Source organism: Vitis riparia, unplaced genomic scaffold (genome assembly GCF_004353265.1).
Source record: "Vitis riparia cultivar Riparia Gloire de Montpellier isolate 1030 unplaced genomic scaffold, EGFV_Vit.rip_1.0 scaffold802_pilon_pilon, whole genome shotgun sequence".
Lineage (NCBI taxonomy): Eukaryota > Viridiplantae > Streptophyta > Magnoliopsida > Vitales > Vitaceae > Vitis > Vitis riparia.
The window spans coordinates 1,176-73,264 of NW_023269790.1; the positions used below are offsets into that span (position 1 = coordinate 1,176).

A 72,089-nucleotide genomic window follows, 5' to 3' on the forward strand; every position below is an offset into this window, starting at 1 on the left:
TTGTTGAAATCATGATGGGAGGGGTACAATTTTAGTGGATCATCCAGTTTCATTTTGGCTGCAAAGTTGAAAGCTTTGAATTTAACTTGAAAAGTTGGCATAGAGAAGTTTTTGGGAAGACTTAAGTCAGGAAGGCTATGGTGTTGGATCAAGTGGCCTATTGGAATACAAAGGAGAGGTCCTGTAATTTGTCCCTCGAGGAAGTGGAAGCAAGAAAGGAAGCAAGGAAGGAGTTTGAAAAATGGGTCCTAATAGAAGTTTTATGGAGGCAAAAACCAAGGGAAGTGTGGTTGAAGGATGGGGACGGAAACACTAGGTTTTTCCATAAGATGGCTAATGCCCATAACAGGAGGAATTTCTTGGCCAGAATTTAGATAAATGGAACGTGCCTTCAAAGGAAAATGATATCAAGGAAGGGGTGGTTTGAGCTTTTCAGATCCTGTTAATTGATTTAGGGGGTTGGAGATCAAGTTTAAATGGGTTATTGTTTGAGGGTCTAGAAGCTCAAGAGGCTATTTGGTTAGAGGAGCCTTTTTCAAAGGAGGAGGTCTTTAGTGACTTTTTGGATTTCAGTGGGGATAAGGTGTCAGGACCAGATGGTTTTTCTATGACTTTCTAATAGTTTCCTTGAGATTTTGTAAAGAATTTGGTGATGGGATTTTTTAAGGATTTTCAAGAATGACAGTTTTGTCAAGAGGTTGAATGCAACTTTTTTTGTTTTAATATCCAAGGGGGGTGTTGAAGATTTGAGGGATTTTAGGCCGATCAACCTAGTGGGTGGGTTGTGTAAGTGGTTGGCCAATAGATTAAAAAAGGTGGTCTGAAAAGTGGTTTCTGCAACCTAATGTACTTTTGTGGAGGGAAGACAAATTTTCGATAATGCGGCCATTGATTTGATTTTGAAAAGAAATGAGAGTAGTGCTTTGTGTAAACTAGACATAGAGAAAGGCTTATGATCATGTGGACTAGTCCTTTCTACTTTCGGTTTTACAAAAAAATGAGTTTGAGGGTGAAGTGGATTGGGTGAATTAAGTGGTGCATCTCCATGCAAGATTTTTTGTTTTGGTGAATGGAACCTCCACAAGCTTTTTTCAAAACTCTAAGGGCTTGTGACAGGAGGATCCTCTTTTGCCCTATTTATTGGTGATCACAATGGAGGCGCTCAATTGCCCCTTAAAGAGGCAAGTGGTTGGAGGCTTCTTATCTAGTTGTCAAGTGAAGAGAAGGAATGGCAAAGGTGTTTAGATTTCTACTTCTTGTTTGTTGATGATACTCTTGTTTTTTGCCAAGCCTCTCAGGATTAGATAACTTATTTAAGTTGGTTGCTTATGTGGTTTGAGACGATTTCGAGGTAGAGAATAAATTTGGATGAAAGTGAGCTAATTCTTATGGGAAAGGTGGAAAAAATAGATGACCTAACTACTGAATTTGGTTGCAAGGTGGGTAGTCTCCCCTCCTTTTATTTGGGTCTCCCTTTGGGTGCATTGTTTAAGTCAACAACAACTCGGGATGGAGTAGAAGAAAGGTTTTGCAAGAAGTTGTCCATGTGGAAGAGACAATACATTTCCAAAGGAAGGAGAATTACTTTAATTTGAAGTACTTTATCTAGCTTGCCCATTATTTGTCTTTGTTTTGCATTCCAAGGTCTATTAAATTGAGGCTAGAACAGATTCAGAGGGACTATCTGTGGGAAGGTGGGGTACTAGAGTGTAAACCACATGTTGTAAAATGGGCAAATGTTTGCTTAGACAAAAGGAAGGCGGGTTTGGGCCTTAAGAGTCCCTCAATTCTTAATAAGGCTCTCCTTTGCAAATGGAGTTGACATTTTGTGAATGAGAGGGGCCCTTTGGAATCAGGTTATTTGTGGGAAGTATGGAGAAAAAAGAGGCGGACGGTCTTACTCAGTAGGTGAAGAAGGGGTATGAGGTTGGGTTGTAGAAAGCGATAAGGAACAATTGGGATCTTGTGTGCACTAGGAGTTTCTTCTTAGTAGGTAACTGGCGGAGGGTGTAAGGACGATAAGTTGAATGTGTCTTTCCTTTCTTTATTTGCTTTAGCCAATTCCAAGGATGCATGGGTGGAGGATGTTTGAAATTCCACAGCTGAGGGGGGAGGGGGGGTGGAATCCTTGTTTCACTTTAATGATTGGGAGGTGGATTGCGTGGAGAGATTTTTGGTGTGTTTGCATGGGAAGAGGGTGTGTAGGGATAGCGAATACAATGCTTTGAATAGTGACGAAGAGTGACAAGTTTACCGTTAAGTCTCTTTACAACACTTTAAAGCCACACAATTTCATGTCTTTTCCAATGAGAAGAATTTAGATTTCATGAGTACAACTTAGAGTTAGATTTTTTTGTGTGAGAGGCAGTGTGGGGTATAGTTCTAACCTTGGATCAAGTTCAAAGGCGAGGATGCTCTTTAGCAAATAGGTGTTACTTTTGCCATTTGCATGAAGAATCTATAGATCACTTACTTCTCCACTGTGAAAAGACAAAGGTTTTATGGGAGTTGCTTTTTGCCCTTTTTGGGGTGTCTTTGGTGCTTCCCTTGTCGGTTTTAAAGACGCTTTTGGGGTGGCGTGGTTCTTTTGTGGGCAAAAAGCACAAGAAGGTTTGGAGTGCAAGCCCTTTGTGCTTATTTTGGGTGGTTTGGAAGGCAAGGAACAAAATTACATTCGATGAAAAGGTGTTTTCAATCCAAAGGTTAAAAGGCACTTTTGTTTACTTTCTTTGGTCAGAGACTAAGTTGTTTATAGATGATTGTCCTCTGACTTTAGTAATTTTCTTTGATTGGTTGGGCACTTATTGAGGCTCTAATTCTTTTGGAACATTTTTCTCTTGTTTAAGCCTTGGTGGCAGTGGGAGGTTTGTTTCTTGTATACCTTGGGTCGCTCTTTTAACAGCTCTTTTTAATACAATTTGCTTCTTTATCTATCAAAAAAAAAAAAAAATTGTTAGAATATTTCTTCCCATTGTTTGTCCGAAAAACTTTAATCTTTGTATGAAACTGGTTTTGAATCATTGTGTAGAATGATTTGAAAACTATGGTAGCTTTCAATTTCTCTTTGAGAAGCTAAATCCAAATTATGCGAATACAATCATCAATGAAGCTTAATTTTGCACCGAAAAATGAAAACTATAACAATGACTCTTAGACAACTCACAAATTTCACACTAAAATTTAGAAGGGTTTAGAGCAGAAAAAATTTTGAGATATAAAAGTTTTTAAGGGAAACAGAGTTTGAATGTCCTAGTGGATAGTGCAACAACCAAATCTCCTTCTCTTTATTCTTGAGTGCCCTAGTGACATGAACTTGAGCCCTTTTGTGCACTTCAAGACATATCCCCATAACAAGGTCCTAAAAAATACTTTAGTAGGAAAGAAACTTACAGAACAAATTAGTAATGGACAACAAATTACAAGCAACATTTGGGACATGAAAAGCACATGGTAGTGTCAAAGAAGATAAAGAAATTGAACCCTTCCCATGAATGGGAATAAAAAAACCATTGGCAACCTTGACTTTTATCTTTTCCTGAACATGGGATATAGCTTAAAAATGCAAGTGAATCACTAGTCATATAATTGATTCCTCTAGAATCAATGACCAAAGGATTAGATGAGACATTATCAAAGACACTCAAAGCTGTATGGGTATTACCCAATTGGCAAAATTACTAGAGTTTAAGTTTGTAGTCTGTCCAAAATTTTGTATTAAGCCTAAAATTGATTTTTGGTCGAAGGGGCATTATCCAAGTGTTGAGCTGCACTGCCTGACATGCCATCTATAGGTTCAAATCCTCGATGGTCACACATTCTTTACAGGGCTGCCTGCCTCCTTTGTTACCATGAGAAGAAAGTTTTTCATGTGGTTTCCAGCACATTTCTCTTGTATGTCTCGGTTTGTTGCAATAGGCACACCACCTAGTATGTTTTCTCCAGTTTTTTTTTTTTTTGGTCCCTGGTTTGTTCTGACCAATAGCAGCAGAGTTAACACTCTCTTGAACTGTTTTAAGTACTGAGCTTTCTTGTGAAATGGGTTTCATCACTACAGCCCTGTGATCATCCTCACTGCTCACATAAGAGAGAGTTTCCTCAAAAGATGGAAAAGGTTCCTTACCAAGCATTTGACTTCTAACCTCATCAAACTCAAGATGGAGCCTGGCTAAAAATTCAAAGACTCAATCTCATTCTAACATCCCTGCTAGCATCACTACATCCTATGGTGCTTTCATTTGTAAATGATGATTCAGTCCAATTCATGTCATAAAACTACCATAGTGTTGTAGTAGGCAGTCATAGAGCGATCCCTCTGCTTTGATTTGTGAATTGTTGTCTTCAACCCAAATAAACAAGTAGCATTTCCTTTCTTGGAATATGTTCAAGATACTGCAGCCCAAACTTCTTCAGCAATAGAAAGGAATAGAAAAAGTTTATTGATCTTACCTTGCATAGAGTTGATCAACCATGAGATGATCTGAGAATTTTCAGCTTCCCATACTTCACAAAAAGGATCAGAGATTTTTGGTTTCCTAATGGTAAAAACCCCCCATCTTTCATCGACTCTAAAGGAAAAGTTGCACAGCTTGTGCCACCTAAGAAAATTCTTACTGTTTAGCTTTTCAGGAGTAATTTGGAAGGTTGAAATATCGTTGACGGATCTAGGCTGCTAGGTTGTTTCAGTAGGAGTTTTTTTTTAAATTCCCATCATTGGAAAAACAAATAGATAGAAAGGGGAGATCAAAATAAAGGTAATGAAAGGAATGGTAGCAATGAAGGCTAGCCAGGAAAGGATTAGAACATTAGATGAGAGCAGAAGAAAGGAAGAGAAGAAAAATGATTTCTCACTTAATTAGATGAGAAAAGTTTTACAGGGTATAAATCCATGATTTGTATAGCTAGTGAATATAAAAAATCAAATATACAACTAATCAATCCCCAGAATTACTCCATAATCTACTCTTAATCAATCCCCGAATTATTCCATGATCTACTCTACCAATTTACACAAAACAGTGATTAAATCAGATTCTATGAATCTGGACAGATTCTTTGTTTCTCCCATTAACACTTCTGAATCAGATATGTTAGGAAAATTCTATAATTTCAATATACTAGGATCCAAAAACAAAGAATAAAAAATGAGGAAAAAGACAAGAACAGCACAGAACTACATGCAAGGAGAGCAAGAGAACTTTAAGATGAACCCCAGAACAGATGCAACAAATACCTCTGCATGCACAGCTACTAGAGTGTGCAATAACTCCACAGCTGCATCTCGTACACCCTGCAATGTAACAATAATTTATTGATCTGTTCCAGAGGAAAACAATTTTAAATTGAGAAGTTTTTGAGAGGAGATGAAAAAAAAAAAAAAACTAAATTCAGTAATTCCTCACTTTGACGGCAGGTGCGGCCCCCCACTGAATTCCAGCATCCAACAAATAGTTCACAGCAGCTGATCTGATCAAATTGGCCTGAAGGCAAGAAAGAAGGAAGCTGAGGTAAAGGCACAAAACATGAGGGATGTTGTACTAGCATGTATTTAGTTGCTACAACTTTTATTTCTGTTCAACCAGAAACAACCATTAGTTATATAGGTTGAGGCCTTGCTATCAGTTGGCATCTCTACCATTAGGGGGAAAAAACAGAAGGAAAGAGGAGAGAAAGAAAAAATAAAAATAAAAACATATAATCACAGCCAACCATCAAAGCTACAGTCATAAAGCCAGCAGCCCAAACCACAATCATTTCTCACTGGAAACTAAAGCCACCCATTTCTACACTACCATCCTTTCTCTACTCTCCAGTGAGAAACATTACCACTGCCATTGCCATCCTCAGCTCCAGTCAACCACCTTCAATGCATATACTGTACCATTGAAACTCAACTGTGGCTGAAAATCTGTTTCATAGATATGGGATCACAGGGGCACTGAATTAAAGAAAAAAAAAATAGTGAAATTACTATTAGGGTAGCCTCCATTTGGGGATGTACCTATCGATAAAGTAATAAATAATTTGGGGAGGTGCAAATCTACTCTAGAAGCAGGTATACACACGCTGCCATCTAAGAAAAACCAAAACCACCCATCTCCATATTTTCACCCTTTCTATACTCTCCAATGAAAAGCACTATCACTCTCTCAGATTTATACAACACATAACACACAGAGAGTTCAGTGAGAGAACAGAGCATTGAAAATCTAGTTCATAAAGATGGGATCACAGGGGCACCATATTGCAAAAAAAAGAAAATTGCTGAAATTATTATCAGGGGTTGTCTTTGGTGATGAGCCTATCAGAAAAGTAATAAATAATTTAGGGAGGTGCAAATCTACCTTGAAGCAGGTGTTTTTTTTTTTTTTTTTTGATAGGTAAAGAAAGTGCATATAAAAAAAGGAGGCGCCAAACAAGCATCCCCTAGTATACAAGAAGTATACACTAACCGCCAAAAGGCATAACCAAGAAAATGGAAGGATTACAAAACATGAGAAGGGCTACAAAAAACATTACGTGACCTCAATGAGAACCCAACGAATCAATGAGGCTAATTAAAGACAAAGAATCATTATCTATAAACAACTTAGTCCACGACCACAAATTACAAACAAAAGAGTTTTTTAGCCTTTAGTTTGAAAGCCCCTCATTTTCAAAGCAATTTTGCTCATTTCCTTCTAAACTGTCCAAAACATGCATGAGGGAGCTATCCTCCAAGTCCTCTTACACTTTTTCCCACGAAAGAAACATGTCAGCCTTCAAGGGTCTCTCTAACCAAAGAGGAGAGCACCTGAGAAATGCTAAAAAGAGCAAAGTGCAACTGAAATAAAACCTTTATCTTTACACAATGAAAAAGGATGTCGTTCATAGATTCTTCTTCGTTATGGAATAAGAAACATCTATTTGCTAAAGACTAACCCCTTCTCTGAACTTAATGCAAGGATAAGGCCTTACCTTACGTCGCCTCGTAAGCAAAGAAGCCCACCTTAGGTGGCACTAGGAGTTCCAAATGATGGTCATTAGAAAAGAGACTGAACTTCTCAGCTCCAAAGCAGAATAGATGGTTTTGATTGAAAACTTTCCACTCTTTGTTTTTGTCCAAAGCATGCTATCTTTCTCATCCCTATACACCCTCTTCTCTTGAAGTCTCAAAAGAAACCACTACACACTTTCCACCTCCCAATCATTGAAGGCCCTAGAGAAACAAGGGGTTAACCACCCCCTACAATTGAAGAATTTCACACATCCGCCACCCACTCCTCTCTTGAGATGGCTAAGAGAAATAAAGAAGGAAAGATAATACACAATGGTTTTTCTCCACACCACTTGTCCTTTCAAAACCTCACCCCTTGTCCCTTACCCACAAAGAAAATTTTTTTACTCAAAACATCTCAATTCTTCCTTATGGCTTTCCATAACCCAACACCATACCCCTCCCTCACTTTACGAGAGTGTCACCCTCTTTTTTCTTCTCTATACTTCTCACTGGTAACTTGCTTCAAAAGGGCCCTCTTTCATCAATGAAACGCCAATTCCATTTGCAGAGAAGTGCCTTGTTGAGCATTGAGAAACACCTAATGCCCAAGCCCCCCCTTCCTTGTTCTAAACAAACAATTGCCCACTTTACTAAATGTGACTTTCGATGGAGGGCCCTACTGCCTTAAAGAAAACCTCTCTGAATTTGCTTTAACCTTAATCTGACCGACATTGGCATGTAAAACAAAGACAAAGTATATAGGCATACTAGAAAGGGTGTTTCGAATCAAAGTAATTTTCCCTCCTTTTCAGATATAGTCTTTTTCCATATGGCCAGCCTTTTACACAACCTCTCTTCCACCCCATCCCAAGCCACCATAGATTTAAATTTTTTTTTTTTTTTTTTTTTTGATTGGCAAACACACAAAGAAGCATATATTAGCAAGGAGCCCCAAAAACAGGCCCAAAAGCATACAGGGAGTATACAAGAGGCGCCTTAGGGCACAAAAAGAAGCAGAAATACAATACCAGCCCTCACCTAGCACCTAACCAATCAAAAAAACCAAGTAAAGAGAGAGGACCTTCATTTACAACTGGTTTAGACCACACCCAAAGATTACAAACAAAAGAATTTTTCAACCTATTCAACGATAGCTCCTCATTGTCAAAGGCAATCCTATTTCTTTCCTTCCACACCTCCCAAAAGATACACGAAGGGGCAGCCTTCCACACCTTTCTGCGCTTCTTGCCCATATTAAATCCACTCCACCCACTAAGGGTATCTCTAACCGAATAAGGCAGGACCCAAGAAACACCAAAAAGAGCAAATAATAATTCCCATAACACTCTAGCCTTGGAGCACTGAATAAGAATATGATCAATAGATTCTTCTTCCTCACAGCAAAGAAAGCATCTGTTGGCTAAACACCGACCCCTCTTCTTGAGTTGATCCAAAGTTAACACCTTACCCCAAAAAGCTTCCCAAGCAAAGAAACCCACTTTAGTAGGCACACAAGGATTCCATATAATATTGATAGGGAATTGAACACCTCTTCTTGAATCTAAAATGCTATAAAGAGATTTAACTGAGAAAATCCCATCCTTTGTCTCTTTCCACAACAAACAATCTTCCACAAGAGGATTAAGCCTCCTCCCCCGAATTATCACAAGTAATCTCTCCACCTCCTCCACCTCCCAGTCATTAAAGGGCCTAGAGAATCTGGGACTCCAAACCCCTTCACCTCCAGACCCCTTCACCTCCAGAATGGTCCCACATCTCCTCTATCCAAGCCTCTTTATAAGATGCAAAGGCATACAAAGAGGGGAATGAATTACAGAGAGTGGAGTTCCCACACCAATTATCTTTCCAAAATTTCACCCTTCTACCATTCCCCACAGAGAAGCCCATGTTTTGCAAAAGAGCACTTCCTTCCTTATATCCTTCCAAAACCAACTCCAAAGCCCTCCTGACCTCTTTAGAGTACCACCCCCTTCCTCCCGAACTCCTACTAATGACACGCCTCCATTACAAGAAGCCCCTATGAGAATAGACAAGCGTCTAACTCCCAAACCGCCTTACTCTTATCCAAACACCGTATCCCATTTTACTAGATGAGGCTTTTTCTCCAAAGCTCCTTCTCACCATAGATTTAAATAGGGCACCCATGAGAAAACCACACACACTGGCATATCCATCATTATCATATAAGGAAAACCAAAACCATCAACACTGGCATATTGAAGCAAGTATACACACACACACACACACATGCACACACGAGCATATCCATCATTCTCATCTAAGGAAATCCAAAACCATCCATCTCTAGACTATCACCCTTTCTCCAAGTCTCGAATGAGAGGCATTACCACTGCCTCTCCCTCTTCTCTTCTCAAAATTGTAGAGAGAATGGCTGAAATTACTATTAGGGGGTTTTTTGTTTGGGGATGTGCTTATCAGAAAAGTAATAAATAACTTTTTTTTTTTGGTAAAAGTAATAAATAACTTTAGGTGAAAATCCACCCTCAAAGCAGGTACACACGTAAAACACACACACACACACAGAGAGAGAGAGAGAGAGAGAGAGAGAGAGAAGAGGCATCAGAATTCCGGTTCATAGAGATGGAATTACATGGGCATAGAATTGAAGAAAAAGAAACTTCGGACTTTATATTAGGGGGTTCTCTGTTTGGGGATATACCTATCATAAAAATAATAAATAATTTGGGATGGCTGAAAATCAATTCTTGAAGCAGGTAGGCCAGAAACACACACATACAGTCTAATAATTTGGGGACATCACTGAAGCAAGCTGGTTAATTTACCTAGACACTATTACAAATCACAACAAATACACAAATAAAATATTGTACCAGCACTCAGATCTCTATTAGTACTTTAATGCTGAAGAGGTGTATGCAAATGAAAGATCAGGATTCCACCAAAAGAGATCCATGCATGGATTGGATGATTTGGACCATCTTAAAGTGGAGGGCAATTTTGCTATTGTCAAGTCATTGGCATTGCTAGAGTTTTGGAGCATTTTTTTTGTGTGGATACCTTGCCCTCAGAAAATCAAGTAACATATCATTTGGCAATGCAGGAGCATCTTTTTTAGAGAACTTTTACCCAGATAAGCACATGAATTCATGTTTATTTTAGAGTTATTTTCTATTAGACAAGGAAGTTGTTTCTACAGGTCTTTCTTTTAGGTCAAATTCTGTTTCTAGGATTCTTTCAGGAGTGGTTAGATTTTTGGAAATGATAATTCATCTTTTGTTGCAATTCAATTTAATGAATTGTTTGTGAAGAAGTACGGGTCTTCCTGCTGTGGGGGCTTGGCTGAAGTTGCAAGGGGTTGAGGTAGGGACATGGAAGGTTCCAATTTTAATTTCAGGGAGGGGGAGTTATCTATCAAAAAGAAAAAATAATAAAAATAAAAATAACAAACAGGGTTTTCTCCCCACCATCCATTTCAATGAATTGATTGTGAAGAACTACGTGCCTTTCTTTTTGGTCAGGTTTTGATTTTTTGGGAATGATAGTTCATCCTTTATTGCAATTCAATTCAATGAATTGCCTGGGAAGAAGAAGAAGAAGGTGAAGAAGAAGAAGATAACTCATCCTTCTTTGCACCTCAACTCAATAAATTGTTAGTGAAGGTGAAGAAGAAGAAGAAACTTACATTTAGCCATGCAATTAGCTAATAATTTGACTACCAGAAGAAGAAGGAAGAGTTTTTTGGGGAAGAGAACTCACCCTTCACTGCAACTCAACTCAATAAATTGTTTGTGAAGGTGAAGAAACTCATCCTTCACTGCAACTCAACTCAATAAATTGTAAGAAGAAGAAGAAGAAGAGTTTTCTGGGAAAGAGAACTCACCCTTTACTGCAACTCAACTCAATAACTTGTTTGTGAAAGTGAAACTTACATTTAGCCATGCATTCAGCTAATAGTACTTACACTTAGCCATGCATTTAGATAATAATTTGACTATCCAGAAAAAGACGAAGAAGAAGAAACTTCATTTAGCCATGCAGTTGGCTAATAGTTTGACTATCCAGAAAAAGGAAAAAAAGCTAATAGTCAAACCAAAGTATTGTCAGATTGTTGGGAACGACCCAATTCAATGAATTGTTTGTGAAGAAGAACAGATCTTTCTTTTTGGTCAGATTTTGTTATTTGAGAAGGATAACTCATCCTTCATTGCAATTCAATTCAACGAACTGTGTGTTGATGATGACAAAAAATGGTCAGATGTTTGGGAAGGATAACTAATTTGATAGCGTGATGATGATGACAAAGAACTGTCAGATCTTTGGGAAGGACAACTAATCCTTCATTGCAAATGAATTCCCTTGCAAAAGGACCTTATTAGTAGGCTCAGATCAACAAATGAGCAGAATTTTCTAAGACCTGCCTAAGTTTCCCTCTGCAAGTGTGAATCTCTCCAGATAAAGAACTAGATAACCTAAAACATAATCCTCCGACCAGAATACCCAAGGTGTTTCCAATTGCATGTGTGTTGAGTAGCAACATTTTAACTAAATTGAGGAAGCACATTCAGTTTGTACCTTTGCAAAAGTATACTGTGCAAGGACCTTCTCTTCAAGCCCAGAGAAACACACTACTAAATCTCGTATGTCACTGTCTCCTTCATCTCTTTCCCTGCACCAAGATAGGGTAGCATTAATCATAGAGTTTTCAAGCATAAATAATACAGTAAAATCCACTCTGCAAGCTTGAGGTTGCCAAAATGAGAAATATGACACCGCTAAATCATCTTCAGATCATCCTAGCAAGAGAAAGCATTTGCAGATTAATGCAATGCTCACCAAGTCTAACCTCTCTACCAAAATAAAAAAGATCAGAAAAACAAAAAATTTGGGGTGGGGGGGAGAGAATCATTTATATCATCTTAGTATGATGAGGATAATTTTACGAAACTCAAAATCACTTCTTCTCAAATTACTTGTACCAACAGTCCTAGGGGCAAATAATGTTGACAGCCAATCCAACAACAGAATATTGAACAGGAGGAATTGATAAAAAAAATTGGGATGGGCCAGTTAGGCCTGGGTTCAGTTAGGTCAGGCTTGAGCCTAGCCTAAATTGACTCTTTTGGTTAGGAAGGCCTGCACTTAACGATTTCATGCATGACATGGCTATGATGTTGTTTCACATTTGGACCAGTCCACTCATATAATTAGTAGTGGTCAAGATCCTCACATGAAAATTAAAAAATTCTATCCTATCAGAAGGAAGAAATCCTGAAGAGCTAAAACATACCTAGATTGCAGCCAGACATGTCTGTACTTGTTGTACAACTCAGTACAAAGTTCATCTTTGCAATATCCAATATTGCTCAAAACTATCAATAGCTGTTGATGTGGATCAACAACACTTCCTGGAAGAAGCTCAGATGTTTTCTCTGTTGGTTCATGAGAATACCCATTCTGCAGAAAATTTTCTTTGTTTGATCTGGTTTGAGCAAGCTCACCTCCAATATTCTCCAGGTGACCTTATTAGTGCACAAAGGATAACAACATAATTTAGTGTAGCAAGAAATATTTTTATTAGTCAGCCAGACGTAAAACTGATATAGTGACTCATCATAATACCAGAAAAATGTAGGAAACAATTCAGAAATGCCAGCCTAATAGATTCTTGAATCTCTTGAAGATGCATGAACATATCCTCTGACTTCAGAGCCTCACTCCTTAAAGACTGAATCATCCTGGGAAAGAACAAAGAATAAGACAGTAATAAAAAGAAAATAATCATTCCTTCAAGGAAAATTTTCACCTAGAAAAGCCAACAAATCTGCTTGCATCCACTAAATAAAAATTGTAAGAAGATCAACTATTAGAGGACCGTTGACAAATAGAGTAATGTAATCCTTACATTCAAATTCTACAAGACATTTGTCTAAAGGAAGACAACAAGAAACAAATGCACCAATCATAATCAGAAACCACATCAACAAGTCAATAATTCAGACATCCACACTAGATAGAGACTTGAGTTAAGTTATAACTATTGAATTTGATTATCATGTATTATTTCCTCCATTCTCATAGGCAGCTTTGTTCAATTTGAATATCTTGTATTATTTCCTTTGTCCTCCGAAGCAACATAGCTCAATTTGATTATCTTGTATCATCCCCTTGTTTTTTTAAACCAACATGCATATGCACCCAATTTCTCCTAGTCAATATTCAGTGAGCAGAGGATAGTATTTATAATAACAGTTAGTAAAGTTCATGTTTCAAATCAAGCCAAATTCTACAGCAACATACCACTATCATGACACAATGAGCTAGCTACTATCATAATCCTCTGCCCGGGAATGAGTGAGAACATGGTATAGGCAGGGAACTGAAAAAAAAAGGGTTGCATTTCTTTGAGGGTTTGGAGAGATATATAGCAGAATATTGTACTATTCTCTGCCCAGAAAATGAACAGGGCTAGGATAGGCAGATAACTCAATGAACTTTGGGTTCCACTGGATGAGGGACTCAAGGGCAATGGAATACATGAGATTGGGAAATTCTTTTCCTTAAGTCACCTAGTTTAGGGAATTTTTTGTCTGATTTTAAAATTCTGATAGGATCCTGAAATAATCAGATCTTAGGTTTTCAAAAATAGTGTGGGGAATTTTGTTATCAATTCTAAAATCTGAGTATGTGAAAGTGGGAGACACACCACCTGCCCCAATCCCCACCACTCCGCTTTTTTTCCACCTTCCTAATCCAAAAAAGAAAAAAAAAAAAAAAGAGAGAGAAAAACAAACAAACAAAAAAATCAAGAGAACTCCATCCCACTGTCGCAACCACATATGAAGTTCGATTTCCCATTTTTCAGCTTTAAACGTTATTTTAACCTAGGACCAAAGATGTGATGACAAATAATTTCACTAGTTCAATCACAATACTGAAAATTTTTCAATAAAAATAATGGGTTTTCTTAGGTTTAGCCCATCTTCAATCAGTTTTCTTCAAATCTGGAAGTTACTGACAAGTGTTAAGAGATAAATTCCATGTAGAATCTGATAAAGGTTCATATATTCTCTCAGATTTGGCTTTATTCCCCCAAATTTGTACCATAATATTACACAAATAGGCTTCTCAGAATTGCCAAAGGTTCTTTTCTTGAAATTCTTGGGTTGAGAGATAGTTTCACCTCAGGTATAAATAGAAAAATGACAGTTTATTGCTTTGTTGTGCAAAGTGTGAACAAATTATTCAACCAGAACACAATAAGGTTTCTCACATTTCTAGTTTCTGGGTTTCTGTTAATCTATTGTTTTCAGTAACCACATCAGTCAATTCAAGAGCTTGAATTGGGGAAGCTCATATCTGAAAGAAACCCAAATTGGACCAATTCAACTCTTTCACCTGTTTCTCCATATAGGAAAGAATCAAAGGAAAATTAAATATCAACAGGAACAAGCTGAGCTTTACTGGAATAACAAAGTGAGTACCGCTAGAATCTCTAGGGTTCCCTTCACTTGGTTTCATTTGGAAGTTCATCAGGCACTGCTTTACCTCTTTTTAAATTCCCTATTCACATTTTCTCCCTATTTTTCTTTTACATCAGGAGCATAATGGAAGGAGAAACTCAATTTTTTGATAGATAATAAAATTAGATTAAAGAAGCACCAAAAAAAGTAAGTAACATATGTGTACAAGAAGCATGCTCAGACTGTACTTAATGCAACAACACAAGGAATGAAATAGAGAGAGTGATTTCCTTATTCGCTAGTGCTACCAGGCTACTAATGAAATCCACAAGTGACCATCTCCTTAACACCAAAATCACCCTCATCCTAAGATTGTGACGATGGCAGTTATTCTTCAATTTGTGGATTGTGGATGCCATTCTGTAAGAAGTCCTCTCATTCCATTTCTTCTAAATGAAGTACAAACAAAGGACAGTCATCTACACCTTTCCAATATCTAGGAGGACCTAATCAATCTGAAATAGCACAAAACATCAAGGTCCAAAGCTCCCAAGAAACTGGCAAATGAGTCAGAAGGCAGTGCCTTCATTCCTCCTTCCATTTGCACAGGCACACTGGTTAACCATGTCCCAACCTCTCACCTTAAGATGATCCAAGGGCAGAATTCTGCCTCAATCTGCTGTTTGCACCCACACAACTGAATCTCTCAAGCTGGAAAATGGTTCACCATTTCAACCCCAGCTCACCCCTTCCCCCCTCACAAAATCTGATGTTCTGACCACTGACATGATTTATTTTAATTAAAAATTTTTAATTTTTAATATGATAGTTTTTTTATCTTTTATTTTTTCATTTTGTTCCTGCTGGGTCAAGAATACACTAATTCAATCTTTTTGTCTCACACTAATTCCCTTAATTTGTTTGCACATTATTGATCACTTCATCTTTACTTCCCAAATCTGCTTGTGGTTCCTTAATTATTAATATAGAATATAATTCCATGTCCTTTAGTGGTTAGACCCAACCATTTTGCCAGATGGGCTGGATGTTAGGGAACAACATATCTACCCCATTCCTCAGAGATTTTTTGTAGCTCGGATTGCTCTGCTTATTCTTATTCTTTTGGTTTAACAAACTCTAATACCAAAAAGGGAGGTCTGATGTTGCATGTTCTTGCCTACTGTTAACAAGACAAAAGTAGGAGAAAATTCTAAGTCAAAACAAGCGGAAAATGACAAAGTTGTCAACCATAAAAGCAATTTCCAAACTCAGATAATTTAAGAAAAGTTTTAACTATAAATTGCTTTCCATGGGTTAGAAAAGACATTGCTTTCCTAAGAATAGATATTGGGATCCATGATTGATCTTTCTACAAATGATCATAGGTCTTTTTCTTTTCTTTTTTTAAATGGTAGTGAGCTCCAGAGACTTACAAATTGATTTGATCCATTGCTGATGTCATAATCGAACGGAATGCTAGAGGCAAGTATGATATCGAGTATGGAGATTTATTCCTTTCAAGAATAGATACTGAAACCCACGTTTCATCTTTTGATATCTCTTCTGTTGTTGTCCGCATCCATGTGCAAAGCCTTAGTATATAAATTTTTGCAACCTCTGAATGAAGTGATCGCAGTGCCATAACTGTAGGACACACAACAAACACTATGAAGCAATGGAAAAGACAACAAACAGCAGTGTGAAAAACAGTTTAAATACCAGCAATTGGGGGAGCTGATTCTTTCACTTCAAAAGCTTGACATGCTTTAGCAATTTCTTTTATAGCGTCCATCATGTAAGGTTGAAGAATATTTGATTCTTCAAGATCACGAAATGTGTTATGGACCTGCACCAGGAACAGTAAACTGATTCCAACCAGATTCCATCTTCAAAATAAATTGGCTCTAAACAGAGTATACAAGAACACTGCCCACAGTTTAATGCAGTTGCAATAAATAATGGCACATATAAAACTGAGGACTCAAAATTGTGAAAAAAAAACCCAAGCAGATATAAGGAATAAAAATTAGCTGAGTAAAAGGGAAAGGACAGTGAACTATCCATCAAATGAAAGTAAACTGTAAAAGCAACTGATGGAAAAGCTCAGATAGATGCTATTTGTGAAAAGGAGATCAAGAAACAGCTGATCATATCCTCCTTAGTCTTTTGTGAAGCCTCTAAGGAGCAGATGATGTATCTAAGCTGGCTGCTAATGTGGTTTGAGGCCATATCAGGGCTGAAAATAAATTTGGATAAGAGTGAGTTAATTCCAATAGGAGAGGTGAACGATATTGAGGAGTTGGCTCTTGAGCTGGGTTGTAAGGTGGGTGGGCTTTCTTCCTCTTATCTAGGTCTACCATTGGGTACCCCTTTTTAGTCTGTAGCGGTTTGGGATAGTGTAGAAGAGAGGTTTCAAAGAAAATTGGTCATGTGGAAGAGACAATACATCTCCAAAGGAGGAGGGAGGATTACTCTAATTCGAAGTACCTTGTCTAGTTTTCCCATTTATTTTATGTCCTTGTTGTGCATTCCAAGGCCTATTCAATTGAGATTGGAGCAGATTCAGAGGAACTTTCTTCAAGGTGGTGAGGCTCTTGAGCAGAAAACACATCTAGTGCGGTGGGATACAGTTTGCCTTGACAAGAGGAAAGGGGGCTTGGGAGTGAAGAGTATTTCCACTCTTTAATAAGGCTCTTCTGAGCAAGTGGAATTGGCACTATGCTATTGGAAAAGGAGCCCTTTAGAAGCGTGTTATCAGTGGGAAGTATGGGGAAAAAGAAAGGGGGTGGTGTACTAGGGAGGTACGGGAGGGGTTTGGTGTTGGTATGTGGAAAGCTATAAGGAAGGAGTGGGGGCTTGTGAGTAGTAGAATCTCCTACACGGTGGATAATGGACAAAGGGTCAAATTTTGGAAGGACAAGTGGTGTGGGAATGGTCTGTTGTGTAACTCTTTTCCGTCATTATTTTCCTTAGCAAGTTCAAAGAATCCATGGGTGGAGGATGTGTGGAATTCTTCTATCCTTGGGGAGAGGGGTTGGAGCCCGGCTTTCTCTAGACCCCTCAGTGATTGGGAAGTGGGAAGTGCAAAGAGGTTTCTTTCATGCTTGGAGGGGATGAGGGTGTACAGGAACGAGGAAGATAGGGTACTTTGGATAGAGAATAAGAATGGCAGGTATACCATGAAATCGTTCTGTATGGCTTTGGAGTCGAGGACTTCAATTTCTTTTCCTTGGAGCAACATATGGAAGGCATGGGTGCATCCTAGAGTCAGTTTCTTTACTTGGGAGGCGACATGGGGAAAAGTCTTAACTTTGGATCAGGTCCTGAAAAGGGGGTGGTCGTTGGCAGATAGATGTTTTTTGTCATGTTAAGGAAGAATCCATAAATCATCTCCTTGTCCATTATGCAACAACAAGAGTCTTGTGGGAGTTGTTGTTTGCCCTTTTTAAGGTGTCGTTGGTTAAAGAAATTCTTTTAGGGTGAGATGGGTCATTTGTGGCCAAGGAGTGTTGGAAGGTGTGGAAAGCTAGACCATTATGTTTGTTTTGGACAGTGTGGAAAGCAAGAAATAGAATTGCCTTTGAGGGAGAAGTGTTCTCTATCCAAAGGCTAAAAAGTTATTTTGTTTCTTGTCTTTGGTTGGAAGCAAGGGGGTGTTTAGATGATGTTCCTCTAACTCTTTTTAGCTTTCTAGATTGGTTGGGCCCTTGGTGAGGGTGGGTTGGTTTTGTTCCTTTTCTTTTGTAACTTTGGTTTATTGTGGTGGTGGTTGGTGGTAGCTATATACTTTTTGTATACCTTGGGCTGCTATTCTAGCAGCCCTTCTTAATATATTTTTCACTTTATCTATCATCATAAAATAAATAAATAAATAAAAATCCTCCTTCACTGCTTGAGAGTAGTCATGCTGTGGCAACTTGTTTTTGCTCTATTTGGGATAGAATAGGTGATGGACTCCACACTAAGAGCATCTCTTTTAAGCTAGCATGCATCTTTTGTAGGGAAGAAAAGGAAAAAAACCGAAAAGCTGCTCCCTTGTGCTCATTTTGGATCATCCAAAAAGAAAGAAATAGGAAAGCTTTTGAAAACAATGAAAAAGGGGACTAAGTTATCAAACATTCCTTCATGTTTACGTTTTGTTTTGGGTGTCTATTTGAGTATACATAGGTTATAGCACTTTGTTCATGTTAGACTTTATTGATTAGTTGAGCTCTAAGTGAGGCAATGAACATTTAATAAATTCTATTTTTGCCTATCAAAAAAAAAAAAATTAATAGAGGCAGCAATTCTAACACTGATTCTATTCTTATTAATGGAACTCCTTTGGGCTTCTTTCAAAGCTCTAGGGGTTTGAAACAAGATGCCCCTTTAACTCGCTATGGAAGCTCTTAGTCAGCTATTGAGCAAAGCTAAGCATGGTGGTTTCATTTCTAGTTTTAAGGTGGGAAGAAGGGGTGGAGAGGGGATGATTGTGTCTCACCTCTTGTTTGTCGATGACACCTTGATTTGTTGCAAAGCTAACAATGATCAATTAAGATATTTGAGTCAGGTGTTTATGTGGTACGAGGCAATCTTTAGACTAAAAATTAATTTTGATAAGAGTGAGGTTATTCCTGTGGGGAAGGTTTTTAATGTGGAGAATTTAGCTTCGGTGTTGGGTTGCAAAATAGGGAAGTTGCCCACTTCCTACTTGGATCTTCCTTTCGAAGCCTCGTTTAGATCTTCTAGGGTTTGGTATGCAGTGGAAGAGAGATTAAAAAAAAAATTAGCGATGTGGAAGAGACAATACCTTTCCTAGGGGGGAGACTTACTTTGATCAAAAGCACTTTATCAAGTCTTCTGATTTATTTCATGTCTTTATTCGTCATCCCAAGAAAGGTTAGCTTAAGGCTTGAAAAGATCCAAAGAGATTTCCTATATGGAGGTGGTGCTCTAAAGGAAAAACCTCATCTAGTGAATTGGAATCTAGTTCGATTAGGCAAGAAGGAGGGGGACCTAGGTATTCGTAACCTTGTAATTCTCAACAAAGCTTTGCTTGGGAAGTGGTGTTGGAGATTTGCCACAAAAAGAGAGTCCTTATGGAAACAAATCATAATAGGGAAGCATAGAGCAGAGGAAGAGGAGTGGTGTTCGAGAGAAGTGAGGGAAAGTTATGGAGTTGGGGCGTGGAAGGCCATCAAAAATTAATGGGAGGGTATAAGGAGTAGATCTCACTTTCAGTTGGGAATGGGAGATGGATCGCTTGCTTCTTTTTTGTTCCAAAGCAAGAATGTTGTGGAGTTTGATTTTCACCCTTTTTGGTGTGGAGTGGGTTTTGCATTCCTCAATTAAAAGGAATTTGTTGGATTGGCATGGCTCTTCTGTGGGTAACGAACGGAAGAAAGCATAGAAGGCTGCTCCCTTGTACTTGTGGTGGACTATTTGGAAGGAAAGGAATAGAAGGGATTTCAATGATGTGGAGCAATCTAATCAAGCAATTAAATCTGCACTTTTGTATACTTTTGTGAATTGGGCTAGGATGTATATCAAGGACCACACTCTTTCTATGTTAGATTTTGTAGATTGATTGGGTTCCTAGTAAGGAGAAGGTTTCCTTACCTTTTCGTCTTTACTAGGTTTTGTTTGTATGTTTCATGTGTACTTATTTCACCTGTTTTAAGGTGCCTTTAATACATGTCCTCTTTTTGCCTATAAAAAAAAAAAAGTATCCAAATCCCTATCAAATAGAATGCATAGAAGGCACCTCTATTTCAGTGAGTTCTCGTTGTCTAGTAACATTTAATTTTAATATAATTTTGAGCTTGTGATATGTCGTAATGTTTTGCGGCTGAAAGTTGCCCGTTATTCTTAGAAGATCATAACCTTTTGCCCAAAGAGTCCTACATGATGGCTAAACCAATACCAATACACTTGAATAGAATGGGAGTAAGAAGATCCTCCATCCAATGAAGAAAATTCCACTAATTAAGAAACCAGAGAAAAAACAATTAAAAATGGTGCTTACTTTGCAGGAATTGGAATAGGAAAGCATGATTGGAACCTTTGATAAAAGGACTACAATAGGGAAAATCTTGCATGATTAAAAGCTTGAGAATTCCCAAATTTGAAAGGACAAAAATGTTTCTTCATGCTAATATTACAGTTCTTCTAGATTCTAGTTGGATGAAGATCATGGATAGGGCAGCAAAGCTTATTTAAGGTTGATTTTGAGCAATCATTATGTGCACTGATATTTTGTCTCGAACAGCTGCCATTACACTCCAAGCATTTGCAAAGTACATCTTGCTCAAAAGATTTATGCAACAAAATGAAAGCAACTAGCTGCTTTTTTAATACAAAAGTATGTGTGAATAACTATTAAGAAAGAAACATACTAGCATACTTTTTTTGATAGGCACAACATAAATTGTATTAAGAGCGCCCATGAAAGAAGCATACAACTGCCACTCTAATTCAAAGGCTACACTCACTAAACATTCTTAGAGAATGCTTTCACTAATCTTCAATTATGATCCATAAGTGTTGTTCCAATTCCCAATTGTCCTAGATTATCCAAAGAGCATCCATCAAAATTCAACTTCACTCAACTCATTGGAGGAGGCATCAAAAATAATAATGTGGATGGTGTAAAAAACTAGCAACAACAAAGCTCCATAGGGTTAAACAAGAGGATAAACAAGTGGGCTTTTCGTATATCAAAAATAATAAACTTGAGAAGCAATTAGAAAATATTATGAAGCTTCTTTCAAAGATGAGCCATGGTCAAAGGTATTTTTGTTTTTTTTTTTTTTCAAATCAGAAACAAACATGTTATTATCATGGATTAGGTACAAAGAAAGATGAGAAATCCCCTTGCCCCAAGCACAATGACTACATAACTCAAGTCAAAAAGTAGGAAAAACCATCTACTCTAGATATTGTACGTCAACAATTTGGCATAGCCATCCATCAAACCTCCACCTCCCCTTATTTACCCAATATAGCACTATTGTAGAATCCCCTTCTACTAGAAAGTTGAAACTTTTTAGTCCTTCCATTAATGCTAAAATCTCCATCTCAAAGGCTACACTCGCTAAACATTCTTAGAGAATGCTTTCACTAATCTTCAATTATGATCCATAAGTGTTGCTCCAATTCCCAATTGTCCTAGGTTATCCAAAGAGCATGCATCAAAATTCAACTTCGCTCAACTCATCGGAGGAGGCATCCATATAAGGAATATCCCCTCAACCAACCTAGTAGATCTGCTTACCATATTCCAATCAAGCAGTATAATGCTCAAATGGGCGCCCACAAATGAAGCAATAGCAGAAGCCCAAAGAGAGGAGGATAAATAGATTACATCCCACATAACCTCCTAAGTATTCCATTTGTCCTAAAAAAATTCTCGCATTCCTCTCCCATCATATGGTTTAAAGTACCATGAGAATAGCAATACCCCATAGTGACTTCCCTTTAGGAAGACCTCCAAAACCCCGGCAAGCAATAGTCAACATCTCCACCACACTTTCTAGTGGAATCTAATCGATCCCTACAAGTCTAAACAACTTAATCCATAACGTCAGTGCCAGTGTTTTCAAAGGCATTTTCGAAATATGCCTCAGGGCGTGCCTTGAAGCAAGGTAGGTCCCAAATGCGCCAAGGCATTGTGAAAAAAGCATAACTCCCAAAAGCATTCACCTTTTGAATATAAGGCAAACATAAGGTGCACTTTGGTACATCCTTACCCAAACAGATTTCTAAGAAAATAACTTTTCAAGGCTTGATCCAATTGCTCTTCATTGTTGAAAGACTTTCGATTCCTTTCTTTCCATATAGTCCAAAAGATGCACAATGGAGTTGCTCTCTAAACCTTCTTACATCTTTTACCCATAAAGAGAAAAAAGATGATATGAAAACCAAAGTAATACAAGAATCTCTCGACCTTGGCACTTTATAAAGGCTTGGAAATTACACAAAAAGGGTGGTCACCCCACCAAATATCTTCCCACAATCGAATTTTAGTGCCATCACCCACTGAATAGTGAATGAAGTGAGAGAAGACAAGGAAGACTTGAGTGATGGACTTCCAAGGACATCAATGAGGTCATCTCAAGGTGTCTCACTTACTTTTCACTGATGATACTTTGGTTTTCTGTGGGCTTCCAAGGATCAATTGTAGTATTTAAGTTGGATTTTAATGTGGTTTGAGGCCATGTCGGGGTTGAGAATTAATTTGGACAAAAGTGAGCTAACTCTAGTGGGTAGTGTGGAAAATGCGAAGTCTTTGGCTGCAGATCTTGGGTGTAAGGTTGGAAGTCTTACGTCCACTTATTTGGGTTTGCCATTAGGTGCGCCTCTTAGATCGGTGGCTGTCTGGGATGGAGTGAAGGAGAGAATGCGGAAGAAATTGGCTAGATGGAAGAGCCGATACATCTCCAAAGGAGGAAGGATCACTTTGATTCGGAGTACTTTGGCGAGTATGCCCATTTACTACATGTCTATGCTCTCTATGCCCAGAAAGGTCAGATTAAGGTTAGAGCAGATTCAGAGGGATTTTTTGTGGGAAGGTGGGGCCCTTGAGCGGAAACCTCATCTTGTTCGGTGGGGTTTGGTTTGCCTAGATAAGAGCAAAGGGGGTTTGGGGGTAAAGTGTCTTCCTACCCTCAATAAGGCACTTTTGTGTACATGGAGCTGGAGATTTGCAATTGAGAGAGGCTTTTTGGAATCAATTGATTAGGGGAAAGTATGGGTAGGAGTAAGGGGGTTGGTGTTTTAAGGAAGTGAGGAGTGGGTATGGTGTGGGGTTGTAGAAAACTCTTAGGAAGGAATGGAGTGTTGTAAGCAGTAGCCTCTTTTTTGTAGTGAGAAATGGGAAAAGGGCGAAATTCTAGAAAAATAAATGGTGTGGGGATGAACCTCTTTGTGTTTCTTTTCCCTCTTTATTTGCTTTGGCTATCTTCAAGGATGCTTGAGTCAAAGATGTGTGGTGTTCCAATGAGGGTGGGGGGAGTTGGAGCCTGCTTTTCTCCAGACCGTTTAATGATTGGGAGATGGATGAGGTATGCAGATTCTTTTTGGGCCTTAATGGGAAGAGAGTCCAGCAAGCAGTGGAAGATAGGGTGATTTGGAGAGAGACTAAATGTGGGAAGTTTTCTATTAAGTCTCTCTACAAATCATTAGTTTCAGGCCCTCCAGCCCCCTTCGTCGGCCATTTGGAAAGTTTACGCGCAGCCTAGAGTGAGTTTTTTTGGGTGGGAAGCAACATGGAGAAAGGCTCTTACCTTGGATCAACTTCAAAAGAGAGGATGATCTTTAGCGAACAGATGTTACCTTTGTCAAAGGCACAAAAAATCAATAGATCACATTCTCCTCCACTGTGACAAGGCAAAGACTCTTTGGACGTTGCTTTGCTCTCTTTTCGGGGTGCAGTGGGTGCTGCCAGCCACTATTAAGGCAACGCTTCTGGGTTGGGACGGGTCTTTTGTGGGAAAAAAAAGGAAGGGTGTTTGGAGAGCAAGTCCTTTGTGTCTTTTTTGGACGGTTTGGAAGGCAAGGAACAAAATTGCCTTTGAGGAAGAAGAGTTGTCTATCCAAAGACTTAAGAATTCTTTTATATATTTCCTTTGGTCGGAGACGAAACTGTTTATAAAAGATGGTCCTTCGACTTTATCAATGAACCGTAGATGAATCACCCTCGTTCTCCTTCTACCCACAAAAAATCCCTCAAAGATACCACATTACTCCACTCCGAGCATTAATCTACTAAACACGCCCACCACAATAATAAAGAGAAAAAGAGAAAACCCATCACCCTATCTTAAATCCCTTTAAGCCTTAATCCATCCTTTAGCACACCCGTTTATTAATATTAAAAAACTTAAGATGATAAACAACCACGAATCCAAGATCTCCATCTTTGTCTAGAGCATTTTCTTTCTAAAGCATGATCTACAAACTCCCAATCCACATGATTATAAACTTTTTCAAAGTCAATCTTAAAGGTAAAACCCCCTTCTCCCACATGTCTTTTCTCATCTACCCTACATTGCTACAAATATTGCATCCAAAATTTGTCTACCCTCAACAAAGGCTACCTGTAAAGGATGTGTGATTAAAGGTTGAATGTTGCTTCTCAAAACATCCAAGGTGGAATCTCAGCCACTTCATGAATTAGTGTCATTGTCTTTTGGAGCCATCCATTTCATAATATTTCAAACACCATGTTGGTAGTAGCTTTTCAGAAAACAGATTTATAGCAAGGGTTTTAGAATGTTTCTATTCTAGAATCCTGGATACTCCAAGCAACCCTTGTTGCCATAGAAGCTCAAGAAAATCTGGTTAATATGTCAACTAAATTTGTTGAGATGAGAAATACTAGTCTCTTCAATGGACAAGAACATATTTGGTAGATCTCTTGACGTGGGTAGGATGTCAATTAAAAGGCTGCTTCTATTATCATTCTAGCTTGAATGAAAAAGTGCCTTTATTGCATGCAAGTTGCACCTTATGTCAGTTACCACGTCTGAATAATCCATTCACTTGCATGGGTTATTGACAAAAGAAAGTTGGGAAAGGATTGCTTTGCGTTTTAGTAGATAATGGAAGGTTACAGAAACTCAAGGTTGAGTTTCCTCCAAATTAGGGGAAATTGATGAGAAGGAATCTTCAAGGTGTATTCAAGAAAAGGAAGAAAGGGAAGAAAAAGAAATCTTTCAGATTTTTAGTTCGTTTAGATTTATAATTAGTAAGTAATCGTTATTTGAGTCTCGTTTAGAATTTGGGAATTCATTTCATTAAAACTTTCTTCTTAAAGAAGTCTAGATATTTCTAAACTTTTTTTTTTTTTCAATAAAAGGTCCATTTTACTAATGTTTCTATGAGTCATTTTTACAATCTATAAAATCTTCTTTGTTAAAAACTCTTATTACAAGAAGTTCCTACAAAGATTTAAGTTTTTAATTCTAAAAGGGAAATTTTCTATTTTCTTTAATCTATTATTTAGAAGATTTAAGATCTTTACAAAAGAAATATTCTATTAAGTTTCTATATAGGTTAGATTTCCTTTTTTGTAGTTTTATCGAGTTTTTCTTCTTAATACCTTATCTAGTCCACCTATTTGATTATAGACAACCACCCTAGGATTGTCCTACATTATTTTGTTGATTTTGTAACCACATTCAATCATGCAATTACTCTTACTCTTTATAATACAGTTTTAACTTATTTTATATGTGTGTGTACATATATAGAGGGAGGGAGGGAGGGGGAGAGAGAGAGAGAGAGAGGGAGGTAGAATCTCTATCCTTCCCTATGCATGCTAATGCCTTGGTAACAAAATGTTTGTGTCTGATCAAAAAGTGAGTGAGGACATGAGTCTTTCAAGGTCCTCAATCTCCACATTAGTGAAGTTACGACAGAAGTTAAGGTTCCAAGAAAAAAAAGTGTTATTAATGTCCTCAATCTACATAAGGTTACTATTGCACTCCAGCAATCTTCTACCACAAAGAAGGATGAAATAGAGATATTCTTCATTCTAAGCCTCAACTACTAGGGCTTCGCTGCACAAATATTCTCTCACCATTCAACTATATTGTGGGTCATATGATCCTTATCCCCTTCTACTTGCTTATGGCACCTTCACCTTGAGTCAAATCACCTATTATGGGTGCATTCCTAAACATTGTCAAACATGAAGGAACCATGCTGGTTTCTTTCATCTTGTCCTCAGTTGGCGCCACATCAAACAAATGCAACCGTTTCTTATTCTACCTTTTATCACCTCTCATATATCACTTGTATTATCACTCAACCACCTTAACATCCACATTTCACCTACAAATATATTTTGAAAATATTTCTTTATTTACCAACATTTTAAGTCACACTGCAAAGATGGCCTTATCGGGTAGCCATCCCATAAAATTTTTCCTTCAATTTACAGGGTATTTTAAAATAACACAACAATGTAGAAGCCATCATGCCTAGATTTTATAGAAAATGTGGACTTTCTCCCTTTCATCCAATACGCCTTTGTTCTATAGATGATGTATTTCCCCTCATGGATAATGAACTAAATAATCAAGAAAACAATAATGCTCATTTCCAGGAATCTCCAAGTATCAACTTTCAGTAATCCTTCATTTTTTTTCTTACAAGATAAATCTTTTGTTTTTATTCCCAGTATTATAAAATGCCTAAGGTTTAATGGAGGTAAAACAAAAACTCAATCTCAAAAGACCCCTTTGCAAGTGCTTAGGAACACATTATTTACCATTTCATAACAGTTTAAAACAAGTAATGCTAGAGAGAATTGTTACCTTGACTTCATATGCAGAAATAGTACTGCGTATCATTCCTGCAACTTCATCAAGAGAATGACTAGAATACTTCCCATCTCCAACTTTTTCCTCAGTTTTACTTGCAGAAGTATTAATATTTGATTCCGCAGAAACTTGGGAAGACTGAAATGGAAGAAGAAACACATTCAAAATGAAGGCAATACTTGACCTTATACAAAAGAAATAAATATTTTCTTTTTTTAAATGCAGATATTCTAATCATAGTTTATCTCATATCTCATACTGGAAAATATAATTTCATTGTCGTTTGTATCTCATAGAATTTATATGGAAAATAAATTGCTCAGCATACCTTAGCAAACTTCCCACTGAAAACAGAAAGTGCTACTTTCCAGAAAGCTGGTATGTGATGGATAAGAACAGCAGTTAGCCTGCGGATATACTTTCCTCTAAGAGCATCAACTTCTTCACTTGTCAAGCCTACTTGTGGTGAATCTACCAGCAGATTGGTGTTTCCAGGAGTCAGAGAATAGTCCACCTCTGACTGATGCAGAAACATGAGAGCAAAGGTAAATTTCATTATTCACTACCAGCCTTTGGTTAGTTCTCATATCATTACAAGATGATCTTTCTTAATGATTGCACTTACAGATTGATTTGAATCTTGTTGAATTTGCCTCCACTTTGCATCAGAAAGAGCTCTTTCACGAATCTCATCATGCAAAGTTTCCATCCTTGATTCATGATCTAAGGTGCATTTTTCAAGCAAACCTCGAATTCTATGATTCTGTCAAAGAGATAAACATGATGAACTCAACAACTTTACCTTCAAATCATTATACCAAGGGGGGATTTTCACCAGAAGAGGTTAAGCCTTATCTGTTGAGAAAAACTTTTAACTTTCATTTAGAAATGGCAGGTATTTAGTCGTTAGTAGAGTTAGAAGGTGAAGATGGTATTCAATCTCAAAAAGAGAACTGAACCTAGATCAGTGGTATTAGCTCCAACAGATATTACCAGTCAAGCTGCTGAATTCCTCAAAACTTGATGAATATGTTGAGTATAATAAAAACAAATCTAATACCACATTAATTATTGGGTTCCCTGGAAGCAAATCAGTAGCACAACCTAGATGAGACTTTGCTAACCTGTATATTTAAATAATGCCATACAGGATCTGACTCAGGTTCGAGCTCCAGCAACAACCTCACAGTGTTTTCAAGCTACATAACGCATAAAATTTATTAGTAATAGAACAAAAATAGAGGCCGTAACTAGCTAGATAGCCACCTTTCAATATTAAAAATAATATAGGGACAGTGCTCTATACCAAGCAATGCATGGCTGATGGTATGTGCAGGCACATGCTTATAATTCATGAACACATGGTCAAAATTTTAAGACAAAAAAATAGAAGGGCCTTCAAATTCCTATCAAAGAAAAAAATAAAAGGACCTTCTAAATGACAATGTAGCAGAGTAACTATGAAGTAACCATGGCCATGAACTTGTATTCTGTTGTTCATGTTCCTTAATTTGTACTGGGTAAAACTAGTTTGTCCTCACATATAGGCACAATATCAGGTAACTACTATTCATTGTGTACTATTTTCATCCTTTAACCACTTTCAAAATATAAACCTAAATAAAAACAGGAATTCCTCAATTTCTAAATTTTAACCATAATCACTCAAGAAGAGAGGGATTTTTTAAATAGGTGGAGGAGAGAGATTAAGAACACTTTTATGACTTCCTGTTCAGCATATAGCATACTGTTCAAAGATACAAAATAACTTTATGAATCAATATTTAAAATAATAATAATAACAATCATCTTACATCAGTTAGGTCAATTTGTGGATCTTCCATTGACTTGTAAAGCATGCCTTTGAACTCATGCATTACTTTTTCAACCTCCTCGAGAACACGTTTTAATATTTCCACCTGAAAATGAATTATCACCATATAATTAAGTAGGAACATAGGAAACAAGGGTCAATGGTATTTTTTCTACTCAACTACTTCAGATCAACTGTCATTCCATATGAGTCTCAATAAGAAACATTCAAAATGATATCAAAGCATATTACAAATAATCCAATAAACCAGACAAACCTAAATATCTCAAGAAACAATTGCTGTTTCTGACATGGATCTTTGGGATAAGAGAAGAATTTTATTCTTTTTTCTTTTTCTTTTTTTCTGATAAGCACAAAGAAAATATATATGCATATATATATATATATATATATATATAATGTATAAGGTATAAAAAGAGAAGCTACAAAGAGCTACAACAAGGACACACCAAAGTACAAAGGGTACCAAGCAAAAAATAGAAAAATAAAAGCGCAAATCCTTCTCAAGTCTACTTTGAACCTAATCAATCAACAAAATCCAACATAGACATAGATGACTTTCTTGTGCAATGTCCAACACAATCCAAAAAACTGCACATAAAAAAGGATCTGAGTGATCCTTCCGAAATTTCCACACTTCCAAATGCCCTCCAAATTCTCTCCTGCCAGATTGTTCAAAAAAAACACAAAGAGGCAGCTAACCACACTTTCTTCGCCTCTTCCCAACAAAGTGCCTGTTCCAGCTTAACAACATTGGTCTTATTGAAATCACCCAATCAAATCCCAAATAAAGAAAAATCCGCTACCACAAGATTCCGGCTAATATGCAATGTAAAAAAATGTGATCAACGGATTCTTCATCCCTTTTACACATATCACATCTGTTCATTAAGGACACTCTTCTCCTCTTCAACTAGTCCAAAGTCAATATTCCTCTCCACATGGCTTCCCATGAAAAAAATCATTCTTGTCAAAGATCTAAGAGTTCCAAGAACCTCTAGCTAGGAAAGACTCTGAATCCCCTGATGCAAAAAATGAGTAGAATGTTGTTACTAAGAACTTCTCACTCTTCGAATCTAACTAGGCCATCCTATCCTCAATGTCCTAAATCAACACTTGCTTTTGAAGTTTTTGCAAAAGGGCCTCCATCTTCGCTGCTCTCAATCATGGAACTCTCTAAGAAAGCATTGGCTTCAATGACCGGCTGCCCTCCTGCTCCCACATATATGCTACCTATTCATCTTTGGAGCTTGCTAAGGTGAATAGTGTGGGGAAAGATTCTCTTAGCAATGACTCACCATACCACCTATCGAACCAAACTTTCCTCTCCTCCCATCCCCACAATAAAGTGAATTCTCTTTTTAAAAGCCTCCCAATTTCTCCTAATGGCCTTCCACAGCCCTACTTTGAAACCTTCCCTTATCACCCCAGAACACTAACCTCCTCATTCCCCAAATTTCCCAATACTAATATGATTCGTGGGGACTCTTGTTCTAAGGCAAACCTCCAACCCTACTTGTCCAAGAGAGCAATATTGAGACCAAAAGGATTCTTGATGCCAAGATCCACTTCTTTTCTAGCCCTACACACTATTGACTCCTTGACCAAATGAGGATTTTTCTCTAGAGCTCCACCCCTCTACAGGAAGTCTCTTTCAATCTTTTCTAGCCTTAAGATTACCTTTCTCAAAATCACCAACAAGGGCATCCAATAGATCAGCAAGCTAGAACTAATTAGAGCGAGTCTTCCCCCTTCTAACAAACACTATCTCTTCTACATGGTCAACTTTTTTGAAATATCCCATCTATTACATCCCATACCGCTACTTATTTAAATTTGGCACCTATAGAAGTCCCAACTATCTAGAAGGAAGCCTCTCTATCTAACAACCAACTCAAACACCAACACTTCCAAATTATCCACCCTCCCAACCGAGATAAGGTCACTCTTCTCCAAATCAATTTTTGAGCCTAGAAAAATATTTAATGAAACTCAAAGAAATATAATAAACTATCATGGTGAAGGGGGAAATTAAATTCCTAATTTATTTGCTTTTTCTCTTTTTCTTTTCCCTTTTTTTTTTTTTTCTTTTTGGTCTTTAGGAGTGAATGATTAAAAGGGGAGTGGGGGACAAGAAGTCTTAGATTCCAGTGGAAAATAAAAACATTGCAACAAGGAAAGAATTTCTCTGAAAAACAACAACAGCTAAAAACAAATTAAATCGCTCTCAAAAATTGCAATATAACCTTTGACTAAACCTGTGAACTAACTTTACTCAGAGACCCACTAAAATAGGTGAGCTTTGTCTTTGGATTCAATAATCAAAACATTAGAGATGCCACTCTCAAAAGTAGCATTTTCCCAATCCCTGTGCTCCAGTGAAGAAGGAAAAACCTTTCAGAGCATCTTCCCTTTGGATCCAAAGCCTTAATGCACACCATCCAGGAAGAGCTCATGTACAGATCCTATAATGCCCATGGAAACCCAAACCAAGAGTAAACATGGGACCATAAAAAATAGCAAACTAACAATGAAGTGACGTAGAGGGCTGTGTGTGTATTGTCTGAGTGCATTAGTTAGTTTGGTCATAAAGAACATGCACATATATGGATATAAATACACAGATGATAGAGCATCCTACTGCCCACAGACATGCACACACATTTGTTTTCGTGTGGATGGGTGTGCATGCACATGTGCATGAGTGCATTGATGAAGAGCATCATTAGTAAGGCCAGCCTCCATGTTGAGTTGGGGGAAAAGAACCCTCTGATCCAGAAAAGGCACCCAAGAAGAAAATGAAAAAAGGAACTCCTAGGTTACAGTTACTATGCCACAAGAGATGCTATCCAGCTACATGTAATAAGGAAAGTTAGAAAATAAAGATGTCATATGATATAGCAGTGTGACTATACACACCCACATAAATGCAGATAATTAAATTTAAAAAAAAGGAAAACATCTGAAATTGGTCACATTCAGCCCAATGGCCAATTAACCACATTTTTCTTCATCATTTTATGATAAAAATAAAAATTAAATACAATCATTCATATAACATCTATCAACCACATAACCTCCACTTTTTAGAATTAAAGAACATATCCTTAATTACAAGTAACCATATTAAACTTTTCTTTTTCTCCTTGTAGTTATAAATTTCTGCCTAGGTAAATGTGTCATGATTCTAAGTGAAGATTCAAGAAATTACAACTTATAAGTTATAACCATGCACAAATAGATGCAATCACCCAGTGGTACCATAAAAAACCTGTTACCTTATGTAATTGTTTATAAGATCAGATCCAGATCCAGATCCCAGGATGGATTCTTTAAGAAGAAAAAGAATTATGACAATTTGATATTTTAATGCATGAATAATGTTAATAGAGACTATAATAAAGGCATGTTCACAGATATTTCATAAACATTTTCAGCACTACATCCTTCTGATTGTGAAATGATAAATAGAGTTCCATGGAGTAAGTGAAGATGAGAAAATGTGACACATAACAAGGATGAAGAACTATGTAAGAGAACATTGGTACAAAGCCACCTTGAGTTGCAAAGATATCTAAGAGTTAATTCAACAAATAGTGCACATGATGCTTCAAAATAAAACAGCATATGATCTTACAAAAAATAGATAGAATGAAATAAGAAGCAGTTCAATATGAATTCCAGTACATGAGAAGGCAGAGCGATTGACTTCGCTTTCCTGTATTCCCTAACCGCCAGGTCATATTCACCCTTACTAATACTCCCACGAATTGAACTAGGCAAGTTGAATAGCGTTCGGAATCTTTGAAGCATTCCTTGCACAGATCTGATCTTCTCAGTTTGAGCCTACAACAGCATAGTTGAAAAAATAAATGAAACAAATTGATCCACATAGCATATCTATACAATTACAACAAATCCAACAATTAAACAGGCCTGAACTTCCAACAAATCCAAAATGTAAATCACACCAACCTGTCTCTCAAATAGAGGCTCAAAGGCACGATTAGCCAGAGAGCTGACTCCCTGAATACAATTAAACAAGTGAGAAGTTCCTGAACCTTCAGGGTCTTCTTCAATCCTTTTCAATTTTGTCTGTATATCTATACAAAATTACAAATAAATAAAATTTTAGTGGGGAAGAGAACCCTCATAATTAAGCAACACATAATTATAGTCCACAACTAGAAGACTGACAAGCTTTACACAGAAAGAGCAATGGTGTAAGAAAATGTCAACCCAAAAGGCTCAAGCTTACAGGCAGCAATCAATGAGAGTGCCAGAAATCTATGCAAGATGAGAAGGTGGCATACCATCTATGGTAGTTTTGCATGAGACAAAGCAATCAAAATTTTCTTTAACCAATTGTTTTTTTTGTTGAGTCCGTCCTTTGAGATCTGTTTTTAAAGCAAGAGCACCAGCCTCTAGGTCCGCAGCACTTGTTTCTTGGTGTATCCGGGATAAAAACATCTTTGCATCAAATTTCTCGGAGAAATACAACAACTTTTCTGCAAAAATTACATACAAGTGTGGTTAACCATGATAATTGTAAAAAAGTAAAAAATAAAAAACAGCAAAAAATACCACCTTAAAATATTAATCCCTACGTTATGCAAAATTTAAATTTACAAACATTCAGGAGTTGACCATAGGGATTCCAAAAAAACCCATGTCTTCATAGATTTGGAAATTAGGAACCTTGAAAGACTTATGTCTTCACTCACCCTAGTTCACTTGTCCCCTTCTCTCCAAGACACAAGAGCTTGGTCTCTTTCTTCTTCGGGTTTATTCTTAATAAAATCTTTCTTTTTGGCCTTGTCCAATTTATCAATTCTAGTTCCATTGTTTCTAGCCAAATTTGTATGGAAATCTGAATTTTCATCTAAGCTCAAGGCCTTTACATGGTTAGTGGCACACAAGAAGGTGAACATCAATGACATGCTACAATTGAGAAAACAATACAAATCTCTTAGTCCTAATTGGAGCATCTAATGTATGTGGAGTAGAGAATCAATTGATCATATTTTTCTACATTGTTTGATAACTCTAGGATTATGGCACAAGCCAAAATGGATTGGATTCCACCCAAGAGCATATGTGACATGATGGTAATATCTTTTAAAGGTTTAGGGAGTTCTGTTAGAGGCAAGGTCATATGGAAAATCACTCATCTCACTTTGCCTTTCATCGTGAGGCAAGAGAGAAATGCTAGGATCTTTGAGGAAAAATGAAGGATAGTAGAGACGTTGTGGGATTTACTTCACTTTTATTCCTCGGCCTCTTGTAATACTGCATTTAAAGGCACTTCTCTCACTGTTATTCAATTTAACTGGCGTTTGATTTGTATTTTACTTGTTTTGATAATAAGATTTTACTAAAAATCTAAAGCAACTAGTAAACAAATAGACACCATGCGTTCATAATTTACATCATCCATGCCACCAGACCCACACTTTAACAACCTCCTACAAGTTTCTTAAAACTTACAATCCATAAAACATCTAAATAAAGCTCTTACAAGTCACATCATCAATCTTATCTACTAACTTCCAAGATGAATCTTCAAAATGCGCCCACTCCTCTCTTCTAACACTTCCATTGAGACAATATAACATAATTCATGACCACAAATAGCAAAGGAGTAAGAAAACATTTTAGGTTAGGGAGTCACAACCTATACATGAATGAACTATGCACATAAATCACCAACTGAGGATTGGGAAACATGTTTAACGTAAGTGTTTTATAACTTTCACTTGAGTCAGAGAAAGAGGACAAGAAAGAGCTCACTAAAGATTCTCAGTTTACAGTATATTGCAAACGCATTTAACAAAACATTACAGTTTAGCATGTGAAAAAACATGGTTCAACTTTTATGGAAAGAAGAGTACATCCACTATCTATCCAACCTTTTTAATATGAAACTAAAAATATTATTTATACAGGACCAGGAATATATGCCCTAAGGTATGACTCTAGTGACAAGAGATTGGAAATGAGGATGGAGAAGTTCCAGGTTTGATTCCATGCATCAAGAAAAAGATTCCCAAACAAAATAAATTAAACAGAAAGTAGAAAGAAGGATAAAGTGACTCTCTTAGGGTGGAATAGATCCTTTGTGGGTAGAAGATGCAAGAAGGATTGCAGAGAAGCTCTGTTGTAAATCTTTTGGGCTATTTGAAAAGAAAGGAATCAAAGATCATTTGTGAATGAGGAGTAATCAGATCAAGTTTTGAAAAGTTCTTTTCTTAGACATTTGTTTTTGTGGATGAAGGTGTACATAGATATAGGTTTTGTCTTTAAATGATGTTGTAGATTTGTTGGGTTCTTGCTAAGAGAGAGGGTTGTTTATTGTGTTCTCTCTTTTTACTTGCATCTTTTGGTGCTTATTGTATACCTCCTGTGTACTATGATGTGCCATCTCTTTGGCGCTTGTTTATTTTTTTTATAGGTAAAAAAGGATATATTAAGGCACTTGCAAAAAGGCGCAAAAAAGTATACACGGAGCATACAAATTAGGCCCACAAGCAAGCCATAGAAGGAAAAGAGGAAAAAAAACCCACCACCCTAACAACAAGCAGTCCTAACCAACAAAGGTTAGAAACAGTAACAACGCTAACAGAAAGGCTAAACAACATAAAAACCCTAAATCCAGAAGCAACCTCTTCCCTCAAACCCCAGCACCACTCCCCCTTCCCCTAGCAATGAACAGAGAGCTATTATAGTTAACCGAATACTCTAGCTTTCGAATTTCCCTCTTGAAACGGGAAGAAGACCTTTTCTTACCCCTTGACACCCTCACATCACGACCTTTTCTTGATTCCATTTTTCTAACAAGAGCACAAATTTTCTTCTCAAAGCCCGCAACTGGCATCCCCAAACAATTAGTGAACTTAACAAAGCCATTGGGATGGCTATTAAAATCCTCCTCCTCCAACGCACAACCGAAGTCCACATCCCTTGAAAGTTCCAACTCCTTGTCCCTGGCTACCACCTCCATACCAGAGGGATCCTTCACAGCCTTCCCTGAGAGTTCCAGCAAGCCACCATCCTGCAGCATCATTTTCAGCAGCTGACATCTAGGGCTTCGAGGACCCAAGGAGACGAGAGTGGCAACTCCTCTTTGGCGCTTGTTTATAATATCAAATATATATATATATAAGTTGGACAACTGTCTAGGGGGTTGATAGTTGCCTGCAAACACAACATTAGAAGGAGCTTCCTATAGGATTCAACCTGTCTGTATAGATCCTAGTGTTCCTTGCCATTCAAACACTTGCAAAGGCATAAAGGCACACTATGAAATCATTTCACTTCCATCCTTATTACTATGACCCCAAAACAAGATGATCAATGTGATTTGAACAGCTTCCAAGTCTACCCTAAGACTCTTAACAATGAAAAAACTCTACCAAAGGCCAAGATATTGAACAGCATAAGAAAAGGAGCCTAATAGACAACTTACTGACAAGTATAAGACAACTCTTGTAATAAAAATACATAATTCACTGATATGAATTTATAAGTAAATAAAGTATGACAATCTTTCCAAAATTTATAAAAGCTAAGAATCTTTCCAAAATTTATAAAAGCTAAGAATCTTTCCAAAATTTATAAAAGCTGATCAACAACAAAGAAAAGCAAATGAACCACTCAAAAGGTAAAAGCTAAAAAGATTCACAACCCATAAGGCAAAAAACTCCCTCTTGGCTAATTGATCTACAACATATGATTAGCTAAATAAGTAGCAAGGGAAAGAGGAACCAAAGGTACTACCAACATCTAAAACTTGGCAAACCCTCTCATCATACTTCCATAGACATCTTTTCATTTTAGACATTCATGAAATCACCACAGCAGACTCCCCTTCCAACCAAAAGATTAAAGCCATGCAGCAAGTGCTCCAAAAGTGCTAAAATCTTTATCTCAAAGGTCAAACTTTCTCCACCAGTTTAGAAAAGGCTTTCAACACTATACTATGATGATCTTTTATTGCACCTCCAATTCCTAGCTAATTTAGGTTACCTAAAGTACCTCCATCAAATTTAACATAATAAAACCCATCAGAGGAGAATATACACTAGATGCAACTTCCCACCTAAACCTATTCTAACCAAGCTATAAATGCTCAAAAGAATGCTCACAAACTATGCAACAGCTATACTTTATGGACATGTGTGTATTTGTGGTTGTTCAGGATGGGGCCCCTCTAAAGATCCTAATTAATATAGATGCTGTGAACAATTTCAAATTCTCATCTTGGGGGGGGTGGTGGAAAAGAATTTAAAGCCAATCCCATCCAATGACTATCAACTCTCCCCTAAAGCTGCAGTAGAGTAGTAAAAATTTTCCAAAAAAAATGAAAGAGAGAGAGAAAAGAATGCTCACCATTGAGATATCTTGGGAACAGTTCTAGGAGGGGAATTACTAGATATTGAAGAATTTAGAAAGGAGCTCCTTTTAATCTTGAAAAAAAGGAACAAAGGATGGGAAATGAGTAGTAAAAAGAATGATTCCTCCCCATTGTCATGCAAACCATGCTTGCTCTCAATAGCAGAATCCCCAAAAGAGGCATTTGTTCCCACTAAATATTCATAAACACTTATCAATGAGCAAGTTATTTCTTAAAGAAATTCCTCCCAAATCTATCCCACACTTAGATCTTGGCCAACACACAGTCCCCCACAAAACAAGAAGGCTCTAAATTTATGCCAAAACCACAGAAAATCACTCTTGATCCTCTCAATTCCAAATGTTACACTAAATATGGATCAGAAGTATGTGGGCCACGCAAGGCTGAAATATATTACCCCTACCTCTTCCCAAAGTAAAGTAGGTTTTCTTCCAACTATTAAGATGGTTAAACTCTTTTTCCACTACAGGGCCGGTAACCATGTAGCACTAGCCTTGCTCTCTTAAATGAAGATCATGGTAATTCAGAGACCACCTCTCCTTTGTTGAAAGGAAATGGAAAAAAGTGTGGGGAGCAGCCCCTTTGTGCCTCTTTTGAACAATTTGGAAGGAGAGAAATCGAAGATTATTTGATAACGAGGAATTGATATATAGTTGAAGGCTCAATGTCCTTATTTGACTTCATTAATTGGTTGGGTTCTTATTCAAGGAGGGATTAGTTTTTTTTTTTTTTTTTTCCCTTATCCTTTTTTGACACCTTTTGGCAATCCTTGTATACATCCTATGTACTTTGGTGTGCTCTTTTTGGTGCTTTATTAATATTATATTCATTTACCTATTAAAAAAAAGGGTAATTCAAAGACCACCTATTAATCCCACAACTAATAGAACTTTTCAGCCACTAGAGTCTATCCTGGCAAATATTAACCCCTGATAAGGCACTTTTATCAAGGTTATTTTAGAGACCAAGGATCATCCCAAAGTCTTCAAGAATAAGCTGGAAGTTGGAAATTTCTCATCTTTGAAGGTGGAGAAAATGATTAAATGTTCTGCAACCTACAGTTAAATAATCCAGACTTAATCCATAGCTACGTCAAAAGACTTCCACTAAACCTAAATCTTCAACCTACTAATCCCAAATCTACGAGAACTTTCCAGTCTCTCAAGTCTATCTCAACTCCCAAGAAGGCATCCTCATCAATGTTAATCTTGAGAGCAAGGATCATCCCAAAGGGCTCAAGAATAAGCTTAAGTTGGAAATTTTCTCAACCTTGAGGATGGAGAAAATGATTACATTTTCCGGATACCAGAGGTAAGAAATTTAATCTTCACCCACCTCAAAGGCTTCCAGAAAACCAAAATCTTCAACCCTACTTATCATCCTACCAAGAATGGTGGCCTGACTGGTTTTCTGTTCTTGAGATCTGTAAGTGTTGCATAAAGAAATGTTGGATTTGTTACCAGGTAGTGACTTGGGTCAAAAACAAAAATAATAGAGATGTATGGATAGGTGGCAAGCATTTTTGTGTATCCCTCCACTTGGTATGGTCTTTTAGTGCCCTTATATACACCATGTATACTTCAGTGCGCTCATTTGTTAGGAGCTATTAATACAAGGGATATTTACCTATCAGGAGAAAAAAAACAAAATGGATAGATGACATGCATGCTTTTTTGGGGGGGCAAAAAGGAAGAAAGCATATGAGATTTTTCTAGGAAGCCTCCCTCATTGAAACTGAAAATTGATGCATAAATTTTTTTATTTGCCCTCATGAGGGTTTTGGGACTGGAACTTCAATTGTTTATTTTTAGACTCCTTGAGGTTTTAATTTTGCTTCCCTTTTCAAGTGTATAACACATAATATACAAGGAATAAGGCGCCTATCAAAAAAAATCTACAAGGAATAGGGCTCTTCCCCTTGGTTGTTGATGAAATTTACTCATCAATAAAAAAGGGTTTATACACAGATCAGTAACTTAACACAAATTTGCACCCAGGAGCTCAAAATTTTATTTGTAAGCAATGATAGCATTATACAAAAAGTGGAAGAACCGTAGACACAGAAAATGCTGCTCTCAACCTAATAAAATAATACAATGATTTCATAATCTGCATCAGCAGAATGGAGGAAAAAAATACCACGAAGGACAGCATCGGGATAATCCTTAGAAACCTTGGTTGGAGAGCTTTCTGAAGCCTCAGTGATTAACTTTAATGATTTATTGTCTATTATCCTGTCAATACAACAGAAACTCATGTTAAGGGAAAGAATAATAAAGAAGGAAAATTTTAAGAAAAAACAACAGCATATAAGACCATTAATATCAGCCTCTCCAATAGTCCAATCTAGGTTCTTTTACGAAGAGAATCAAAACATAAAAGGTTAAAAAACTATTAAAAAAAAATCCAAATTATGTAAACAATATGAAATATCAAACTAACTAAAAAATTCGAAGTTGGCAAGTAGAAAGCCCATCAACTGAGGTGCAGAATATAAATTAAAACAGAAAAGAGTATTGCCATTTGCTCATTGACAAGCATTAAATAATATCTATAAACACAAAATCCCAAGAAAGCATTACCCCCAAGAAAACAAAACAGAAGCCTACCCCAATCCCAGTGGATCAATACATTCCATGCCTCGAGGGAAGGACTGTAAATTGTTGAGCACCTTTATACCCATCGCTGACGCCTTTTTCTCAATCTTTTGAGCCACTGGTACTGCTTTTGTCTCCCGCATCTCACGAACCCTACGAGCAAGCTGTCAGAAAAGCATAATTTTCATTCCATTAATTAATAATTGGAAATACTTGCCAAATATAAAGTTTAACAATTATAAGATAATGGATTGCATGTCATATCAATAAATGTCATGTTTAAAACAACTACTTCATGATTGGTATTCCCAAATCAGAATCTATTTTCCAAATGCAGAGGGGAGAAATAGAAGAATCTAGAAAGAGCAAGAAACAATAGAAAGTAAAAGCATTTGTTAAAGTCAAAAGTAAACAAAAGACTATGATCAACAATGATAAATCAAGAAATACATACATACATACATAATGCTTCCCTTTTTATCATCTTTCTCATAGAACCTGGAATACTTGAACAATAGATTTTTCTGTTTTTGGTCTTAGCTTTCACGTTACCAAAATGAAATCTCATTATGAGCTGAACTGACTTTTCATTTCTTTTTTTTCTTCTTTTTTCCCCCTTTTTTTTAACCCAAAACAAAAATTCATTAATACCAAGTTAGAAATACATGAGAAGGATGAGAAATCCTTCCCAAATATACAAACTCTAATGAAAAGATTTGATGTATAAAATGTTTTCTATACACTATACACAACCACACAAAAGAAAGAGGTTTTGTTCTCCTGAAAAATCAATGCATCTACAAGCCAAAGCTTTGCTCCAAGATTTGTTGTATTAAAACCTCTATTTACAAACCAAGTTCCAATGGAGTTAAATAACACTAAGAGGAGTGCCCTTGAAATCTAAAGTTGTTGAGACCCAAAAAAGAGGAATAGAAGTAAATTATGTCTCATATTGCCTATCAAAAAAAAAGTAAATTATATCTCATATTAATTCTATACTTCTCCACTTATCCTAAAAAATCCTTACATTACTCTCTCACCATGCTATCTAAATCAAAGTGAGGCAAGCAATTTTCCAAAGGGTTTTGCTTCTACCTGTACTCCCCAAACCTCTTAAGGAAATGGTCATCATGTCGCTTATGCTCCCAAGAGAAACCCAATCTAGCCTAATTATGCTGAATAATCTATGCAAAGCACATAGTACTTAGACAATATGAAAAAAGATGATCAATTGTCTCACCACTCATCATACACATAGTGCAACAATCAAGATTACGGGCTTTATGAGGTCTTCTCACATATAGCAAGTTACCGGTATTGACCTTCTTGTTGGCTACTAGCCAAGCAAAGGCCTTGACCTTAGATGAGGCTTTAGATTGCCAAATAAATTTTGCTAGAGGGAAATAAACAAGATCTAGTCAATTGAACAAGGCTAAAAGGAAAGATTTTGCTGAAAATATACTTGAACAAGATAAAGACCAAGCTCTCTTGTAAGGGATAAACTGAATCAAGTGCACAAAAGAGAGAGAGGACATTAGTCTTTCCAAATCCTCTATCTCCACATCAGTGAGATTACGATGAAAGATAAGATTCCAAGAAAAAAAAATAGAAAGCTCCAAGAACATATGAGATAGAGGAGTTTCTAATCATCACAACTCTGGAAAGATTTAGATATTTAGAGCATATAGTAGTTTACTATATAAAATACTAATACTATAATTAAAATTAATTTATTTATAAAAAAATTATTTTAATTAACTTTTTAATTTATAATATATATCTATATAAAAGATATTATTTATATACATAAATTACATGTGCGATTTTTATAACAAAGCACATTTGGTTCGGTTGGTAAGGGCCCATTTGTTTTGCACCAAGGACCCAAGTTCAAACCTTGATCTTGGAGTTTTTTGTGTTTTCTTATCTCTTTAAGAAGCAATCCCACATTGGATTCTCAAAGGAAACAAATGTTATATTTCCTATGTACTTTGGGGTGCTTTTTTGGAGTGTCTTGTTTTAATATATTGCTATCTACCCATCAAAAAAAAAAGGAAACAAATGTTATATTTAATGAGGTAGAGCTTAAGCTGATATCACAAGCCATAATTAGGGTTGGGATTGCATAGCCTAGATGTTTCTCAAAGGGGTTAAGCCATGATCCACATCTTGCTGCCCAATTGATTTATCATTAAATGGGAAAAGGGGGTTGACGTGGCAGTGATAATGCCGAAATGTCATTAAAAGATCAATATATCACCGATAAATGGCGAAAAAATCAAAAACATCACTCCATCAACATATCTGCCCCATATTTCTATCGAGACCATCTAATACACGATTTATCGGCAAAAAATTGCAACATTTTTGTCCATGATGCCAAAGAGCATAATTTTCCTAAGAAAACCTCCAAAGCCATTTCCCTAAGAGTGCTCTATTCCTTAAAGAAATCTTCCCAAACCCCAAACCCTCTTCCATCTTAGGTTTGCACACTAAGTCACAACTTATGAGTTGCATCACTATAACTTGTAGTGGGTACAGGTCCTAGTAGAAACAATTGGAAGGAAAAGTCTTAGTATCGATTCAAATAGAAGTGGGCAATTCATGCTTTGTGATCCAATTGTCATGGGAGACCCCACCATGGGTAATCCATGTTACTCCAAGAGATGTTAAAGGGGGTTGGATGGTAGGGAGAGTGAGGAAGGGTCCACACACACCAATGGGAAGGTGGGGCAGATGGGAAGGAAGAAGAAAAAGGAGGAAGTTAATGTGTTTAATTATGGTGATAAGGTAGTTGGTGAGGAAAAGGGGAAAAGGTTGAAAATAGTCTTGTGAGATGGAAGTATGGTGGTTGAGATTCTAAAAAATACCCTAAGAGGCTAGAGGTATGGAGACAAAGGAACCTAGAGATGAGGAAGCTATAGAAGGGGGGTTGTCAAAAGGTTTTCCAATGCAAGGGGCGTAGGGTCAAGAGGATGGAACTCTCTATACAATTAACCAATTAGTAAATTAACACAATTCAACAAATCTTTAGTGCTACCAATTGAGGGGTTCGAGATAGAGAACCTATGTCTTCTTAGAAGGATGGAGCTAGAAAAGGAAATAGGATGTCAATGAAAAAGAGGAGACTAATAGCAACAACAAAGACTAAGAGGGAGCTACAACAGTTGGAATGTTCAATCAATTATAATGGGAGAGCAAGATAAGAGAAGGGAAATGGTGGTGGAGCTTGGGAGTTAGTATCAATAGGGCAATGAAACCAAGAATTTTATCATGGAATGTAAGAGAGGCAAATGACCAGGAAAAGTGCAAGGTAATCAAGTCTTTGGCTAGATCTTTAGATGGTTGTCATTATGTTCTTACAAGAAACTAAGATCCATCAAATGTCAACCTAGTTGGTGAGGAGCCTAGAGGTGGGAAGATTCTTAGAGTGGAGAACAATGGAAGCAAAAAAGGGTGGTAAGGGGCACAATTATGCTTTGGGATAACAAGGTGTTGGATTTAATTCAAATGGATGCGAATAGTTTCTCTATTTCATGTTGATCAAATGCTATGAGAACAATTTTGACTAGATGTTCACAAGAATATAGTCTTATTCATGGGAGGGAAAGGAAGGATATGTGGGCAAAATTAGGGGACATAAGAGGACTTTAGGATGATCTTTGTTGTGTGGGTAGTGACTTTAATTTGGTAAGGTTCTCAAGGGAAAGAGGAACTCCAATAGGCTTTTGGCATCAATGAGGCATTTTCCAAAGATCACCGAGGAGCTAAGATTGAGAGAACACACTTTGGTGGTCCAATTACATGGTATAGGGATTGAATAATCAATATGCATCAAGGTAGTATAGGAAGGTTAGGAAGATCATTTCGACGGTTTGTTACAAAGTGTATTGCCAAAGCCTATATCAAATTATACGTCCATTTCGTTGAATAGAGGTAAAATGAGGAGAGGCAAAACCTCTTTTAGATTTGAAAATATGCGGTTGAAAGGGGAGAGTTTTATGGAGCCTACAAAGAGATGGTGGATGGTTATAACATCAAAGTCTCTTTTAGTCACATTTGATTAAGTTGAAAGCCTTGAAAAAGGATCTCAAGATTTGAAAGCCCCAGATGAGGAGGTATCTCATCTTTTGTTTGCAAACGACACTCTCATCTTTTATGATGCTAGCCAAGAGCAACTAACATATCTAGGCTAGACTCTAATGTGGTTTAAGGTAGTACCTAAGCTAAAAATTAATTTAAAAAAAAACAAGCTAATCAATAGGAGGGATATTGATTGTGGAAGATCTAGTTTTTGTGTTGGGCTGTAGAGTGGGGAAGCTCCCCACCACATATTTGGGACTCCCTTTAGGTGCCTCTTTTAAATCAACTTCAATGTGGTATCCGATGAAAGAGAAATTCCAAAAAAGACTTGTGACGTAGAGAAAACAATATCTTTTTGAAGGAGGGAGACTCACTCCAATCAAAAGTACTATATACCAATTTACCGCCTAACCTTATTCATTATTCCAAGAAGAGTGAGCTCGAGGCTCAAGAAGATATAAAGAGATTTCTTGTGGGGGGATCATCAAAGAACAAAGGCCATCCCGTAAACTGTTTAATTGTCTACACAGGAGAGAAAAGTAGGGGGTCTTGGTATCAAGAATTCTGATTGTGCCCAACAGGTCCATGCTTGGCAAATGGAATTGTAGGTTCATAAAAGAAAGAGAAGCTCTACAGAAAAGGATTATACTAGGGAAATTTAAGGGAGAAGGAGGATGGAGTTCATGTAATGTATGGGATAGTTATGAAGTGGGCTTATGGAAGGCAATAAAACAGGATGGGATGTTGTTAAAAGCAAATATAGTTTCACAGTGAAATATGGAAGGAGGGTAAAGTCTTGGAAGTATAGGTGGTGTGCTGAATCAATTTTAAGTGATTCTTTTCCTTCAATTGAGCTACTGCAAAGGAATCTTCAATAGCAGATGTGTGAGAACAGTCACAAGAAAGGGGATGTTAAAGCCCCTCTTTTGTAAGACAACTACATGGCTAGGAGCACACAAAATGGAGGAATTTCCTTCAAGGGTGCAAAGGAAAGCAGTAAGCAGATCTGATAAAAAAAATGGAAATAAAAAAAAAAGGCTGTAAGCAGGAATGATAAGGATAAGGTGTTCTGGTTAGAAACAAAGAGCAAAATGTTTTCAGTAAAATCTTTGTACTTCTTTTTTTTTTTATGAGAATCTTTATACTTCTTTTTAATATCGAGGAAATATAATCCCTTTTTGAAAGATGTTATTTGGAACCCTTGGATGCCAACAAAAGTGGGGTTCTTTGCATAGAAGGCAAGTTGGAGTAGGATCCTTATTATAGATCAGCCAAAAAGGAGAGGTTGGACTATGATGAATAACTGCTTTTTGTGTAAAGATGAGAAAGACAAACCACTTTTTGCAACATTGCACCAAAACAAGAATTTTGTTACAGCTAGTTTTCTCTTTGTTAAGGTCACGGACGAAAATATTGCTGATATTGGCAATATTTCATGGAAATATTGTGTTTCAATGGAGCCCAACACGATTATCAAGGTAAGATAAATCCATTCACGGATTTTTTATTTTTTTTTTTTTTGTGAATTACCAGCAATGTTTCAAGATTTATCAATTTTGTCCTAATTTATCTGGATTTTTTGGTGATTTTATTGCTACTTTGACCGATCAACATGGGTCAACACCTACAAAATGCAATCAAATGCCCAAAAATGCCTACCAAATGCACAAAAGTGAAATGATAGGATTCAAACCTAGTTTGCTTACCAGGTTCTTAAGTAGTTAACCAAGTAGGCACTTTGGTCCAATGATAGGAATGTAAATATAAATATATATTATTCTTTTTAGAATTTCACTTTAATTAAATTAATTTTAATAAGTATGTATATATATATATATATATATATATATATATGGGAAAACAAGATAATAAAACAAATTAATTGTAATTATTTTATTTTTAAATTTCATTTAATTAGTTGTTAAGAATATAAAAAAATACAAATCATGATATCATACATATATCATCATTTATTTGATATCATTAAATACATTTGAAGTAAATGGATCATAATTTTAATATTAAATATGTTTTCAAGTTAGACATATTATTATTAAATGTTTTGATATTATTATCGAATAATATTTAATATAACTTAATAATGAATATACAATTACAAAATTCATTTTTCTTATTGACGCAAACAATATTATTGTCAAATATGACAAATTTTATCATATATATCAATTTCTTCAACAAAACAATTTCAAAATGTCTATTATTGCTTATTATATCATTTCTAAGAGTTTTTTTCAATATTTCCATGACATTTGATCCATTTTCATCCCTGTATCAAAATATCCACCACCATTTCCCAATATATCCGTAAAATCAAATTATCGATATATCCATCAAAACCAATATTTTTCTCCTTAACTCTTAGTTAAGGTTAGAGTGGATGATGTCAACTTCAATTAAAGGGGTTCTACTAAGTTGGTAAGGACCCTTTGTGGGAAAGAAAAAGAGAAAGCCTCGAAAGTTATCACCTTATGTTTTTTGGATTGTTTGGAAGGAGCAAAATAATAGATCTTTTAAGGACATGGAACAAACGAATCAAATGCTAGAACTCTCCTTTATTATGTTTCTTTTTACAGTTAGTGAGGGTGGGCTTAAAATGAACCAACAATGTCTATGGTAGATTTAGTCGATTGGTCTGGTGCTTTGGAGGGGAAGGATTATTGCTTTTTGTATTGTTTTTGCCTTTTGGTGACCTTGAATTGATTTATGCACTCTGGTACACTCTTTTTTATAAGCGCTGTTTTTTTTTTTTTTCTTGCTTGTCAAATTAAGGAAAAAGATAAAAAAAAAAAAGGGAAAGGGGGGGGGGATGAAGAAAGAAAGAAAGAAAAGCACTATGAAGTCTTTAGATTTTGCAAAGGCATTGAAGTAAGACAACTTCTAAGAACAGAGGTTAATACAAGTTGTGGCTAGGAAGAAATTTCAGATCAAGTTGTCAGACTAATGCATCAGAGGTATTTTGGTAGAACAAACCTCTAAAATAATTCAATGATGTATTTTTTGTAGCCACCTTTTCCTGCAACAATGCTACTTGCTTCTCACTTTCCCTCACTTTAATGTTAAATCTTCTCTGTTATCCTGGTTTTAGTCAGGTATTATCTAGCCTCATTCTCTAAGTTGAAGAACAGCCTTCAGACTTGCATAGTTCCGTTTTTATAAGGTTGACACTCATGATTCCTTAAAAACTCATCCAGTGAACAGCCACGACTTTTTAGTTACAGTATCTGCTAATAGAGGCCGCTATTGATGGATGACATACAAAAAGAAAACTGTTTTCACAATACCCAGTCACACCTGTCAGAGACAGTGAAGTATGGATTTATCTTCACTGGGAGATAGGAGGAAATCAAATTGCCAAAAGTTCAAATAAATATTGTTTAGCATGAAATAAAAAATTAATTAATTAATTAAAACAAAATCCCACTTGAACTACATGATTCGGTGCACATAAAAAATGACACTATTATATCAGATTTAATAATTTTATTATCTTCTGATAATCAGAAAAACAATGTTCTTAGTCTTACTCAATCCCAAATCCATTCAATTTAAAATATATATATATGAGAAAGGAAAACAGTAATACAATAGGTCTCCCATTTGCTCACTGACGAAAAACTAAAAAGCCATCAAATAAAAATTTTATTGTATACATTATGCAGTTTCAGTTCGGAAAACATAAATTTATCACAAATAATCCAAATAGTCACATTATGTGTATTCAAAAACACTATGCTGCAGTTGGTTTCTCTGACCTGGATTTTGTTTAGAATTCTTATAGCTTGGGGAATATGAAAATCTTGTTTTTACTGTAAACATGTATTGACAGATTTGCAGTGTACAGAATTTTAATATAATACCAATGGATTCGAGCCAAATATTCTACCTAACACAACCAAAACAATGGAATTGAAAATCAGATTCCATGCAACCTTATTTGCTTTCTTTCACCACAATTTCTTGCCACCTAAACAATCCACAAAAGTCTAAGTCAATACCCCATAGATAACCATACATTTCACCCTCAAAGACCATAATTTAACCATCCCCTCAGTTCAGGTCAGTTTTTAAGTTCTCAACACAAAGATAACTCAAATTATATAATTCAAACCATTAGAAATCAAAGTCACTCTCAATATTGAAGATCGTAACTTCTCAAGTGTTATGCTGTTTTGGCCACCCAAGAACGAAAACCTTAACAAAGCCAAATATCACATTAAGCCTAGATAAGAACACCTTTTCTTTTCTCAGGTCCCAAGCATTCAAATCCTTTACTACTTCTCCATTTCATGTATTTTCTTGTCCCCCAAAAGAAAACCACAAAAAATCCGAAAATAAAGCCAAGTCTTATCATCCAAATAGCTCAGGCTCACTGACCACAAGAAACTATAATCTGCACTCAACCAACCCTAATTCAATCATTTGTCTCAGTTCAGTGGATCTCTTCACCTTCTAAAGGTACACGTTCTAAAATTTCCCTTCTCTCTCCTCAGTTTCCTACATTTTAAAAAAAAAAAAAAAAAAACACCCCAAAACCAAAATTGCACTAATCTCCCCACCCAAAAAATATATATTAAGTCTCCCCATCCAATTCAGCCATTTCCCTCAGTGCAGCCAATATTTTCACCCTATGGAAACATGGACTACAAATTTCAGTTTCTTTCTCCTCAGCTTTCAACATACAACAAAACACTTTCTCGCTTTTCCCCACATTTTTTCCCATCCAAACAAACCCACAAAAAAAAAAAGGAAAACACACATAAAATTCAACAAAACGTACCTCAGCTTCATCAACTGTCTTCCAACAATTGGGCTCCCCACCATCCCACCCCTTGTCCCCATCCTCCTTCTCCCCTCGCCCGCCGGCGCCCCGACTCCGGGCCGCCACCCCCCGATCCTTCACCGAGTCCTCGTCCCCGGACGATATGCTCAGCATCTCCACCTCCGAATCGTCCTCATCCTCCACTCCACCCCTCCGACCCTTCTGCGTCGCCGGAGGCCTCTGATTAGGATTAGGGTTAGGGTTCCTCTGCTTGGCCGCCGTTGACGGGTGCGGAGGTGCCTGAACATAATTCACCACCGGCTTCGATGCCCGCCCCGCCTTGTTGTAGTTGACATCCCTCTGCGCCTGCTCCTTCAGCGCCATCTGTAGAAGCTCCTCTTCGTCATCACTGTCGCTGGACATCCTTTTTCCCTCTGTCTTTCCTTTTTCTTTTTCCTTTTTTTTTTCCTTTTTTTTTCCAGATCTGACGAGTAGTGATGATGGCTATTATGTTGTGTGTGTTTTGAGACAATGCTCGGATGTTGAAGAGGAGGTGCAAGGGAGATATGATGTAATCGCTCGCACCTTTGTGTTCTGAATTGTCTACTTCCTTGACTGCCACGTGGAGCTTCGATGGAGCGACAAAGGAGACCGATTCCGTTGTAGGATTTCTTTTATTTTTTGAATTATAGTCATATTCCAATTTCTATTTAACCATTGTACCTAATAATTTTGGGTTGAAAATTCCTCCTCCTAATTCAAAGTAAGGATTAAAATATCAAATTATGAAAATATTGATGGTTATATTTTATGAAAATATCAATCAATTATCATAAATATCAATTGAAAATTTAAATAAAAAAATTCATCAAAATTCGAAAAATGGGATTGTTCTCTCAACAAAACTAAGATAAAGTTGAGTCAAAAGACCCCGATTCAAGATAAATTCATGAAAAAGTGGGAGATCTAGTTGGGATCTACTCCAGCATTTAGAAATTGGTTAATTGGTACAAATACATGTACTTGATGCCCCACCTAAGAAAGTGACTCAAGTTCTAGTCGCCCCACTAAATGGTTATTCAATATAGATTTTATGTCATGGAATCAACCAATAAAAAGCATTAATGCCAATACACTAATTGCGGTACAATAAATGAACATTTGAAGAAAAAAACTTAAGGTTATTTGCAAATACCAATGCACCAATTGGGGTACAATGGTGCATTTCACTAATTATTTCAAATACTCATCACATAAAGAACAAAAAATACTTAAAGTTATTTGTATTCATCGCAAACCACACAAATATTTAAAAAATTATGAAACAAATAAAAATTATATTAAAATTAATTTATTGAAAAAAATATATATCATAAATTTATTTACTTAAAATAATAATATTCATGAAAATGTCAATCAATATAAAAAAAATAATTAGATGACAATTATAAAATAAAAGGTAGAATATTCATCAAAACCCATAGAAATATTGAAAAAAAAATCAAAAAAATTATAAAACAATTAATAATACATGTATTAAAATTGTTTTATTGAAGAAAAGATATATATAACTAAATCTTTTATTTTAAGTAATAATATCCTAAATTTCTTAAAATAATATTTTTTATTAGTTTTAAAAGTTTAAAAATATGTCATTTTACATTTCGATGCGTGAATATGAAAAAAATAAAAAATAAAAAATCAGGATTCAATCGAAAATTCAAAGAAACAAGAAGAATATTGGCAATTGAGAAAAATATGTGTGATGTTGGCTAATTTTTGACCGACCGTGATTTTCAAACGTTTGTTTTTTTCCAGGATGCCTTATAGTGTAAATAATGCATGATAAATTTTATTCATTAGATCCCAAGGACTTAAAAGACATTTCATGTTTGTTTCTCTTATCATGAATCATGAGTACCCTTCTAAACACAATCATGATAAGGCTATGGTTGTGGGTTGGTCCAAGAATAAATAGATGAAAGCAAAGTGATATAAATGAAGGCTGCCAGCTTCGATTAATTGCCATGATTGACTTGCCATTGAAATAAAATTTTAAAATTAAAAAATTAAAAAATTAAAAAAAAAAAGAAAAAGAAAAAGTGAGCCAATTAATAATATTACAAATAGGATTGCAACTTAGGGCAATCCAACATATACCTAAGTTTGGTGTTTAGGATTGCTAGTGAATAGAAGTGTTCAACATGGTAGGATGATCTTAGATTAAAAAAATATCTATTCGAAATTATTGAGGTTGACATGTGTTAAAGATGAGGGCAACTCGTCCAAAACCTGAACCTCACATTATTATTTGATCATATATTTATATGATATCTTTTTTATCCTTGGTTTTGATTAAAGTGAAATTTTAACAAGAGGTTCAATACTCATGGTACTTAAATCTGAACGATTGGATCGTCGATTGGAGTTTTCCTGATAGATTAATATACCCAAATAGAACACCGAATTTGTGATCTTTCTTTCACTCTCTTTATTATTTGGTGTTTATGTTTGTGAAGACAAGAATTTTTTTCTTGATGATTGTTGTTGTTGATGGTCCCTAATTAACATTAAGGTTGATTGCGTACTCTTATTTTGGTTGATAGTGAAGCCTTTTTTAGTGGACTCTAATCCCTTGGATTTGACTCCTCACATTGAAGAGGTTTTCCATGTTAAAAAATTATGGCGCATACGCGGTTGATTTTAATTGTGATATTGTGTTGAACTTTCTCCCAACAAAAATGTCATAATGATTCTGTTGGCATGAGCTGTTAGAAACCAACTTAGGAAGGATACAAGTGTAGACGTAAATATAGAATCATAGCATTCAAGTATGGCATGATCTTTGCCAAGATATTTGTATAGACAAAAATAGGACTATAATTTTCTTATTTCTTTTGTATTCTCTCCATGTAAATAATATACTGAAAAAACCCAGAAAAGCTGATATGGTATCAAAGCGAGGAATCCAATCCTTGGCTGCCTTCACTGGAAAAACTCTAGTTTTGTTTGTTTGATCCGTGCCCTTCAGCTATGACCAACACCGGCATTATCACCAACTCTGGTGATCCTCTATCACATACCGACTCCATCATTACCACTCTTACCAGCCAAATGACTGAAGCCTTATCCAAAGTCCAAGTCTCGACTTCAACCATCGAAAACTCAACCGCTCCAATCGGTATCAAGTTGAATGGTTCCAACTACGCCCTTTGGTCCCAGGTTGTCGAGATGTACATCTCCGACAAAGATAAATTGGGTTATATCAATGGCGATTATTCACCACCGCCACAAGCATATCCATCATTTCGAAAATGGCGTACTAATAATGTCATTGTCAAAGGATGGTTGATCAACTCTATGGATCCGACACTCATTGACAATTTCATCTGATTTCCCATAGTAAAATTGGTCTAGGATGCCATTGCTACGACTTATTTCGATGGCAGCAATACTTCTCAAGTCTATGAACTCCGGCGACGTGTGACTCGTCTACGACAAGGCAGTGGATCCCTTGAGAAGTTCTACACCGAACTACAAGGACTATGGCGGGAAATTGATTTCCGTCGTCTGAATCCGATGGAATGTGCCATCGACATCTACCATTACAACAACCTACTCTAAGAAGATCGTGTTTACACCTTCCTTGATGGTCTTGATGATCGCCTTGACAACATCCGCAGCGATGTGCTTCAGATGAGCCCATTTCCCTCAATCGATCAAGCTTATGCTCATGTTCACAGAGAGGCTCTCTGGCAAGCAGTCACGAGCACTAGCGATCCCGACAATACCTCAGGCGTGGTTCTGATTACCAAAGGGCTGACACTGAGTTCAACCAACACAAACTCTATTGTAGTCTCTAGCCATGGGAAATCCACTATAGCTTATAAGTCACAAATTGTTCCTGATGGAATGAAATGCTCCCATTGTGGCAACCAGTGCCACACAAATGAGAATTGTTTTAAAAAAAAAAATGATTATCTTGATTGGTGGTATGAGTTGCAAGCAAAGAAAAAGAAGGACTCAGCTGGTGCGGATGCGAACAAGGGTAAAGTGGCTATAATGTTAGCAGAACCTCACCTTTCCTTGATTTCTCAGGTTGAGTCTTCTCAAGATGTAGGACCCGTCTCTGATATAGGTAACTGTGGTTCTAATTTAGTTACCTCCTTCTATGATGTTGATCGTGGTGCATGGCTTCTTGATTCCGGAGCCATAGACCACATGACTTTTGCAGCTACCAACTTTACTATGACATCTCCATCATGACACACCAGTGTTGCCAATGCTAATGGGGTTGTCTTTCCTATCACAAGGGTCAGATCTATGTATCTGTCTCCTTCACTCCAGTTAATGAATACGTTACTTGTTTCATCGCTCTCACATAAATTACTATTTGTTAGTCAAGTTACAATAGAACTAAATTGTGTTGTCCTAATGCATCTTACATTTTGTATTCTTCAGGATATTCTCACCAAGGAGATAATTGGGCGTGGTACTAAAAAGGGGGGGGGGGGGGTTATACTACATGGAAGATGTTAGCACAGGTCATGTTCACCAAATACAAAGTGATGTGAGAGAACGACAAATTTGGCTTTGGCATTGATGTTTGGGGCATCCAAATTTTGGTTATCTGAAGCATCTACGGCCTGATCTTTTTTCTAATATGGGGTTGTCTAACCTTAAATGTAATGCCTGTATTATAGCCAAAAGTTATCGGACTTCCTATCCACTAAGTATGAATAAAAGCACTCTTCCCTTTGCTTTAGTTCACTCTGATGTGTGGGGTCCTTCCCCTATCTCGATTGGTTCTGGTGTTCATTGGTTTGTCATCTTTGTTGACGACTGTACCCGTATGACCTGGCTTTACTTGATGAAACATAAAGATGAAGTATTACATGTGTTTCAATCATTCCATGTGATGATCCAAACTTAGTTTTCTTCCAAGCTCCGAGTTCTCTGCTTTGATAATGGTGGTGAATATGTTAATTAACGCTTCCGTACTTATTTCGAACACCATGGACTCGTTCATGAGACATCGTGTCCTTAGACTCCTCAACAAAATGGCATAGCTGAGTGGAAGCACCGCCATATTCTTGAAACTGCACGAGCTTTACTACATGAAATGCATGTGCCACCCCAATACTAGTCTAATGCGGTGTCCACTGTCGTCCATCTACTCAATAGACTACCCTCCAAAGTCTTAAATTTTAAGACTCCGCTCCAAGTTCTGGCATCACACATCTCTTTACCTACAACCCTAATGCTTCCTCCTATAGTATTTGGGTGTGTAGCTTATGAACATCTTCACAAAAATCAAAGAACCAAACTGGATCCGTGTGCTGGCTGTTGTCTCTTCTTAGGCTATGTTGTGCACCATAAGAGTTATCGGTGCTATGATCCCTCTATCCGACGCACTTATGTAACTATGGATGTCACCTTCCTAGAGTCTGAACCTTTTTTCCCAGCCCCCACTTCTTCTCTTCAGTGGGAGACACAAGATGAATAGTAGAAATGGTTGCACTTTGACTGGCCAAATAGTGAAACTGTGGTGGATGAAGCACCAAGCCTGATGCCGATTGATCCCACAAGACTAGATGGAGCCACAGAGCATAATACAACTTCAGAAAATTATACACCTTCATTAACTGAACCAAGTTCCCCCCTTTCCTTAGTACATGCAGACCCACCTCCTGAGAATATCCCTGAGGTAAGCATTCTTGACAAGTCTTCCAATAGAAGTGACTTGAATACTTCTGCTGGATATACATTGCCTTTCAGGGAAAATTGTGGCAAGCCACCAACTAGATATTCTCCTGATATTGAAAAGTGAAAATCAAAGTATCCAATTGCCAACTATGTGTCTACTAGGAGATTATCTGAACCCCTCAGAGCATTTGTCCATGTACTTTCCTCAAGTCAAATTCCAGTTGGAGTTCAAGAAGCCTTGTCTGACCCGAAATGGACTTAAGCAATAAAAGAGGAAATGGAGGCACTACTAAAAAACAACACATGGACCATAGTTTCTTTACCTGAAAGGAAGAAAGCAGTAGGATGCAAATGGGTATTTTCTATCAAACACAAGGCAGATGGTACGATCGAAAGATATAAAGCAAGACTGGTGGCAAAAGGCTATACACAAACATATGAGGTAGATTACCAAGAAACTTTTTCACCAGTTGCAAAACTTAGCACTATAAGGGTATTGTTATTTCTCGCAACCAACCTTGACTAGCCATTACATCAATTTGATGTAAAAAATGTCTTTCTACATGGAGATCTTGAAATAGAAGTATTCGTGGAACTTCCTCCGAGATACACGACATCTACTAAAACCAAGGTTGTGTGCAAACTACAAAGAGCACTATATGGATTGAAACAATCACCTCGAGCGTGGTTTGGGCGGTTTAGTCTAGCAATGAGGAAATACGGATTCAAGCAAAGCAACTCGGACCATACTGTAGACCCCTTAAAAGACCAAGGGTTTTTCCAGTTGGTTTGAAGGGGGCCACTCGGATGTTTTTTTTTTAAGTGAGGAGGGGGGCCCCTTTTCTGCCATGAAGGAGTTGCATTGGACGCATGGACACGGCAAGAGGCAAGGGCGACCATGCTGTTTGTTGAGGAGCCCATGCTTGCTGAGGTGGTGAACAGAAGAACAGGTGCGGATTTTTCGGGTGAGAAGAGCTCCTTGTAGAGGGGAGGGAGAAAGGAAGAGGGGGTTACGAGAAGAGGTTTTTTTTGTGACAGAGAGTGAGGACTGCAATGGAGTTTGCTTGAAATAGGCAACTAGAGGCTTGCTTGGAGAGGAGAGTTCCAGATCCTTAGGTATGATTTATTTTTTTTATTGATTGGTTTGAGCATCAAATATTACTGGTTTGTTTGGCTGAATCTGTTTGTGTGCATATATGCTCTGTTTTTTTATTGTTTGGTGGAAGTGTGTGAATTCATGAGTTTTTTTTTCTAGTAAATGATGGGGGGTTTGAGTAAAGAAGAGGATCAATTCTTTGATACTCGGGATGACATAACTTCGGTGCCTGATTCTGGCTCGGATTGCCAAGAGAATCTAGATTCTGAGTGGAGGGACACTGATTTTGTATGTGGTAGTTTCGGGTGTAAGGTTTGGATTAAGAACCTAGAAAGCATTCGGGAAAAGACGCACTAAGTTCCTAAAATGGATGGGATTAAGGGTAGTTCATGTGGTGTGTGAAGTCCCTGAAGAATCAGTTTTTGCGGAATTGATGGGCGAGATTGATAGAGTTACAGGAAACAGTGGGGCTGTTCTAGGAATGTCGATTCTGATGTTGGGTTTTCATCGAGTCAGCCTTCTATGTGTTGGCCAAATGATGCTCAAGATTTCTTGGGTGGGTTGTTGGAGGAGGATTTTTTTTTTTTCTGTAGAATTAGGAGTCTCGATGATGGATGAGAGGATAAGTGGGTTAAATCTGAATGGAAGAAAGATGAGAACATGGCTGGGGGATGGAACTACACCTCGGGTAAGTGGCATGGAGACCCGAATGATAAAGGTATCCAAACAAATGAGGACTACAGATTCTATGCTATATCAGTTGAGTTCCTTGAATTCAGCAATAAAGATAAGACTTTAGTTTTCCAATTTACTGTTAAACATGAACGGATGCTTGCTGTGGTGGTGGATACATGAAGTTGCTCAGTGGTGAGGTTGAATAAAAGAAATTTGGTGGAGATACCCCAAGGCGCGTGGGCACCATTTAAACCCAAAATTGCATGGCAGGCATGAAACTATTTAAATAATTGGTGAATGAAAAGTCAAAGACATTTCTTTTATTGGTGGCATGGGTCCAGTGGCCTCAAGGTGAGTTGTTATTAGTTTTTTTTTTCCTCCTTTCTCTCACGTGCCATTTTCTTAATTCCACCTAAAAATTTCATTTTTTTAAAAATTCTATAATCAAATATTTCTTCTAAAATTCCAACGTTTCAAATTCATTCATCTTATTTATTTATCTATTCATTTATTTATTTATTACTTTATTTAAGAATATATATATATATATATATATATATATATATATATATATATATATATATATATATATACACACACGTGTCATTTTTGAAACAATCTCGTCAAATTCGATTTTTAAACTTAGTTTACGAAACTTCAAATCTTAAATTCCATTTTCCAAAACTCCAATATTTTAAATTTAATTTTTCAAAATTCAATTCTCGGGATAATTTTCCAAAACTCTAACTTTAAATTTAATTTTTTCAAAATTCAAATTTTTAATTTTAATATTCCAAAAATTCCACAATTCCGAATTTAATTTTTAAGATGACACCTTCAAATAAATTTTCAAAACTCCGTTTTCTTTTACATCAAGTCTTCAAAAATTCCACTATTTACTTTCATTAGTTTAAATATCATTTTTGTTAATTATTATTATTATTTCATATTTATTTATTACCTTCAAAAATCTCAATCATTAAAGTTCAATTTCTCAAAAATCCGACTTCCAAATTTAACTTTCCGATCTCAAAAACTCCGCTATTTACATTCAGTTATTTAATGATTATTTTTGGTATTATTATTATCTCATCCATTTACTTATTCACTTATCCACTTATTTAAAATCCCCTCTTTAAGTAATTTTTCAAATTTTCGATTTTCAAATAATCTCTAAAACCCCAATTTTCAAATAATCTCTAAGACTCCAATTTCCCAATAAATTTAAAAAAAAATCCAGTTCTCCATCGGACTATTTTAATTTCTGTTTGGTGATGCATGTGATATGTTTTGTGCTCTTTATTGTACACTAACCCCATCTCTTGATAGCGCATAACGGCTCGTTGCCCAGGTACGCATCTATTCCCATTCTGGTCTTTCTATATGCATGCTTTGATTCTCACATGTGCATGATCACTCTGAATATTCATTGATTCCCTCATCAATTGCCATGATTGCTTCATTTTATTAGTAGAGACCCGACTTTAGGGACTTAGAAGGGTGCTACGGTCCTTACCGTACCTTCCCGATAAGTAACCTGACCCCCGAACCCGATCCGGTTTTTCGTAGACCACCTTTTCCAAATAAGGAGTCACACTTAGGGTTTTTCTTTCTTATTTTGTTTACCCTCTTAAAAATAAAACAAAAATAAGTGGCGACTCCAAGTCATTTTCTTAATCAGTATAAAATCATTTTTCGAAATAAAAATCGAGCTCGCCATCGAGTGGGAAACGCATTGAGCCAAAATGCGGGGTCCACACATACACTATTCATAAAGCACAAAGTGGGAAAGGTAACTGTGTTGATAGTCTATGTGGATTACATGATTATCATAGGGAATGATGAAGAATAAATAACCAGACTACAGAATGAGTTAGCCATCGAATTTGAGATGAAGAACTTGGGAGGACTCAAGTATTTTCTGGGAATTGAAGTTGCCAGGTCTAAACAGGAATATTTCTTTCCTAAAGAAAGTATGTATTGGATATATTAACTGAGGTAGGAATGTTGGAGTGCAAATCGGTGGATACTCCAATTGTCTAAAACCACAGACTCGGAGAATACTCAGATCAAGCACCAACGGATAAAAGGAGGTACCAAAGGTTAGTTGTCAAACTTATATACTTCTCACATACTCGTCTAAACATTGCATATGTTGTAAGCATAGTTAGCCAATTCATGCATAACCCTAGTGAAGACCACATGGATGCGGTAATCAGGATACTAAGATACTTGAAGTTCTCACCTGGGAAAGGACTTTTGTTTTCAAAGAATGGTCATTTAAGAATTAATGGCTGTACAGATGCAGACTGGGCTGGAAATATCTCAGACAGAAGATCTAATTCAGGTTATTTTATGTTTGTCAGTGGGAATCTTGTTACATAGGGAAGTAAGAAGCAAAAGGTGGTAGCCTTTTCTAGCGCTGAAGCAGAATTTTATGGACTGGCAAAAGGGGTGTGTGAACTACTCTTGATCAAGAGACTACTTATTGAACTAGGTTTTGCCTCTGCCTCATAAATGGATCTTTTTTGTGACAACAAAGTTGCTATTGCAATATCTCAAGACCCAGTCCAACAGGACCGTACAAAACATGTGGAAGTGGATCGACATTTTATTAAGGAAAACCTAGAAGCAAAAATAATCCGATTTCCATTTGTGAAGTTCGAAGACCAATTAGTAGACATACTCACAGAGGCGGTATCAAGCAAAGAGTTCCACAACTCACTCAACAAGTTGTTCATAAGAGATTTGTATGCATCAACTTGAGGGGGAGTGTTGGCGTGAGATGTTAGAAAATAACTTAGGAATGATACAACTGTAGACGTAAATTCAGAATCATGCCATACTTGCCATACAAGTATGGCATGATCTTTGCCGAGATATTTGTATAGACAAAAATAGGACTATAATTTTCTTATTTATTTTGTATTCTCTCCCCGTAAATAATATACTGAAAAAACCCAGAAAAGCTGATAGATTCAAATATGCGTTGCAATTGGTGATTTTGCATGAAAAAATTGAGAGACCATGATGAATAAATCAAATTGATATCATGGAGCAAGATGTTTTAATGCATTTGATTCATGTTTCTATTAGTATAAACTGGTTTAGAGTTGCATTTGGGATTGGAAAGATGTTATTAACTTGATTATGAAAGGAAAGAGTATGAATGAGTTTTGAAAAAGAGCTTAAAAATCAACATTTAGCGATTTCGCATCATCATGCAAAATTTGGCATGATTATACATATTGAAACAGAGGCATAGGATGGTAGGATTATGAAGATTGCATTTAGCACCAGATGTTGATTTTCACAAATATATGTGAAATGAGCAAAGGAGTGAAAGCTACGAGGGAGCTAAGGTTAAATTGGAATATTCGAAAGTCCAATGGGATGATGTCAAATGTTTGATCTATAAATAGGGATTGAAATCTTAGGAAAAGGACTTTTGGGAAATTTTTTTTTATATTTTTGAAGAATTTCTCACATACTTCATAATTTTCTTTCTTTCTTAATAGAGATTTCCATTTTCTCACCAATCAAACATATCTTATGAGATCAAATCTCCAAACGCAAGTGACTAAATCTCATTTTTCTTCAAGAAATGAGGATTTAAAGGTGAGATCTACAATGATTTAGGGAAATGAAGCTTGATTTGGCAGGATATTTGGATCTAATTGATTTATTGATAGATTAAATTTTGAGAATTTTTCTCTTTAAATAGTCTTGAATGACTATTATAATGTAAACTAGGTAGATTCATTAATTTTTTTAAAGTTAGATTTAATGAAATTGAATAGTTGCATTAAATGAATCATTGGAAGATGATTTAATATAAATTGAATATATGGCTCAAATTTATCATTTAGAATAAATTACCTAATTTGGAGAAAATTTAGATCTAGACTTAAAAATATATATCTAATATTAGCTTAGATAATAATTTATATTTTTAATCTAACTTGATGAAAAGTGGATATTAACAACTATTCACCATAGAGATTGTTCTTTAAAGAGTCCTAACTTTGAAATCCTTTTAATACTAATTTTCTTTTCAAATTTGAAATCTCAAATACAAAGTTTGTTAATGTTATAATAGAAATTACTCCAGAGAATGTAGATCAAATACAAACTAGGAACATGACCCTCAAATAAATAGGATTGCTCATAATTTCAAACAACAAACCAAAACTAGGAATTATTATCTTAGACCAACTTCTCTTGATCTTCAATATGAAGAAATAAGCCAAATAGTCCAATCAAAGTATGATGAAAATGACATCTATGAATGGAACATAGATGGAGTAAGTGATCATCAAGTCTTGAATATTCTTCAAGAAATGATCATGACCTCTACAGCCTATAAATCTAGAGGAAACTCTGACCACAGGATCTATGTACACCTAATAGCAGGATTCACAGGCCAACTCAAAGGATGGCGGGACAATGTTCTCATTGAAGAAGAAAAAATCTTTATTTAAACCAGCTTAGATGAAAGTGGAAACCAAAATTCGATTCACACCTTAATTTTCACTATAACCAAACATTTCCTTGGAGATCCAATTGTTTTCCAAGCCCACACCTTATAAATCCTTCAAAATATCAGGTGTAGAAAATTGAGTGACTATAGATGGTATAAAGAGGTATACTTTGCTAAAGTCCATTCAAGAACTGATGTCAATAAACCCTATTGGAAAGAAAGATTCCTTAATGGGTTACCAAAATCTTTTAGTCAAAGAGTTCAAATGAGGATCAAAGCGATGTACAATGGTATTATCCCTTATGATTCCTTGACTTATGGTCAACTAGCAAATTTTGTCAATCAAGAAGCATTAAATCTTTGTTCCTTGATCAAAGTTAATGCTACCCTTAAAAAGGATCTTAGAACATCAAAGAAAGAGTTAGGATTATTTTGTGCCCAGTATCATCTCCCTCCTTCAGCCAAACAGGAAAAATTCTATAGATCTAAGAAGAAAATATCAAATAAAAAATATTCAAATTTCAAAGAAGAATCATTTTATAAGAAACCTAAACACAAGAAACATTCAAATAAAAAATATCAAAATTTTCTCTAAAAAATGAAGGTAAATAAAGAAGATAAAAAATGTTTCAAATGTGGCAAAAAAGGGCATATAGCTCCAAATTGAAAAATCAAAGAAATAATTGTAGATTAAGACATAGGAAAATGACTCAAAAAACAAATGATTAGCTTAATCAAAGCAAAATCACAGTCAGACTTGTCTAGTCAAACCTTAAGAGAATCCTCAAGTGACGACCAACTTCTTCTAATCGAAGAAAGCTCTTCCAACAAGTCAAATGAATCTTCACAGTCATCTTGTGATTCTATAGAAAACTGTTAGTGTCATGTCAAATAAGTTAATGTAATAACTAGTGATCAAAATTTTCTAATAGAACTAATTGAGAAAATTCCTGACCAAAATCTTCAAAAAGTATTTAAAAATCCAACAACAAAGTAATGAAAGAAGCCTATAAAATACAAACCAAGATGGCTTAAAAATAGTGTTAGATCAGTTTTCTAAGCAACCTAAGCCTATTGGAATTCAAGATCTTCAAAATGAGATAAGCCAAATAAAATTTCAAATCAATAATATGTTAATTCAAAATCAAGACTTAGAAACAAGACTAAAAGCCTTAGTGTTAGGGGAAAATTCAAACTTCGGAAAATTCAGAATATAAACAATTAGAAGAAAGAAAATCTTCTCAATTGTTTGTAAATACTATAACAAGAATGATAACTCAAAACTATCACATCAAAGTAAAACTTTTTATTAAACTTAATTTTTCAAAAGAATTCATGGCATTAGTTGATTCTGGTGCTGATATAAATTGTGTACAGGAAGGATTAATCCTACTGTATACTTTGAAAAAACTTTTCAAGGTACGATTAGTGCAAACACTCAACCTTTACAAATAGATTACATAATTTCAAACGTAAATATTTGTTTCAAGACTTCTCTTTTACTTGTCAAAGACATGAATAAAGACATAATCTTAGGAACACCCTTCCTTGCTCTACTCTATCCTTTTAGAGTAGATGAAAAATGACTTAAAAAAGGCCAAGATATTACTTTCCTAAAAATGAAAGAATTAAATATTCTTGAAAATAATGAAGTAAATCTAATTCAAAAGAAGAAACAACATATTAAATTTATAAGTAAAGAAATACGTTACAAAAGAATAGAAGAAAATCTTTTACAAAAGGGTATTCAAACAAGAATTGAGAAAACTAAAAATAAAATTGAAACAAATTTATGTTTTTCTATTCCCAATGCTTTTTGGAATAGAAAGCAACATAAAGTCTCCTTGATCTATGTTGATGGATTTGATGAAAGTCAAATTCTCATTAAGGCAAGACCAATTCAAATGAATGCTCAATTGTTTGAGTATTGTAAAAAAGAAATAAAGATTTATTAGATAAAAATCTCATTAGAAATAGTCAATCTCCTTGGAGTTGTGGAGCTTTCTATGTTAAAAAAACCCTCGAAAATTGAAAGAGGTGTTCCGAGACTTGTCTACTGACTCATAACACTAAAAAACTCAATCAGTCTTGATTAGAGCCTTAAGTAATACTAATATCAACTACAACCAATATAATAAACAAATAAAGAGTTCATATTAGGAGTAATAAATTATTTGACTAAAAGATTCACTAGAAAAATAACATGAAATGAAGAAATATCCAAGAACTAACTTGAAGAGATAACCTCATCCATCCATTTTCCTTACAAGATTTTTCACTGTGTCATTCCCTTTACTACTTATATCATATACACTAAAACCTTGGTAACAAAGATATCAATAGTCATGCAACACAGTCACTTATGATTTTGAATGAAAACCCCTATCTAAGTGAATCATCATTGAGGTTTACTTAGGGATGTTCATGTCAAAATACCAAATCACAAGGGTTTATGCACTTTAAATCTTGTGTCTACTAGACCTAAATATATTAAAAACAAGATAACTTAGATTTCAATGCTAAAAATTGTTTATTTGGATCTAGATGTTTCTAGATCCTAATCTAGTTTATATAGGGATCTTAATAACGTTGTGATTTTCCACTAGATGTCTCCTTCTTAGTTCTGTGACATTCAAGTATAATGGATACACACCTTGAGAGGAGAAGGAAAGAGAGACTAGAATTTTAGAAGACTACTAGTCTAAAAGGTTCAAAGTCTTAACCCTAAAAACCAAAGGGGTTCATATAGACTCTTTTATGCACTTAAGTGACTTTGACCTAACTTGGATTTGAGTCATTTAATCTAGCTCATCAGGTTCTAATTAATTAATTAGCTCTAATAAGTTCCACTTAATTAATTAATCCAATCCAGAAAAGCATAATAATTAATCATAAATTCTAGTACAACCCCGTGTTTTCACCAAAATTCATTTATGCACATAAATGATTAATTCTCAATAAATCATCAAAACTTTGTGCCAATAGAGAATACGGGTTCGAGTAGATACCATGAGGACCTATGGGAAAATATTAGCTCCCTTATGATTTAATACTCCACCAAAGAAAGTCAATTGCACTATAGTATCATATGATATTACATTGAGATGGACATCAATTAAATTCAATTTAATCAATTCTTTGAGTCTATTACTTACTAATCATTATACTTAGACTTCTTATGAATTGATGTTCATAATCTAATAAGGTAGAAATTATCAACCTCTTAAAATTACCTTTACCTCATTGAGTCTTAAATCCTCTAATTTTGTGATTGACCGACATATTCTAGTCTACTAAGGACATATCAAATCTCACTTAAGGAATTACTATAACACTGCATATTTCATAATCACAAATCCTTAGGATAACCCAAGAGGACATCTCAATCTCATAAGATATCATGGAGTCTATATTGAGAATACCTATTACCACCTACCTAAGTCAATAATGACCTAATTCACAAGGAATATATAACATCCCTAGGATCTCACTTATAGATCAAAACCACTAAAGACCTCAATAGTAATTCAATATTTTTTCAAGGTTGAGTGTTCATATAACATAGTGGCTTGGTGAAAGCATAGCCACCCGATAGTCAATGTCATAATTTACCCTAGATCTTATCTGATGTGTAACCATACAAACTAATGCACTTATCATGAGAAATTCATCTTGATGACCAAGACCAATCATCTTGTTAATTAGGAAGTAGTACATTACAACTTTAGATAGATTGTCTAAGTCAATGAATCAACTGTGAACAACTCATTAACTTACAATAAACCCATAACTTGGATCTTTCGTGCAACTTCTAATACACCTAAATCATGTACAATGCAAGTAATGTAGGTATTAATGCTTATACAAATATTAATACAAACATAAATAAAACAATGGAAATTGAGATCTTATTTGTTATATTATGTCATGCTTTAAGGGTTTTATCCTAATAATTGGTACTTAACAACCTTGTTATGCAAATAAAAAACATAACACAAATAAAGAAAGAATCACTTTAATTAGAAATTGCAGGATTAAGGCTCTTTTTGCTTTACAACTTTTGTGTTTAGCTTATGAATTTCATCAAAGAATTCACTTTCTTTTCCCCTTAAGGAACTAAACACACACACACACACACACACTTTGATCATACTGGCATACTTTGCATCAAATCATTGTAAAACAAAATTATAGTATCAATTTTTTCATAAGCCACAAAGTTACAAAATCATACCTCCACTCATCTTGTAGCTTGTCGTTCTATGCCATGCCATTGGAACCATCACAAAACCGAGATATGAGTGATTATAAAAATTATAATTTCTTTTTATAACTACTAATATAAATGTCTTTATTTTTCATCTCAACATTGAGCTGATGAAGTTTCTCCTAAATTTTTTCTCCTCAAACATACAAAAATAGGATAATCATTGTCCAAAAGTAAAATCAATAAAGTAATGACATGTTTAGAAGAAAAAAAAAACCTAACTACTAATAGACAAAAGATATAAGAAATTTGTGCACATGAAAACTCGATTAAGAATAAAAATTGAGAAGCAAGTACAGAGAAATACATCGGAGAATTCCAATCACTAAACATCTTCATGTGAACTCACTAGACTTAAATGCAAATTCTAAAGGAGTAAGGACAGGCTTAAGGAAGAGAATGCTAGTTAGCCTCAACAACATTTGACAACATGAAATAGCTAGAATGCAACAAAGTGTTTAGTGAAATTGTGTTGTTTCAAGCCCCACACCAACTTGCAAAATGACACCTACTTTTTAACCATTTTGGTTCAATCTATAACTCTACTTATTAAAGACATTAATGTAGGTGATTGGAAATGACATGTTCACCAAGAAAGATTAAATAAATCTATACAATAGAAATGGATATACGTGTTAACAATAAATAGTTAGGATTAAGACTCCACTAGATGAGCTATTGAGCATTTATCAAAATTACCCATTTTTTAAAAAATAATATCTTTTTATTACCACACGAAGTTTTTATCCCGCTTCTCTTGTATGGAATATGTTTAAGTATAATTATTTTAAATTATAACTTGATGAGAAAAAAAATAAATTTATCGGTTATGTTTGATTCTTAGAAAGTACTAAGAAAAGAAAAAAAAACGTTAAGGAAAATAGTTTTCTCATGTTTGGTTTCACCATAAATTTTTTAAAGAAAATTAAATATGATTAAAATTAGTTAGAGATTTATACATTTTAAAATTATTTAATTTTTATATAATAGTGAAAATTAAGTTAAATGAGTTTAAAGAAATATATATATAAATAACTTATTGATTTTGAATCTATTTTTTTATTTTTTTATTATTATTTTTTTTTGTTTCCACTTTTTCTCTTTATTTTCTTTCTTGGACATTTTTTCTCAAATTTTCTAGGAACCAAACATAGTCATCATGTAAAAGGTGCAATTTGATTTGAAAGTACTTCCCCAATTGATGAGATTACATTTGAACATAAGGAGAAAAAATAGAAGTGAGAAATGTAAGTGAGCTTAAGCATCAATCACACAAATGGCTCTTATTTCAACTCTCATTTAAATATAAAATCTCTACATTCTTAAAGGAGAGTGTAATTGGGATGGAGGACTTAAATGTCTTATATCCTTAACACCCCTTGAAAAAAAAGAAAAAAAAAAGGTATTGCAGCTAGGCATTAATCACTTGGACAACACAAAATTACATTTAAATAACATTATGATTTTTTTTATATAGAAAATCAACAGAAACCATTGCCCAAGGATGAAAATATCGGTTTTGATGGATATATCAATAATTTGATTTTATGGATGGATGTTTTGACATAATATCGGTGAAGAGAAAATTAATCAAAATTCATAGAAATATTGAAAAAAAACTCTAAAAAAAATGATAAAATGAGAAATAATATACATATTCAAGTTTTCTTTTTTATTTTTTAAAAAGAACAACATTTATAATACTACCCAAACAAGTCTCACTCATAGGTATCTGAGCAAATTCTTCATATTGCTTTTCTAGAGTTGCCCTCTTATATCATCAAACCATCACCCGTTCATACAAGACCAACATTATATAGCCCTCCCTTGGAGATACCATCGTAGATATTCTGCCGCACACCCCCATCCCCCAACCGATATTTCAGGGAAATATCTCGATTTTTGCATCCTTGCCATTACCTTGAGCATTTATAAAATTGAGAAAATCAAAGTGTTGCATTTGTGTAATATACACCAGAACAATCATTACAGATGAAATTGAGATTCTAGATTCTTAGAACATATCATTGGGAATAGTTACTTGAAACATATTTGGAGAATGAACTCGTCCAAGATCATTTATTTCCTTTTGAAGTCATTTATCATACGCCACTTTGCTAGAAAATTGAGTAGCTTGACCTTGTTTTTGATAAAGAAGAATATCAAGTTGCTTTTCCTGTTCTATTATTTTATTTGTCACACAAAAAATTGAGTGGTCCTTAATTTTCCTTCTTATGACTACAAATATAGATACTTGTCTCTTTCTTCTGAACATTGAAATGTTAAGTGTGATCCTATAGTTTTTTTCTCCTAAAACATACAAATAGGAAAATTATTATCCAAAATTAAAATCGATATACTGATATGATATATATTGGAATAAGACTTGCCCACTCTTGGATAAAAGATATAGGAAAAATTTATGTATAAAAGCTTGGTTGAAGAATAAAACTTCTAAAAGATTTAGAGTATGTTTGGTAACTTTTTTTGAGAAAAGTTTTTTGTTTTCTAGAACAAAAAAAATTGGAAAATATGTTTGACAATCACAATTTGTTTTATGTTTTCTATCATCAAAAATAGAAAATAAGATGTTTTCGAATGATATCTTTTAATTGTTTTCAGTTAATTTTTTAGAGCCGTTTAAAAAAATAATTATATAAGCATATATAATAATTAAAAATAAAGTTATAAACATAAAAATTATTTTTAAAACAGATTTAAAAAAAAAAACAGGTTAAAAACATTTTAGTTTTCTTAACAAACTTTTATTCTATAAAATATTAGAAAATAATTTTTAAAAACTGTTCTTAAAAATTAATTTTCACAACTATTTTAAAAAATAGTTAGCAAATAGGAGTTTAACTGCTCCTAAACTAAATATAAAACAAATATATTCACAAGGAAGCTCAATTAGAGAATAAAAATTAAGAGGTAAGTAGATGGAAAAATAAATCAAAGACATATGATGTAGACTTGTGATTGTCTCCAACAGTACCAAGCAATCTACTAAAGACATAAAGGAGACCTAAAAGGCAGAAAATACCCTACAGGCCAACCATGCAATAGTTTGGGCACAAAATAACTGCACGCACAAGGATGTCATGTCTAAGTCCTATCTTAGTGAGCCATGACATTATGCCCTTGGCCTATCATCTGCACGGACAAGACACTGCGCCCTTGTGCTACCATCAAGGAGGGATGATTGCACCAATCCTTCGTGTCAATGTAGCCAAGAGTTGCATGTCACCATATGTTGTTAAGCCCATGTGTAGGCAAGGCTTACTCGAGTGCCTTGCCCATGTTTGAGACTTCGCATCATGTCCCCTAATCCTCCCCTCCGCAAGAGCATTTTAAGTCATTTCTAAACTGCTTAGAGGAGACATCTAAAGAAGGGATAATGATTTTTCATTAATTCACAAAAATAAAAAGAAAAATCACAATTTTACTTGGAGACTCCCTTCAAAGGAAAAATACCAACATGTTAAAATTTAGCATTTAAATTTTGGCCGAGTTGGATTGTGCCACACACGCTGCATTGCTGCTGTATCACATGCGACAAACTCTTGTATCGCGTGCAGCAGTGGCTATGTCCCATGCAGCAACCCACTATGTTAAGTGCAACACCTTACTATGTCGCAGACTAGTGCATACCGTAACTTGTTGCCTACCAACACATGTGCTGTACTACCAATCACTACTAAGCCCGCTCATATGATGCATTAAACCTCTACTTCCACCTTACCTCATTCTTTTAGGGCCCTCATAGGAGCAAGGTGCCTACCCATGAGGTCATTGACCTCATGTTGTCCAAGTTAAGGGGCTAACAAAAACTTTACCTAAATTATCCACCTTTTCCAAAGAAAGAAAAAAGTTTCCTTTTCATCATCACAGAAAATAGGATCAAAATAAAAGTACTATTCAGCTTACCCTCCCTATTGATGCAGGAATGACCCTTCAAGTGGCTCTGTCTAGGTGGAATGCTTCAACTTTTCGACTCAACCTCCATAAACTAATTTATGAGATTCTTGAAATGAGATTAATAACAATAGCTTCATGCTCACCTCCTAAGCCTTCCACTATATTCATCATATGAAATGTTGTAATCGATGGCAATAAGGGTGTCTGTTATACCTTTCATTTTTAACATGGATCCTTTCTACAATGTATTGTGGTGGTCGATTTTTTATCCAAGAAGATATCCTTCTGATCATGACTGCAAGCAAAACCAGAGTTATCTGAAAGCTATACTTGTTTCTATCAAACTTCATTGTAAGAAGGTTTGATTGATATGAGAAATGAATCTCTCAAAGGGATTTGTAATAGCGAAGCTAGATGTCATTGATGTAAGTCTTGATGGCTCTAGTTCCAAGTTTGAATATTAGAATGAGAGAACAAAACTAAAGAAAGATGAGAGTGATTGTTATGCCTCTTTTAGTAGTTTTTTGATTAGGGGAGTTCATACATTCAGAACAGAGTTTTGCTGACTCAACTAAGTCTTTTTTTTTTTTTTGATAAGTCTGACTCAGCTAACTCCCTAACAATTATGACAAATACCAACTCCCAGCATCTCTCTTCCGCATGCCGCATCTGCCCCCACTGTTTCAATCATCTCATCAAGGAGGCATCTTACATCAATTGGAACTGAAGCACCCTATTCTCTGTGGGGACTTATCTACATTTTGGAGATGCCTGCATTCGTTCTTTCCTTGGACATTCTCTATTGCAACAGGGCCTAAATAAAGTAGGAATTATTCCCTGTTCAGTTTCAAGTGCTCATGCATGTGGATAGATGCTTCCATTTTTAAGAAAGAAGCTGATTTCACTGTTATTCAAGGTGAACAGAATGGATGTTTTTTCATCAAGAAATTGTATCTTATTACAAAGGAGCTTTAGGAGAAGTATACTATCTTATGAATAGATGAAATCAGAAATCGGGTATAGCACCTGAACAGCAGTTAAGGAGATAAGGATAGTACAAGAGAAATGAGATTTATGAACCAATCCTTACTTCTCTTCAGCAGCATAGAGTGCTTTAATTTCTTCAACATCATCGTAGCTGCCAAGGAATATTGGAGACCGTTCGTGTATATTCTTTGGAACTAAGTCAAGTGCCTACAAATATGTATAATTATTATCAATCAGTTCATGATTTACAAGGGATGGAAACATTTTAGACCAAAGCCTCAGAGCAGTGCTTCTGGGTTCAGAGATGTGAATTTTTCATTATTGTTTTAATTGTCATGACACTGGCTGAGAGATCACTCCCTTAATGCAGTAAGTCAGCAACAGTTCTTAGGCATCTAACTCCTCTTCCCAGGCTAAGTTGGTTTGGGTATATTGCTTGTCATATATAAATTTGCTTGGAGATTTGCCTTAAGAAGGAAATTTTTCATAAAGAGAGTCTATAGAATGGGTTCTCATAGATACAAAATCACTGTGAAAGTGTAAAAATAGTTTTATGACTTTGTGAATGAAAAAAAGAAGGTTTTTGAATTCTGAAGTTGGAATTAACAGATGACTAGAACTAGTGATTTATATTTTGGTTGATAAGCAGAAAGTTAATTGAGTCGATACCCGTTGCTTTCCAGTAAAAGCTTGACCTCCTGCTTGTTCCATCAAGAATGACATTGGAAAGACTTCATAGAGAACACTGTTCCATACAAGTTAAACCAAATTCAGTCACAAAAATTAATTGTTGTTGTAAATCTGCATTTGTAAATTTGTTTTGAGAAGTTGAGGGAGAGAGAGGAAGGTGAAACATCAGTACTTACCGCAATTTTCCGTTGGGGCTCTTCTTATCAGCAGGGTACAAAAAGATACCACCGTAAAGTAATGTGCGGTGGACATCAGCTACCATGCTGTAAATCATTCTTGTATTATTAGAAATTAAAAAAATCCTTCTTGGAAGAAAGGAACCACATCACATTCAACAGATATAAATCATGCTCAACAAAGAGCAAAATGAAACCAAATTAAAAGTAAAAATGCAGTCAATAATTAACGAGAAACCAGTATGTTATTAAAATTGAGACAGTAAGTAACGACAAGCAACACATTATTCTAAGGGACCTGTAAGAAATAACTTTCACTACTGCTCCAGGTGAATATTCACAGAAATATTTGCTGAATCAAGGGATTACTATTTGGAATACCAAAAATTAATGGGTTTAGGTTGAGTACTTAACCAAGCAAGTAGACTAAGATAACTAAAATTTAATTCAATTATAAGCAGGTTAGGTTCAGATTAAGCTACCACACCCCCAAGCCATAGAACATAGTTTTAATTATTCCAAACTTGTTTAATTTTTAAATATGTTAGGCAATATAATTTAGTATTTGCAATTGCTCTTGTAGAAAGGGTTGGCAGCATAGTTTATCGTTACATCTAACAGGAAGAATTAAAGATTTGCCCCTAGGCTCAGTTTTTTGTTCAGATATCAAAACATGCATGTAGCACAAATAATTTTGAATATAGAGCATGTGAATAAACCATAAAAACCTATCGGCCACCAATGAAAGCTGCAGAGGACATTTCTGCATCACATCTTACATAATGGCCCCAATGTACTGAAATTATAGAAATCTTCATTTCATCCCACCATGGTAGATATTTTTTGTTGTCATAACTGTGGTAGCTAGTGAGGAAATAAATCATTCAAATACCCATACATATTGTAGGGTAGGTTGAGAATTCATGATACCTTCCAATGTATCGTAGAGATTTTGGTGATGAACCATCTTTGGGGAACTTGCATTGTTCCACATACCTTAAGTAAAAAAAAAATGTCAGGGAATTGCACAACGGAACTAATAGCATGATAAAGATTACTAGTTAAACATACTTGGCTGTTGGAGCATCCCAATTCTTTGTGTTTCCTTCATTTACTGAGTAAATTTTTCCTTTCTTTGGAATCTGTGCAGGAAGGCAGCACAAACTCCAAAGTAAACTAGAGATATCATGTACAAAGATGAAATTTAAACCAACAAAGGTGCTTGTTAGGCCAATACTCAACTACAGAAGATTTGTTGAAAAACCCATCTTTGCAGCCCTTCATTAGGACTATATTTAAAGGAAACAGTATTTAAATTGGAAAAAAAAAAAAATTCAAAGCAGGGCTTCCCACATATCCTCCTTAAGGTGTCAGCAAGTAGGGAAAATATTAGAGGAAAACAGCATGTTAATGTGATTGTTCTGGCAGTCAAATGATAAATCTTACCTTAATGTTTGGGTGAGTAAGTATGAACTCCCCAAGTGATGGATCAAGGGTAAATCCATTAACACCAGTTCCAGTGCTTAACACAAGCTGCAAATAAGTGTAATGCAAAATTAAGGCAACACCTAGAATAAGTGCAGTACCAAATTAATACAACACCAGAGAAAAAGATGGAAGTCTAGACTGCAGAATGAAGAAGC

At 35.8% G+C, this 72,089-nt stretch overlaps 2 protein-coding genes across 2 annotated transcripts in view; both read right to left on the reverse strand.

Annotated features, from left to right (window-relative positions):
- Positions 1-5,160: 5,160 nt before the first annotated feature.
- On the reverse strand, positions 5,161-48,952 carry LOC117910648 (exocyst complex component SEC5A-like). The gene is made up of 18 exons (XM_034824757.1): positions 48,470-48,952; positions 39,601-39,752; positions 39,131-39,225; positions 32,892-33,086; positions 32,554-32,681; positions 32,266-32,424; positions 28,559-28,663; positions 27,869-27,943; positions 27,370-27,507; positions 27,073-27,264; positions 26,739-26,882; positions 16,159-16,285; positions 15,873-16,083; positions 12,599-12,714; positions 12,267-12,498; positions 11,552-11,645; positions 5,400-5,477; positions 5,161-5,287 (listed from the first exon to the last, which is right to left on the reverse strand). Exons 1-18 carry the CDS (start codon positions 48,872-48,874, stop codon positions 5,171-5,173), a joined length of 2,763 nt encoding a protein of 920 aa, XP_034680648.1. The 5' UTR covers positions 48,875-48,952; the 3' UTR covers positions 5,161-5,170.
- A 20,558-nt stretch (positions 48,953-69,510) lies between these two features.
- LOC117910649 (fructose-1,6-bisphosphatase, cytosolic) overlaps positions 69,511-72,089 on the reverse strand; it is a 5,135-nt gene continuing 2,556 nt past the window's right edge. Inside the window, exons 7-12 of the mRNA XM_034824758.1 lie at positions 71,893-71,979; positions 71,518-71,588; positions 71,377-71,442; positions 70,447-70,533; positions 70,250-70,325; positions 69,511-69,787 (exon numbers count right to left, since the gene is read on the reverse strand). Coding sequence (XP_034680649.1) covers positions 69,680-69,787; positions 70,250-70,325; positions 70,447-70,533; positions 71,377-71,442; positions 71,518-71,588; positions 71,893-71,979 — 495 coding nt within the window. The 3' untranslated portion in view covers positions 69,511-69,679. The remainder of the gene's footprint in view (positions 69,788-70,249; positions 70,326-70,446; positions 70,534-71,376; positions 71,443-71,517; positions 71,589-71,892; positions 71,980-72,089) is intronic.

What these genes read in the sequence shown, in the direction of transcription:
- LOC117910648 (XM_034824757.1), bottom strand. Translation starts at nt 48,874, where the DNA reads ATGTCCAGCGACAGTGATGACGAAGAGGAGCTTCTACAGATGGCGCTG. An exon ending in GGCATTATTTAAATATACAG is followed by an intron (nt 27,508 to 27,868) that starts GTTAGCAAAGTC and finishes TCTCTTTGACAG; the next exon opens with AATCATAGAATTCGAGGTTT. An exon ending in AACAAGATTCAAATCAATCT is followed by an intron (nt 27,265 to 27,369) that starts GTAAGTGCAATC and finishes TTTCTGCATCAG; the next exon opens with TCAGAGGTGGACTATTCTCT.